The sequence below is a fragment of the Lissotriton vulgaris genome, chromosome 2_1 (genome assembly GCF_964263255.1).
Source record: "Lissotriton vulgaris chromosome 2_1, aLisVul1.2, whole genome shotgun sequence".
NCBI classification, from domain to species: Eukaryota; Metazoa; Chordata; class Amphibia; order Caudata; family Salamandridae; genus Lissotriton; species Lissotriton vulgaris.
In genome coordinates, this window is record NC_141687.1 from 944,479,112 (window position 1) to 944,551,200 (window position 72,089).

A 72,089-nucleotide genomic window follows, 5' to 3' on the forward strand; every position below is an offset into this window, starting at 1 on the left:
GTGATGGCATCTTTCAGTCCTGGAAAGACCCTTCACCATTGCATGCAACCAAGGGCATTTAAATAGGTACCTTTGAGGATGGTAACAATAGGCATTACGCTAGGAGACCGCTGGGGCACACCTGTCCTTTACAACATGCATTCCTTTGTGCTGGTCAGATGCACAGGGAATTGAGCAGAGAGGAAGGACTGAACTCCATTGAAGTGAAGGGCAGGGGGTGATACTGAATTGTGAACTAGGCCCTCTAGTGATGCTTCAGTGCACAGACCGGGGACATATTAAGAAGAAGCCAATGTTTTGAAACCTTTATTGTAAAAATACTAAAAAACAAAGAAGATAACATCTTTTTTTTCAAAGCACATTGGTTCGGCCGTCCCTGGAAGTGTGGGTGACAGCACTATGGATTTGCATTTGAAGATTGCTGCAACCCACGTAAAAGGGAACCAATAGCTGAAGGGGGCTGGCCCACTGCCCCGTGCAGGAGGTTGTGAAGGGCAGAAGCAACAACACTGAAGGCCAATGAATAAAGAGAGCTGGCTGAAAGCCCCCCTAAGTAAGAATATCACATGTCTATTGTCAGGGACATCTTAAGGATTTTGGGGGCACTCGGCTAAACATATTTTAGGGACCCCTGTTGGAAACAGTTTTAAATTTATGATCCAATTTCTGCTCTTTAAGGCCCTCTTTTCCCAGGTCACTGATAGTGCACAGGCACACTCGTCCAAATCCTAAATGTGTTTACATCTAATATTCAGGGATATCGACATGATTTAAATGTTTTAACACAGCAGCAGCCACTAATGCTACAGGAAAAAATCTCCGTAATACCCTCCCATTTCTCATATGTGAAGTGATGTTGCGACCTAAATGAAATTTGATTTTTTTTATGGCTGTTGCATGAAACTTAAACACAACACTTCTCTATAAAATGTCTTTGTCACTCTCACACATCACCCACATTTGAAAATAAATTGAATGTAAACAGTATTTAAAACAATCTGTTTAAGAATTATTATAGGTTATCGGGGCAAAACTCTCTGTAGAACACAGCTGGCGCTAGAGGGGCCCCCTGTCAGGCCGGGGCGCTGGGAAGGAGCCCACTTTGCCCTTGCCTTAAAACGTCTCTGTCTCAAAAGGCCTTGGCAGACGCCACACCTAATCAGTACTTATACTTACTTGTATTACTTCTCATGCACCCATCTCACTTTCTATGTTTGTATTGCACTATTTACTACCTCATATTTTTATATATTTATATATATATCTTTTTCTTTGTGTAAGTGGCACCCATTTCCCTGGACTGCACCAATTGCTACCTCCTATATTTTGATTATGTTGGTTGCTCACTAGTGTCACTTCTGTTTCCATGTAACCTACCGTTTGCCTCTATTTTTGTATTGCACCGATTACTACCTCATATTTTTATATATTGATATATGTATCTTTTTCCTTTTGTAAACTGCACCCATCTGCAGCTCACAGCGTACCGATTGCTACCTCATATATTTTGATTGCTCACTAATGTCACTAATGTCATTTAGGACTCTGACTGCTACCTCATATACTCAGTCTGCTCACCATTGTCACTATCGGTACATGTAATTTGTTGTTTGCACTTGTTTTTGCTCCTGGTATCATTATTGCACACCCTCCTATGCCTCCCAACATGGATCTCATCGGCAAACACACCTATAAAATCATCTACCCACCATTACCCACCAAAAAAGCCGCTAAGCGCTTTAAACATAACTTCCTTAGGTCCCACCCTGAAACACCCTTTGTCGACACCTATTTCTCATCGGTGAATGGATCCATGAATATTGACATCATCTTCCACACCACACGAAGAGTCCAATGGAGAAAAGTGTTCGGCACCTTACTCACCGTCTCCTCTACCAGGAAATCCGCTCATTGCTCAACACTCTCGATCACACCATCCCAACTCTTCCCAGGTAGAACCACCATCACTATCTACAATAACGGGATTGTCCTAATTCAATCCACAGACAGGAACCTGGAACTACTAGACAACATGTTCCCCACCTTCAAACAGCACCTCTCCAATCCACGGACCCCCACTCACAGCACCCCCAGTCCTCTCATCCCTAACCGCACAGCCTCCAATCACAACCCAGCTAACATAGCTCAGCCCCAAAACGACACGCACCTCTCCGCTACCCCCAGCACCTTAATCACCCACCCACCTTCTCTAGCTACCCCACACTCCTTAATCACAGACATAGATCTCTCCCCCTCTACCCCCTGCACCCTAATCACCCACCGACCTATTGTAGCTACCCCACACCTCTCAATCGCAGACATAGACCTCTCACCCATATACACCAGCCGCACCCCATCACAGCTGAGGAACATCCCACAGCTCTCCCCTCCCCAATCCGCGGTAATCAGTCACCCTCCTGATCAGACTGCCCATTGCATACCACCCGTTCATATCCCTCAAATTCCTCCATGCACTAGCGAAGATCACCCCCCTTTGCTCACTCCCGTTATCCCCACCCTCCTCACCCCCCACCACACAACCTCGGCGAACGTCGCAGATGCTGCTGTAATTGATCACCCATCCGATCTCACCTCCCCACACCCCTCATGCATTGACGATTATCATCCCCCCCTTCACACATCACCAATACCCCCACCCTCCTTACTCCCCACCCCGCTCCTCACACAAGTCGCGCAGAACCCACCTCCCCCACCTTGAGCATACCCCCGCGTCCCGCGACATGACCAACCCTCTCCCTCTCTCCCCCCCCACTCTCACTCCCCACTACCCCACCCCATCGGCCAGACTCACGGAACACACCACCTCCCTCAACATAATCCCTTATCCTTTATCCCCTCCCATTCTTAGCCCTCATCCCCGTATTGTCAATCCTGCCCTCTCCAGTCTACATTCATCCCTCAACTCACCCACACCCCCTACCACAAGCGCCATCACTCACGCTATCAACCGCCCCCTGTCCCCATCCCCGCCCCCTGTTCACAAACTCTCTCATCCTTCGAACGCTACCCCACCTACTCGGACCGCAGAGCCCTGCTCCATCGCGCGCACATCCTGTCACATTCGATCCATTTCCCACACCATTACCCGACCCAAACACTCACCCACTGCTCTCACTTCAAACTCCATCCCCAATCCAACACTGGACATGATCATCTCCACCCTCCTACAAGTCAAGGAAGAGCTCCATACCATCAAAGAACTTCTTCTCACACACCCCAGGCACCCACTTCCCTACACCCCCCCGCCCAACAAGGACTCCATTCGCCCCTCAAACCGTCCCACCCTGCTCTCCCCAGGCTGGCCCTCTATCCCTGATCGCAAGGCCACCAGCCGTCCCCGTCGCACCCTAAACACCCTTTCGGGCCGAGACTTACACAATCTCCTCTGCTCTTATGGCCCAGGTCCCACAAAACGCTCACCCACAACACACCCCATACCCACGATTCGCACAAATCCCCTCAGACCACCCACACTGAGCAACAGAATTTCTGTCCCCTGTAATCTTAAAAATGTCCCCCTCTCCTTAGAACATTCTTCCACCCTCCTCACCCCTAGACTAAAGTGTATCCTGCTCAACTGCAGATCGGCCCGGAGACACTCCTCTGGCATCGCGGAGCTCATCTTATCAAGGGGCGTTGATCTAGCCATTCTGACTGAAACATGGTTAACTGAAACATCCACACCTATAATGGACATTCTAGTCCCCCCCAACTATCGCATTATTAGACTCGACAGGAATGGCAAGACGGGCGGGGGAATCGCATGCATCTACAGGAGCAACCTAGCTGTCACTGAAGGACCCTCCCCCTCCCTCTCCTCCTGCGAACTCATCGGCCTTGAGATTACTAGTGAGGGCAAACCTGTGTGCTCCCTTCATGTTATTTACCACCCACCCGGTGACAACTTCATCTTCTCCCAACAATTAATGGACACGATATCCACCAACGCCGGTCGACAGCTCAATCAAATTTACTTGGGAGACTTCAACCTCCACTGGAATGACCAGAAAGACACTGTGGTGAAGAGCCTTAAGACGTTCCTCGACGCGCTTGACCTCACCCAAATCTGCAACGGTCCGACACATGAAAAAGGCTCTATCATTGACCTCATCATCGCCAAAGAAGACTCTACCCAACTAGTCGCAATCGAACCATGTGACTGGTCAGACCACCACATCATCACCTTCTTCATCAACGAAAAAGTCAAACTTAAACCGGCGCAACCTGCCAAAACCAAGATTTGGAAGAGGGACTTGAAGAACCTTAACCCAAAGTCCTTGCCTGCCCACACAGGCAATCTCCTTCTTCCCCCGACGGACGTCTCTGATGTGCATGCACTGACCAACCTCTACCTAGACTCCATGTCTTCAATAATCAATGAAGCCGCACCCTTGCAACTGAAGAGAGTGTCCAGCAAGAACTCGAACCCATGGTACAATGGCAGACTCAACGAAGACAGACGTGTGATGCGTCTAGCTGAGCGCGCGTGGAGATCGGACCCCTCAGCACTGAACCTTAGAATGCTCAAGAGTAAGAGAAACGCTTACTTCAGAAAAATCAAACGCGCAAAATCATTATTCTTTAGCCAACAGCTGGATCAAGCTAAAAACCGACCAAAAAAACTGTTCGAGTTAGTCAAAACCCAAACCAAAATGCAACCTCCACAACCCAACAACTTAACAAAGACTATCCCAAGTTGCGAAGACTTCTCTGCTTTCTTCAAGCAAAAGAACGACACTATAAGAAGCGATCTCAGCAAGGATGCACGTCGATTCGCCGGCTCCATTTGCATAACTAACACTCATGCTAAAAACAACGCTTCATGGACATCCTTCGACACCTATTCCGAAGAATCAATTCACAAGCTGCTGGTCACCTTGAAACCCACCAATCATCACACAGACCCCCTACCTGCAAACGCTGTTAAAGTCCTCACCCCCCTGTTCCTCCCACTCTGGACTAAAATCATCAACTGTTCCCTGCAACAAGGGCTCATCCCAGACTCCCTCAAGATTGGGCAAGTCACGCCTATACTCAAGAAACCCACAGCTGACCCGGCAGACCTAAATAATTATCGTCCTATCACCAATATCACCACTCTAGCAAAACTGTTAGAAAAATGCGTGCAACTCCAACTGACAAAACACATTGAGCAGTTTGACCTCCTCAACTCTCACCAATCTGGATTCAGAGCAAAGCATAGCACGGAAACGGCCATGACACACATAATAGATGATGCCCTCCAAATCCTTGATCACAATGAGTCTTGCCTCCTCATCCTTCTTGACCTTTCTTCAGCATTTGATACGGTCAAACACGAGAATCTACTGGAGCTCCTAAATACCAGAATGGGCATATCCGGGACGGTTCTCAAATGGTTCACGTCCTTTCTGCACAACCGTTCTCAGAGGTTCAAGATCAACAACTCACTGTCCTCGCCTGTGCCAGTAACACTGGGCGTCCCGCAAGGCTCCTCCCTATCCCCCACATTGTTCAACCTCGTCATGGAACCACTCACCACCTTGCTCCAATCCTCTAAGGTACATTTCCATATGTACGCCGATGACACTCAGCTCTACCTCAAGCTTCAATCCCCTGAAGACATCAAACTGCTGAATGCCACACTAAGAAACACCCAAGCTTGGCTGGCCGACAATCACCTCAAACTAAATGCTCTGAAAACTGAGTTCCTTCTGATCTCTCCTCCTGCGAAAAAGGCCATCACCCAAACCTGGCTCAATCATCTAACCGCACTCAATGTCCAACCCACCATCGTGGACTCAGCGAAATCCCTTGGCATCACACTAGACTCCAATCTCGACATGCAGCAGCATATTAGCATAGCAACTAAAGGAGCAACTAAAGGAGCCAACTTCCAAATCAACACGTTGAGAAAACTCAAACCCTTCCTACCACCCAAGGACTTCCAAACTGTGGTACAAGCCTTAGTCATTCCTTGCATAGACTACGGAATTGTGGCTCTCAGCGGGCTCCCCCTGACAACAACGGCCCCCCTAAGAGCCTCCCTGAACGCGGCCGCGAGACTCATCACTGGCTCAAGAAAACACTCGCATATATCCCCTGACTTAAAAGCCCTGAACTGGCTGCCTATTGAAGCCAGAATCCAGTTGAAAATTGCCTGTATGACACACTCGGCCGTACACCACAAGGCACCCAACTACCTCTCTCATAAGCTGACCATATCAGGAGGCTCAAGATCCAACAGAAGCACAAACACTCTCCTCCTGAAACCACGGAGATTCCGGAAGGAAAAAACATACAAACGCTCCTTCTCTGGAATGGCACCTAGGATCTGGAATGCACTCCCGCCAGAAACCAGGCTTATCCCGTCCACTATACTCTTCAAGAAAGAGGTGAAGGCCATCCTTATGGCTAAATACACCTAAACACTATTGATACTGGAACAATGACAGCATTTGGCTCCCACATTATCGGCCTCAATAACCTGCAACACACCCACTACTGACTAATGCTCTGCCTTCAACATTGTGTTTACTCACCCTCTGGGGTGCTATAATCTTATCCTTGTAGACACTGTACGGTTTCCATATTATTGTTTCTTGATTGCTATTACTCTGTATACGCTTGTATGATTGATACCCTATTTTTGCAACTCACTGTCTACGGATTCTCATATTGATTTAAGAGTCTTGTCTATCCTACCTACTGTTTCTGTAAAGCGCTCTGATATCTGCAAAGATCTTGTTTGCGCTATATAAAACTTTAAAAATAAATAAATAAATAAATTACTTGTATTTGGCGGGATAGCTGAGTGCGTTGAGCGCCTGCCACTGAGATCGCTATTAGAATGATAGGTTACAGGTTTGAATCGTGGCAGGGCTGCTAGGCTCAGTCCTCCTTCAGAGGTCGATACGGCGAATAGCAAGATGCCGGAGAGCAACATACAGTCTCTAAGAGAGCAATTCGGTTTGGGTGCATGAAATGTGGGCGGCAAATGAATGACGTTGTCTTTATCTGAGCATACAGTTCAGTTCAGTTCAGTTCAGTGCTTTATTGTACAGTTACTAAAACAACTAAATACATTTAATAGTAGCATGCTCTGGGCTGGTTCTTTCCCATCTCGAGCGCTTGCACCCAGGGGTGGCCTACTCATCTCCGTCCTATTAGTCAGGCCTGATTAATTCTACATTGAAACGAGACTCCGAGCGTGGTGTGAAATTCCGTTACAGAAATCCTCATTAAAACGTGGTTAACAGATTAACTTCGGGGCTCATTTTCTAAAATAAAAGAGTAAAAAAATAATCCAAGCTTTTCCCTGCGAGAGGATTTGTCTGAAGAAGCCGGAATCCTTTCAGCGGGCGCCTTGGGCTGGTTCCCCTCAGGCCTGGCAAGATTCACGGGAAGAGACGGATGGAGTTTGGGGAGCAGGGAGAGGGGGAGGGCCGAGCTACAAATTAGCCCCCTTTCACCTTCCTCACAATGCTGTCAAGGGGCTGTTTCAGAAAGTGCACTGGAGTCTTTCAAAGTTGGAGGAATCCTTTTCAACGCGTGGAGCATCCTTCTTGTTTTTAACTGTGCAGGAGTCTTTCAAAAGTGGCGTCGAAGTATTTTAAAAGTGCGCAGGGATCTATCCGAAAGTGTGCATGGGTGTCGTAAAAATGTGTGGGGTCTTTTAGAAAGCGTTTGATATTTTTTAAGTGTGCAAAAAGCTTTGAAAACTATAAAGGAGTCGTTAAAAAATAGTAGTAGTCTTTTGAAAGTATGCGAGCATGTTTTGAAACTGTGCAAGGGCATAAAAGAGTGCAGTCGTATTTTGATTAGTGCCTCAGAGCTTGGTAAATGTGGTGTTCGCATACGCATGAGTGTTTCTAAAAAGTGTGCCGTTTCTTTAAAGGTGGACATATTGCTTAAAAAGAAAGCGCAAGAAAGCCCATTATTCTAAAGTGTGCGGGGGTCCTTAAAATGAGCAGGGGTCACTACAAACGAACAGAGGTCCTTAAAAGTGCCCAGAAGACACGTTTAAGGTAATCAGGTTGTGGAGTGTGTTGTGCGGGGATGTGCGGGCCTGGTCAGGCCTGGACGGTCGCTTGCGCAGGGGTGGCAACGCGCAGCGACAACCAGTGGGACACACACAATCGCCTCAGTCGGAAGTGACGTGCCCGAGCGCACGCCTTCCTTTTATTGACCCCCGCAGGCCACGCCTGGCCTGCGGATGCATGGATGCGTGCGTGCGTCCACTAGAGTGCTAACCGCACTACATCTCTATCCAACTATGCATATGTTCGACAATGTTCAAAACAAAACTGTTCACAATGAATCATCTCAGACGCTCTGTACTTGCGTGTCCCTTGGATGACGACTTCAGGGTCTCAGCTGACAGGCGTAGTCGTTGAGTCTTTGACTTGGGCGGGGATTGGGCCTTAGATTGTATCGGGGGGTGCGACCTGATCCTCGATCTCCGCTGCGCGATGGGTTCCGGACGGGAGTGGACATAACCGACGTTCCCGCTCCCGGTTCCCAGATGTCGTGTGGTGAGCTGCCCCCTTCTTCTTGTGTCACTGCTCGGGGTGGCTCGATGGTTTCCTCGGTGGCTTCGGTGTTCGCGCTTGGGATAGGGGGGACACTCTTGAACCATGATGTATTTCTCGAAACTTCCTCTCCCTCCTTGCTGGCAGTCACCATGGTTCCCTTCGTGTTGGTCACCGTCCATGGTCCTGGTTCATAGAATGTTTGGAACTTTCCCCCTGGGCGTCTGTTCCTGATGACGACCCGATCTCCTCGGTGTAGTTGTCTTGGCGCCGCTCTACGTCGGTGGCTTGCTCGCATGTTGTTCCTGCGCCGGCGTTCCTGAACCTCCCTCATGTCGTCCCTCTCCGGTGTCGGTCTTGTGACCATGGGGAGGAGGTCTCTGCGTTGCCCCTGAAACATTAGGGACCACGGGCTTTTCTGAGTGGTGCAGTGGGGCGTTCCGCGATACTCTCTCAGAAAGTCATGCAGTCTCTGTTCCGGGTCGGCCTCCTCTACCACCGCAATTCTGAACATTTTATTGAGGGTCCGCATGAATCTTTCTGCCTCCCCGTTGGCTTGTGGCCATTGGGGGGTGATGCGTCGGTGGATGATGCCTCTGGTTTTCAGGAATGTGGCAAAGTCTGTTCCCTGGAAGGGTGGTCCATTGTCACTTCTGATTTCGCCGGGCAGTCCAAACAGGGAGAATATCTTTTCTAATGCTGGCCCCACGTGTGTGAACGCCGTGGAAGGCACTCTTTCCACGATGGGGTACTTAGAGTATGAGTCAATGACTACCAGGGTGTGACCATCTCCGGGGAAGCTTCCAAAGTCCACGCTGACTTTCGACCACGGGGTCGTGCATGGCTCCTCGGTGATTATGGGGACCGGCCTTTCCGGATCGCTGGTCAGCTGGCAGGACATGCAGTTCTTGACATACTCGTCCACGGTGTTCTCGAGTTCAGGGAACCATACCTTTTCGCGCATGCGCGCCTTCATTTTCGTGGCACCCTGGTGGCCCCCGTGTGCGAGCTGGGTGGCTCGGTGTCTGAGGCGTTTTGGTATCACTAGCCGATTCCCTCTCAGCGGTATGCCTTCCTCCGTGGCACTGAGCTCGTGACGAATGTGCCAGAACTTGGTGAGTGTCTCTTTATCCGATGCTGTCCAGGTGTTGGGGGGATGTAGGTAGTCGGTCCAGGATCCCTCTTGTACCGCTTGCAGTGACCGCATGTACGGGTTGTCGTCCACTGTCGCCTCCTTGATCTCCTCAACGGTCATGCACTGGGGACAGGATGTGAGCGCTACCCACTGTACATATTCCTCGCACCCTTCATCGGCTGAAGGTGGTTCTTGGGGTAGTGGGTGGCGCGACAGGTAGTCGGCGGGGTTTTTGGCTCCCGGTCTGTAGACCACTTCCATGTCGTATGTTTGTAGCTGGATCACCCACCTCTCAATGCGTGGCGGCGGATGGGGAGCCGTGCCCTTGAAGAGCGGCACTAGGGGTTGGTGATCAGTAACCATCACGAACGATTGTCCCTGTAGATAAAGATGGAAATGGCTGCAGGCCCACTTGATGGCTAAGGCCTCTCGTTCTATCTGCGCATATCTGGTCTCGGTTGGGGTTAGCGCCTTGCTAGCGAATGCCAGGGCCGTCCATTTGCCTGGCTCGTGTTCTTGCGTCAGCACTGCCCCTAGGCCCACTGGGCTTGCGTCCACGATGACCTCGGTCCGTTTGGTTGGGTCAAAGTACGAGAGCGTTGCATTTTCCAGGAGTGCGTCTTTGATACTCTGAAACGCGTCGTGCTCCTTCGGGCCCCATGTCAAATTAGCGTCTGTCTTCGTTAGTGCTCGGAGAGGCTCACTGCGGGTGGCCAGTCCCGGAATGAAGCGGCCACAGTACGTGGCCATTCCGAGGAAGCTCCTCACCTCCGTTGGCGATTTCGGTGCTGGGGCGTCTCTGATGGATTTTGACATCCGTGGGTCAATGTGGACCCCTTCCTGGTTGAACACATAACCAAAGAATTCGATCGATAATTGGAAAAACTGGCATTTTTCCTTGTGGAGGGTTGCTCCATAGGTGCTTAGTCTTTTTAACACATCCCGTAGCTGTTTGTAATGTTCAGATGCAGTGGCGGAATGAATGAGGATATCGTCGCTTACGTTGATGACCCCCGGCAGTCCGGATAGTAGCTCCCTGATGGTATTCTGGAATACCTCCGCTGCCGAGGATATTCCGAAGTTGAGGCGTTTGTACCGCCGGAGACCGAGATGTGTGCTGAACGTGGTAATGAAGCGGCTTTCTTCAGCAAGGGGCAGTTGGTGATAGCCCGCGTTGAGGTCGATTTTCGAGAACCATCTCGATCCATTCACGTCCGCTATTATGTCATCCATCGTGGGTGTTAAGTGTCTCTCCCTTCTGATTGCGGTATTTGGCAGCCTCATGTCGATGCATAGTCGGATCTCGCCCGGTTGCTTGGGCTTTTCGACTATGACCATAGGGGAAACCCACGGGGTGGGTCCCGTTACCTTTTCGATTACCCCCATGTTTTCTAGCTTTTCGAGTTCCTTTTCCACCAGCGGCCGCAGGTGGAATGGTATACGCTGATGGCGTAGGGCTGTGGGGGTGACGGACTTGTCGATATGGAGTTTTATCGGATCACATTTGATGCATCCCAGACCCTTGAACAGTTCGGGGAAGCGCTCCAGTAGCTCCTCTACCTGGTGGTCCCGGATGCGGTTGGCAAAAGCGATCAGCTTCAAATCCTCCGCCGTGTGGCTGCTCAACAGCGTGTCGGCTTCTCGGTCGATGATGTGTATCGTTGCTGTCACTTCGGCCTCGTCGGCTCGTATGGGTATTACGATTTTTCCCTTCAGAGGGAGGGGAGTGTCCGCTCCATATGCGAATATTCTGGTCTTGGAGTGCAGGACTTCCGGACGAGGGCGTAGCTTGTTGAACTCTTGCAACCCCATGACGTTGACGGTGGCCCCGGTGTCGATGACGGCCTTCACCTCGTTCTCCCCCACCTGAACTACACACGTTGGCTGGGGTCGGCGTCTGAGCTTTAGCTCCCTGGCGAAAGAGATCACGTATGCCTCCTCGTCCTCCGAATCCGACTCGTCATAAGTCGTTGGCAGGAATCTGTCTGTTCTCTCCGGGGGTGGGTCTGTGAGAGATAATTGGCGGACAGCTTTGGTGGGTGCCCACGGCTTCTTGGCGTTCCGGGGTTGGCTCTTTCTGCGGCAGACTGACGCAAAATGGTTGGGAATTCCGCAGTTCCCGCAGGTTTGCCCTTGGGCTGGGCAGTCCTTAGCTGCGTGTGGTTCGTGTCCGCAGTATCCGCAGCGGCTTTGCGCTGTGTCTCTCCGTGATCCCTTTTTCCCCTGGCCACGTGGTCGTGGGCGTACTGCGTCAGCACGCTCAACCTTAATGGTTTCCGTTTTGGCGGGAGCTTTATGTAGAGCCTGCTCCATGGCTGTTGCTCTGGCATCCGAAAGTTCGTGTGATCTGGCCAGAATGAGGATGTTTTCCAGTGTTATTCCTGGTTTTCTCAAGATGTGACCCCTCAAAGTCTTGTCTCGGCATCCTTGTATTAGTTGGCGTCGTATGGCCTTTGGCTGGTCTTCGTCCGTGGAGCTAGCCAGCTCCCGGACTCGGGTGTAGAATTGGTCCATGGACTCACCCTCGCGCTGGCGGGCCTGCCCTAGCTTGAAGACCTCGAAGTCCACATTGAGTTGAGGGTCAAAGTGGTTGTTCAGGGCAGTGACTGCGGCGGCATACGTGGTCACTCTTGTCGGGTTTGGAAGGTGTTTGAAGAGCCTGAAAACCTCGTCCCCGGCGTAGTGTAGAAGCAGTGAGCGTTTCACCGCGTCGTCCGTCTCCCTTGTGACTACAAAGTAGTTCTCGAGCCTTTCTAGCCAGACCTTCCAGCGGGGTGAGGCAGTGGGCGGATCACTCGCCTCACTAAATGGCGGCAGTACCCCGGCAGCAGCATGCTGGAATGGGATGTTTATGATGGGGGCCACAGCGTCTCCATCCCCCATGGTGGTGGTGTGCAGGGATTATTACAGTCCAGTTCCAAATCGCCCCAGCTCTCCCACAGTCAGCAGCAAGGACTGTACCTCGGCACGGTGTCTTTCTCCCAGTTGTCCAGGGTCGTGTGTCACGTGGTCCGTGGGCTATGGTGGTCACTGTGGCACTAAGGACTTCCCTTCAGGCAAACACCGACAGCAGGGGCGTCACCAGGCAGCAGTAGGCCTACTAGTGCAGTAGGAGTGAGGCAGGGTAGTGGATAGCCCGTTTTCTGGCGACTTCCGCCGTTTTCTCACCCCAAATGCGTGGGGAACACCAGGGGCGGCCTCTTCGCGTACCACGCGAGATGCGTGGTAGTTGGCACCACGTGCGCTTCGTCGGACCGCTCCGCTCGGCTTCAGCGGCGGTCTCTGGTGCAGGCAGCAGGCACACTCGCAGGGCACTTCCCCAGAGCAGGGCAGCGAGGACGGATGATCGCCGTCCCGCAGCAGGCAGAGGGCATGCAGGAAGGAGCACGCCGGCTCCCGGGACACAGGACAGTGCGGCAGGAGACACGCGGTATGCACCGCGAGGGTGGGCAGAATGCTCCGCCCAGGGTATGGTGTACGGGCGAGGGTTGGGCCCCCTCCGCTCGTCGCCAATGTTGTGCGGGGATGTGCGGGCCTGGTCAGGCCTGGACGGTCGCTTGCGCAGGGGTGGCAACGCGCAGCGACAACCAGTGGGACACACACAATCGCCTCAGTCGGAAGTGACGTGCCCGAGCGCACGCCTTCCTTTTATTGACCCCCGCAGGCCACGCCTGGCCTGCGGATGCATGGATGCGTGCGTGCGTCCACTAGAGTGCTAACCGCACTACAGAGTGCCCGCCACTCTTTTCAAACGTATGCATGATTTTTGTTTTTTAATGTATGTCAAAGTATTTCGACACAGCACTCCTGTTTAGATGTATGCAGCCCTGAAGATGCAAAACTTGCAAATCCGCCTCGGGCCAGCACTGTGTAGCACAGTAACAGAGATTGTGGCCAGTGTCATTTTAAGGATTTTTGGGGCCAGGTTCAAAGAATATTTTGGGGCCCCCTGTTCGAAACAAATTTGAATTTTCCTACCAATGTTTTGCAAATTTAAGGCTACATGATGGCAAAGAATATTAAATTGTAATTTAACTTTCACACAAAACAGCTGAAAATAATGCCTTTCACCCCCAAATTCATAAATATGACAGTGGGTAGAGAAAGCCGGACGTAGAGATAGGCAGAGAGAGGTTCCTTTGAAGATATCGACGACGTTGTGAAACTGTGGGAAAAAGGTCACTTTACGTGAAAATGGATCGGGGTGGGGGGGGGGGAGTCCTTTAGAAAGTGGGGGCCCTGGGCAAATGCCCACTTTGCCCATGCTTTAAACCGTCTCTGAATGTAGCCTGCCATTTCCAGAATTTCCACCAGGAGTATAGCCCGCTTGCTACAAAGCTGAGAAGTAAAGGGGAACATGTACCTGAAATACATCAGTGGGTAGAAATGCCAAGCACTCTGCGACCTATAGCGCCGCCCTCGGGCCTTGAAACGCCACTGCAACCCGGACAATCAACGTTGGCAATTTTTTGGAGAAGATGGAAGTTATGCTAGTAATACATTGATTGACACACAAGACAGCGATCGCTCTGGTCGCTTTCTCTTCTTTTTCGCCTATATAGCGTTAAACACCTGGCGAGGCAATTTATGTCTACTTCCGCACTTCAAGAAAATGAGTGTTCCCGAGAAAGTCTCGTCTGCCAAAGCTGTGACTGCTTTGATACCGCCTAGTTACACCAAGCGCTGTAAACATATACAGTTCTATTCACAAATCCACCTTTCAGAGGCACCGGCTCCCACAGGCCACGTTTACAAGTTGTTTAGTTGCAGACTGTTCTTTTTTAGGTGTCCAATGGGGTAATAAACCGATTGCGCGCCGCGCTGATAACCAGCCTCGTTATGCCGTTTGTTGTGCTGGCTCTTAAATGTAGGCTACAGTTCGCCCAACTCAGCAAGACAATGCCTCTCTGTGGCAATTAACGAACGTAAGCTGCCCGGTCTGCCATTGACTGCATCTGTCTAGTCGCGTCTGTGGTGTGTGTTCCCTGCCCGTCCCGTGAAACCTCGCTGCGCCATGTTACTCCCGAGCCTCTCGCCTCTCGCCCCTCCCCCACACCACCTTCACGCGGCCTAGTCCTAGCAGTGTGCCATGCAGCTTACTGTGCTGAGTTTACTTTCTTTACGCATTAGAATGATACATTAAGTCAGTGAGGCAGGTTAGGTGAAACATATGCGTAAATACTCAGCAGCACAAAGGGTTTTTGCGCACAGCATCGAGACTGTTTTTACACGGGATAACTCTCGCTGTGAGAAGTAACATACCAAAATGGTTTGTGCTCCCGATTTTTGGCCACATTTTTTCCATGTCCTGCAGTTTCCAAGTACAGTTTCTAACGCCCGAGGAAAAACCGGGGGCCTCGTTTATGAAAAGTGACGTCACTTTTCACTGCACCCTCCTTGCGACACCAATGATGCATCATATTTACAGTATGACGCATCATGGCGCAAGGAGTTACCGATTCGTCAATATTTCTGACGTATCTGTATGGCGCAAAAGTGACGCATTGCTGGAGTGTGTCACAAAAGTGACGCAACTCCAGCAATGTGTCCTTTCACATGGGGCAAGCCTATGTGAAAGGGCTTGTGTCAGTCTTACGCCTGCTGTGAGGCTGGCGTAAGAAATTGACGCATTTGTGTCCTAGAAGTGGCGCAGTGAAATCTTATAGATTTCACTGCGTCACTTGTATGACCCTGTCTTGCGTCAGAACGCCCCCCTGCATACATTACACCTGGCGCAGGTATAATGTAGCGCAGGGGTTTACAAAGTGACGCATCTACCTAGATGCGTCACTTTGTAAATTTGGTGCAACAAGGCACATTTTTTACCCTGCTGGTGCGTCACAAAAAGTGACGCACCGGCGGCGTAAAAGTGACGCACGGCTTCATAAATGAGGCCCCGGAAGTGTGAGGTATTTCCTTTCAACTTCTAACAGGTGTGGAGTGGAAACCTGGCGCAAAAGCCTTTGGCGCTTGATTTTTCACTTTGCGCATAACTTGGAATCAACCCCTATGTGCTTATATAGCTCACCTCTGACAGTGGCATGGCCTTGCAGCGCTGAGTAGTTCTCCAGCCTCAATTGTTTACGGCGGTTTTGGTAGCCAGCCTCTGGGCTTTGTCTGGCGATGATCATTTAAGGCTGAACACAGATGCAGAGTCCAGAGCTAGGGGCAAAAACCAAGGCTTGGTATCTGTACACAGTGACCCTGATGTGGCCTCTATGGACACAGGGCACCAGATGGGGCCTTTAGGTTAGTACACAGGACTCCACTTCTAGACTACAGAACTGGAAACTATGCTTTGGATTAGGCATCCGGGCCTGAGCACCATTTACACGTGCCCTTTATAACTAGACACCATACTCCTAGTTGGCATCTGGACAAAGTATTCCAATTATACCCACCACAACTGGACAACATCCCCTCCAGGACTAGACGGAATACTCCAGGTGTGGCCTCTGACCTGGACACCATGCATTAGAATATACATTCGGGTCTGCGCACAGTATTTCACGTGCAGCCCTTAGAACTGGTCTCAATGTACTAAGTGTGGTCTCTGAAATCAACACGGAACTTTAGATATGGCCTCCATGACACGAGACAATACCGCACGTGTGGCCATCAGATCCAAACATAATACTCCAGATGTATTGGCTAGAGCGGGATTCAATACGGCATTGGGTATTGAGAGCTTGATGCTGTAGTCTACATTACTAACAAAGTACATGGGTTCAACCTTTCAACAATTGTTCAGCCATTGGCTTGAGCTTTTGTCAATCACGCTTGGGCTCAGCCCAGTAGAGTATCTCTTTCTCAGCTAATGCTATTGGCTGTTTGGGTGTATCCTTCCACCTTCACTCCAGAAGTTGCATTGAATTGTAGGAGGAACTCCTTTACAACCAACACTCCTATCTGTCTCCTGCTGGCTTTCTATTTTTTTCTCTAAAACAAACCAATAGTTCAACGGTTAACATGTTAACGCATGCAGAATTCTTCCTGCGTTATTATGGTGTTAAGATGCACTGCACGGGCACTCAGGGGTGGCTGCTGCTAATTAGAGGTGGTGGGGTATGAAGAAAAAATAATAAAAATATAAACTTACCGTTCCTGCCAGCTGCCGCGATCTTCTGCTGCCACGCTGCTCCTCTGCTCCCGTCCCAGCAATGCAATTCCCATGGGCACAGGCTCCCAGTCCCCACACATTACAGGACACATGCAGATACCCTACAGACGCTGTGGCTGGAATTGATGACAGTCACCATCACAACTCACTTATGATCTATTTCTGGTATTTAGGAGTTCTTGGAAAAAATGTCAATACAATTCTAAGAAAATAAAAAATAAAGCAAAGAGGAAGCTGAATTTTCTTCAGCAAAGCAAGCAGTGCGCTCTCATTCTAAGGCGTCATTGAAATACCAATTGGGAACTCAGTATTACAAGAAATGATAGTTTTGCTTTTGGTATTATTACTGCATGGGGTTTTCAGGGCAGGGGTTTCTTCGGGTCAAACCTAGCAGGACACGTCCCTGAACAACAGCACGCGTTTCTGGAAATGTTTGCAGAAATCTATCTGGCAACATGTATTTCACCAGTAATTCCCCACGCCAGGGTACAAAAATTGTAATACTGCAGTTATTTTGCATCTTAAAATTACCGATCCTGGTGGTATCAGTTATTTCGGGCGCAAAATTATAGGGAAGTAACGTAATGGGAGTCTTGTGACTCCCAAAACGATGGCCAATCCTGTGAGCCTGCCAACTTTCCCAAAACAAAAACATTCTTTGAAGCATCATTGAACAGCATATGTGCACTTTCACTAGACCATTTTTTTATTACATAAATGCTCATTTGCTGTAACAAGATGTCCTCTAGTGAGGTAATCTCAGCAAAAAGCACTGACACACTGAGCTATATTTCCACCAAGGCAAGTGATGGAGGTGCATAGGATTCATGTGTCATGAGAAGATAGCACTGAGGGTTGAGTAGCTGCCGCTGCGATGTGAGTGTAAGTCATGGATGGAACTCAAAAAAGCCCGAATAGCCTTCCACACATACTAGTGACAGGAAATTCTGTAAAGTATTACAATTGTAAGTTTATACATTTTATTTTGCCACCATGTAATTATCCATTATTAAACAAGATCTTTGATATCACCATTTTAAACATCACATTGCATGTATTTTTCCATTGACATGTTTTGTGGTGTTAAATCTTAGGCGTGGTATGGTGGCTCAGTGGACCAATGCATTCACTGCAGGCATCTTTGATTGGCCTCATTGTTCTATTAGAGTTTTTGTGTATTTTATAATTTTGTGCATTGCTAACAACAGTTAGAAGGTGGATTCACTTTCAAATGTACATGTACACAATGACATTGTGCTATTGCATTTGAAGCTAATGTATGATGTCTTGCTGAAGTGACTTTTTCTGGCTTGCATTAACGAGGCCTCAATTAGATCTCAACGCCATCTTGTTAAAAATGGATGTCTCTTCCTGCTTGTTCACTGTTCATTATTTCTGCAGCAAGCAGTCAAGCAGACTCATATCTCTTTATTTCCATTGATGTTGTTCTTGCTGTTCTCGAAGAAACTTTCCAACACAATTATAGTAATGTCAAATTGTCAAGGACGTCTTGCTAGCTCACTGTAGTTCATTCATTCACAATAGTTTTCTGTTGTTCTTATACCTAGTTTGTATTGCCAGAGTGGAGTGGCGTAGAGTGGAGTGGAGTAGAGTGGAGTAGTTTGCCGTAGAATAAGGGGAAGTGGCATGGAGCGGCATAGAGGGAGTTGTGTGGAGTGTGGTAGAGTGGAGTAGTTACGTAGAATGGCATAAAGTGGAGTAAATTGTCAGTGAAGCAGAGTTTAATGGAGTTGAGCATCGTGGAGTGGAGTGTAGTAGAGTTGAGGAGAGTGGCCTAGAGTGAAGCGACATAAAGTACAGGCATACAGAGTAGATTGGCGCAGAGTGCAGTGGCGTAGAGTGTATTGGTTTTGATTAAAGTGGTGTAGAGTGCATTTGCATAGAGTGCAGTGACGTATGGTAGTGTAGAGTGCAGTGACACAGAGAAGAGTGGTGCAGAGTAGATTGCAGTGGGGTAGGGTGCAATGGCGTAGAGTAGAGTAGAGTGGCACAGAATGGAGGAGAGTGGCATAGAGTGAAATGGCAAAGAGTGGAGTAGGGTAGAGGTGCAGGGTAGAGTGGAGTGGAGTAGTGCAGGGTAGAGTGCAGAGGTGTAGAGTAGAGTGGCGTGGAGTGCAGTGGCAAAGAGTGTAGTGGTGTAGAATGCAGTGGTGTAAAGTGCAGTAGAGTGGCGTAGAGTTGAGTGGTGCAGAGTAGAATGCAGTGGCATAGAGTGCAGTCGTTCAGAGTAGTGTGTCAGAGTGCATGGTGGTAGAGTGGTGAAGAGTGGAGTGGTGCACAGTAGAGTGGTGCAGGAGTAGAGTGGTGCAAAGAGCAGTAACATAGAGTACAGGAGTGCAGAGTAGAACAGAATGGCAGAGTGTATTGACGTAGGGTGCAATGATGTAGAGTGACGTAGGGTGGTGTTGCATAGAGTAGAATATTGTATAGTGGTGTAAAATGCAGTGAAGCAAAGTAGTTGGCGTAGGTGCAGTGGCGTAGGTTGCATTGGTTTTGTGTATAGGGGTGTAGAGTGAATGGCATTGCTTTAGAGTACAGTGGCATAGAATGGACTGTAGAGTGGTGCAGCATAGAGTGCTGTGACGTAGGGTGCAGTGACATACAGTGCAGTGGCGTAGAGTAGATTGTTTCAGAGTAGAGTGGAGTGGTGCAGGGTAGAGTACAGTGGTGCAGGGTAGAGAGCAGTGGCATGGAGTAGAGTGATGCAGCATTGTTGCAGTGGTGGAGAGTGGTGTGGTGCAGAGTGGAGTAGAGTGGCATAGAGTTCAGTGGTATAGAGTGCAGTGCAAAATAGTAGATTGTTTCAGTGTAGAGTGAAGTGGTGTAGAGTGGAGTGGTGCAGGCCAGAGTGAAGTGTTGCACGGCTGAGTGCGGTGGTATAGAGTAGTGGCGTAGAGTACATTGGCATAGAGTGCAGTGTTGCAGAGTGGAGTGGCGAAGAGTGGAGTGGTGTGGAGTGGAGTAGACTGGAGTGGCGAAGAGTGCAGTGGTACATAGTAGTGTGGGGTAGAGTGCACAGGCATGGAGTAGAGTGTTGCAGAGTAGAGTAGAGAAGCCTAGAGTGAGGTGGTGTAGAGTGCAGTGTCATAGAGTGCAGTGGTGCACAGTAGATTAGAGTGGTGTAGAGTGCATTGGTGTAGTAGAGTGCAGTAGAGAGGTGAAGAGTAGAGTGCAGTGGCATAGAGTAAAGTGGCACTGAGTAGAGTGGCATAGAGTAGATTGGAATAGAGTTCAGTGGCAGAGAGTGCAGTGTTGCAGAGTAGAGTGTTGTAGAGTGCAGTGGTATATCTAGAGTGGCACAGAATGCATTGGTGTACAATGGTGCAGAGTAAAGTGACAGAGTGCAATGGTATTGAGTGGCGTAGAGTAGACAATAGTGGCATACAGTGCAGTGGTGCAGAGTAGATTGGCATAGAGTGCAGTGGCGTAGAGTGTTTTGGTTTTGAGTAAAGTGGTGTACAGGGCATTAGTGTAGAGTGCAGTGGCACAGAGTGCAACAGTGTAGAACAGAGTGGCGTAGTGTGGAGTGGCACAGAGTGGAATAGAGTGGTGTAGAGTGCAGTGGCATAGGGTAGATTGTTTCAGAGTAGACTGAAGTGGCATAGAGTGCAGTGGTATAGAGTGTCGTAGTGTGCAGTGGTGCAGAGTATATTAGAGTGGATTGGTGTAGAATATAGTGGTGTAGAGTCAATCAATGCAGAGTAGAATGGCACAGAGTTCAGTGGTGCAGGGAGTAGTGCTGTAGAGTAGAGTGACGTAGAGTGAAATGGCATAGAGTGGAGGGGTGCAGAGTCGAGTGGAGTGGTGCAGGGTAGAGAGCAGTGGGACAGAGTGGAGTGATGTAGAGTAGAGTGCTAAAGAGTGCATTGACATAGAGTAGAGTGGTGCAGTGGAATAGAGTGCAGTGGCTTAGAGTACTGTGGCATCGAGTGCAGTAGAGAGGCGTTATAGTGCAGCAGCATAGAGTGCAGGATAGTGACATAGAGTGCAGTAGAGTGGCACAGAGTCAGAGGCATAGAGTGCAGTTGCATAGAATGCAGTCAATGCAGAGCAGAGCAGGGGCGGCTCAATCATTAGAGCTTGGGGGCGTTGACCCCCTACTGCAAGCTACTACACCCCAAACTCTGTACACTCATTTGTTCGTTCCTTTAGGGTGGGGGCGGAGGAGCTCTCTCTCTCTCCTGGTGACTGTTGAGTGAACTGCGCATGTGAGATTGGCTGTCGTTTTTCATGTGACCAATCTCAAATGCGCAGTTCAGGCTTCCTTAATGAACACTATTGGAAGCTGGAACAGCAGAGACACAGCCATTTCGGTTTCCAATGGAGCGTTGTGCCTTCCTTACCCAGCCAATTCGGGCACTGCTTTTATGCTGTTTGGTATTAAAAGCAGCATGACAGCAGTGCTTGAATTGGCTGGTTTGCCATTTCCCAGCATGCACATCTTTTTGAGGCTGTGCGAAGCGGGAGGATCACGTTTACTGACAGTAAGAATATGTTTATTTACTTTACAGCAGTGTGCAATATTACATTTGTATTGCAGAGGTGATAAGGGCACATTCTTTTTGAATAGAATGTGCCTTTAAATAGAATATGCACCGATCACCTCTGCAAAATTTAAGGATACTGTAATTCGTAAAATAGTATTACGTAGCCTCAACACTTTGGAAAGTCGCCAGCTGCCGCTGGAGTAGAGTGTCAGAGGGCAGTGGTGTAGAGCGCAGTAGAGTGACGTAGAGTGCAGTGGCATAGAGTGCAGTACAGTGATATAGAGTGGTGCAGAGTAGAGTGATGCAGAGAGCAGTGACATAGAGTACAGTGATGCAGAGTAGAACAGAGTGGCATCGAGTGAAGTGACGTAGAGCACAATGATATAGAGTGATGGGTGCAGTGGCATAGAGTAGAATGTTGTAGAGTAAAGTGGCGTAAAATGCAGTGGTCCAAAGTAAGTAGTGGGTGTAGGTACAGTGGCGTAGGTTGCGTTGGTTATTAGTAAAGTGGTGTAGAGTGAATTGGCGTAGAATACTCTGGTGGTGTAGAGTGGCACAACGTAGACTGCAGTGGCGTAGAGTGGAGTGGCGCAGAGTGGAGTAGAGTGGCATATAATAGATTGTTTCAGGGTAGAGTGGAGTGGTGAAGGATAGGGTATAGGGGTGCAGGGTAGAGTACAATGGCTAGGAGTAATGGCGTAGAGCACAGTGATGTAGAGTAGAGTGGCATAGAGTAAAGCAATGCAGCGTTGACTGCAGAGGTGTGGAGTGGGGTGGTTCAGAGTGGAGTACAGTGGTGTAAAGTGCAGTGGCATAGAGCACAGAGGTGTAGAATAGATTGTTTCAGAGTAGAATGAAGTGGCATAGAGTGGAGTTGTGCAGGATAGAGTGGAGTTGTATAGAGTAGTGGTGGTGTTGAGTGGACTGACGTAGAGTGCAATGTTGCAGAGTGTAGTGACATAGAGTGGAGTGGTGCAGAGTAGAGTGGCCTAGACTGGAGTGAGTGCAGTGGCGAAGAGTGCAGTGGTGCATAATACATTATGGTAGAGTGCACTGACATAGAGTAGAGTGGTGCAGAGTAGAGTAGAAAGTCGTAGAGTGAAGTGGCATAGAATGCTGTGGTGCACAGTAGATTAGAGTGGCATAGAGTGCATTGGCATAGAGTGCAGTAGATTGGCATAGAGTGGTGCAGAGTAGAGTATAGTGGCATAGAGTAGAGTGGCACACAGTCCAGTGGCATACAGTAGAACAGCATAGAGTTTAGTGGCAGAGAGTGCAGTGCTGCAGAGTAGAGTGTTGTAGAATGCAGGGTGTAAAGTAGTGCAGAGTAAAGTGAAGTACAGTGCTATAGTGTAGAGTAGAGTGGCATAGAGTGCAGTGGTGTAGAGTAGAGTATAGAGGCGTACAGTGCAGTGATGCATTGTAGATTGGCATAGAGTGCAGTAGCGTAGAGTGTGTTGGTTTTGAGTAAAGTGGCGTAGAGTGTAGTGGTGTAGAATGCAGTGGCAAAGAGTGGAGTGGAAAGGCATGGTGTGGAGCGATGTAGAGCGGAGTTGTGCAGATTGGAATAGAGTGGTGTAGACTGTAGTGGCATAGAGTAGATTGTTTCAGAGTAGGGTGAAGTGATGTAGAGTGCTTAGATTGTTTCAGAGTAGAGTGAAGTAGCGTAGAATGCAGTGGTATGGAGTAGAGTGTTGTAGAGTGCAGTGGTGCAGAGTAGAGTACATTGGATTGCGTAGAGTGCAATGGCGTAGAGTGGAATGATGTAGAGTTCAGTGGTGTAAAGTTCAGTGGCGTAGTGTGGTATAAAGTGGAGTGGCAGAGAGTGCAGTGTTGCAGAGCATACTGTCATAGAGTGCAGTTGAGTATAGTAGAGTGGTATGGAGTGCATTGACAAAAAGTGCAGTAGTTCAGAGCATAGTAGTGCAGAGTGCAGTGGCACTGAGTAAAGTGCTGTAGAGTACAGTGACACATAGTAGAGCGGCGTAGAGAGCAGTTGCGTAAATTATAGTGGTGCAGAGTAGAAGAGAGTGGCATTGAGGTCAGTGACACAGAGTAGAATAGAATGGCTTAGAGTGCAGTGACAGAGTACAATGGCATAAAAAGTGCAGTTGCATGGAGCAGAGAGGCGCCTAGTTCAGTGGTGCAGAGTAGATTGGAGAAGAGTGCATTGGTTTTGAGTCAAGTGCATTGGCATATAGTACAGTGGCGTAGAATGGTGCAAAATAGAGTGGAGTGGCGCTGAATGCAGTCGCACCGTGTGCAGTGGCGTAGAGTAAATTGCTTCAGAGTAGAGTGCAGTGGAGCAGAGTAGATTAGAGTGGCTTAAATGGGTTTGGCAACCAGTGCACTGGTTTACAGTGGAGTGGTACAGAATAGAGTGCATTTGCATAGAGTTCATTGTTGCAGAGTAGAGTGGCATAGAGTGGAGTAGCGCAGAGTGGTGTATAGTGCAGTGGTGAAGAGTGCAGTGGTACACAGTTAGAATAGTGTGGAGTAGAGAGCATTGGCATAGAGCAAAGGGAAGTGGTGTAGAGAGGCATAGAGTAGAGTTGGCAAAAGAGTATAGTGACACAGTGTGGAGTGGAGTAGTGTAGTGTGGAGTGTTACAGAATAGAGTGCAGTGGCATGGAGTAGTGCAGAATAGAATGCTGTAGCGTGGAGTATGCATGGTATAGTAGAGTATTGCCATTACAGAGAACACATCTTCAATTAAAATGACCATTACATTTGCACTCACATACAATTTTACTGATAAAAGTATACAGTGCACAAACAATAACATGTGGAAATGTCATCAGCCAATGTATTGATTTGATTGTTAGCTCAGTTTATTTACAGACATTTAAATGTTATTGAGTGCTAGAAAAAAAATAACATCTGTACAGCCTTACTCAAGCAGCCCCAGTAACCAGCATGATTGTCACATAAATCCCCTCACTTTGAAGTCATAGAAATAAAGATAAACATCAAGCTCCCTGGAAGACAGAGCCTGATGTATGACCTCTGTCTATGAATGCAGAGCAAATGTGACAAGATAAGAACAAGCTTTAAATGCCTGTTTACAGAAAGCGAGTTTGTGGAAGAATACAATAAATGGAATTTGGGACGAACACGAGCTGGACAGCCTAAGGCAAATAAAGCCGGCAAATAGAAAGCCAGAAAATGTGAGCAGTGACGGTTCGTCTGTTAAGGCGGAGAAGCATCGCCCCACTGCTTTGCAGCAGTAAAGTAAAGAAAACAGTAAAGAACACATAAAATGATAATAATGCGTTTCCTTCTGCTGCAGCTTTGCGTTTGGGGCGCGGCTGCTCCGATGACAGAGGAGCATGGGAGGAGTGGTTTGCCCACTCCTAAATGTACATGACTGTTTGGCTGGCCCTCTCGGGACGGCCAAACATTCACGCACACTTTGCATCTTTTCCATGCAGGCTGCATTACAGCCTACGTGGAGAACATGCCCAGGCTCCCATTCCCTGGCTGAGTGCCAAACCACAGCGCTCAGACCAATCACCACGCTGCCTTGCAGTGTTGTGATTGGCTCAGGGAAGCCTGGGAGCTCGGGTGCATTCTGTTGCTTCCTGCATCCTGCTGTGGGGCCAGAGATAGGAAGAAGAGGACGGAGGACGGAGGAGAGGTGTCGGCCAGCCGGCCTTCACAGGTAAGTGTTTTAAAAAAACTTTTTTCATTGTCCCCCAGACCCGCCCACCCGGGTCCAGTGACAGCTGCTACTGAATGTGAGTAACAAACCACCAAGCCAATGGTAAGCAACTGGTGGAATGCATTCCTAGGTCAATTTTTTGAATGTCCACAAGATGTCTTTGGCAAACCAGAGAGCTGCACTGTGTGGTTTGCTGCGACCTAAAAATGTGTTCCCTGAGTATGAACAGTTAATGGATACTGGTCATGTAGACATAAAGATGGTAAAGAAGCAATGCTCCAGGTGAGGAAGGAAAGACATCTAGTAAGAAGCAAGCAATGAGATTAACAAGAAAGCCACCTAGTGGTAAGCAGCGGCCTGTCCCAGAGCTCACTGTAAGTATTGCTGTTGTCCACAAGACAATAGGTATGGATGTGAGACCTAAAAGTGAAATAAATGAGTGAATGGAATAGTAAATGGCACATTACAGAAAAGCACCCAGAAATGTTTGAGATTCATAGCGGGATCTTAGCAAGCGCTTTCTCTTCATCTAGAACAAGGCGAGTGCTACTGATTGGCCATTAAATCAGGGCCCTTTTGACGTGTCTACAGGATCCCAAGAAGGTCATATGGAGCTGAGCCTTTGAGGTCTGTTTGATTGCAAACACGATTTAAGGTCCAGAGAATGGGTAATATACCAAACCTCTTGCCTCACCCCTTTCTGCCTATCCCCATGAATGGGGTCTTAGTCCCGCTGGCACTGACATAGCTGCCCGCGGTGGGGCCCGACAAAGTGTCCCCAGGGCGCATTGTTGGCAGAGAGATCTATAGATCAGCGTGACGCTGTGGAGCTGCCAGATGCCAGGCGGGCTCAACTGGAGGTCCCACTGAGCCGGGCAGTTCTACCGCTGAGCCCTGAAAGGCGCGCAAGCCCCTTCCATTCGCCCCATTCCTGAAGTATGCCCTCCTCTCCCCCGTAGAAATGGAGGCAGTGTGACCAAAAGCTTCACCATGAGCCTCCTGCAGCTGGCGGCTTCGGCTGTCTTCGGAGCAGCAGCGCTGGAAAGATAGCCTAGGAGGTTGAGAGGCTACTACACAGATCTGTAATTAGTCTGGAAGATGAAATCCCCACAGCTAGGTCAGACTCGGCCTTTTGTCGCATCAGTCAATGCAATAATGATAATAATTCACAATCCAATTGATGTAATACTTATATGCATTTCATTTTATGTGGTAAGGTGCAGAAATGTTCGATGGTTGATATATTCATTTTATTTAGACATTTACAAAGGAGTTCAGAGCTCATCGAACAGCAGAATAGGCTGTTTTACAGATTTACAGCAGAATATACAATTAATAGCTCATGTCACCTCAGTCACATCGTGTGTATATCGTGGATCTAAAAGAAAGTCAACATGCTGGCGCCACAGACAATACTGCAAAAAAATATATGACAGAAGGCCTTTGCAATTGAGTGTACCTGCCATAGACACACTGACCAACAGAGAAATCAGGAGGTTTGTCCATCTGTCAGTTGGCAGATCGCCTGCAGGTGCAGTAATACTTTGCTGGGGAAGCCTCAGTCATATAGCATGCCTGACCCTTCCTGACAGTGGTCGAAGTGGGGGAAAAAATGTAGGGGAACAGTGGGCGGAGAATCAGAGGTCGGGAATAACCCAAGGAGTGAATCAGTGGGCGGAGCCAGAGGTGTGGCCAGAATGCGCAAACATCCCAATTTTTAGTATTTGATTGCCATTTCACTGCCCAGTTTAATCAACTAATGGAAACACAAGAATATTTACGGTTATAATGAGTTATTGACATTAAAGTACATTCACAAAGTGGGATATGCTTCTAATCACAGAAGTCCCACATACAATAAAATGTGGAAGCACAAGCCATTTGTCTCCGAGCCATGGAGTTTCTGTCATCAGCACTTCTCCCTTTTTCCACAACAGCAGTTCCAACATGAATGGCAAAATATCCTAGTTTGCAAATGTTTTTTACATAATTATGGCTCTGCCATATTTGCCTCATATGCAAGATCTGCTGCATAATGTGACCATTTAAAGTAATAAATAGATTCTAGCTCCAACATATCAAAACTTAATAACAAATGTGACTTGTTTTGCTGCAGAGTGGATGGCTTATTGCAAAGGTTGACTGATCACCTTTCTCACTGTTGTATTTGTATGTTCCACTGGTACTAATAAGGCAAAATCTTTCCAGAGACTGTAACCATGTGTACACATGTCAAAATAATAAAATATCAGAAAACATACTTCATTACGCTGCAGACTTTTTTTTTTTTTGTTAAATTTTTGAAAACCTTTATTGTGCATGAAAAGGAGAACAAATACGGGCCTACAACCCTCAGGCCGGCCACGATACTGTAAGCACAGGTGCAAGCAATGCGGTTCCTCAGCGGCATCAGGCAAAATAGCATCAAGTAGGAGCAGTTACACTGAATGGAATCATGTCGCCAAGGAAAAGGAGCATTGAAGGTTACATTTTTTAAAGTTTTTTGATCGAAATATAAATCAGTGAAGAATAGAGTCAAGGAGAACTGAGTCCGTGCAGTAGTTTCACAGCATGAGCAGGCAGCATCAATAAGAGCAACATTATTAAGATCACCCCGTCAATATGGCAGTACAATACAAAACATCAGGAGTTTCAGTACGCATTCACATACCACCCTCAGCGCCACCCACTCCCAACTAACCCCTATTTCAGACCCAGAACAGAAACAGGACAAGAAAGCGCAGAAAATAGAAAAATAAGGCCCATAGAAACTAAATAAGGAAAACTAAATCTACCCCCCCACCCTACATCAATCCGGAGGCTACGGCCTACCCCCCCCCGGCAAAGTGCCTGTCGCCCATTAAAGAACCCGAAATACAGACCAAGAGTAGAAGAGAAAGAAGAAATGATAAGAAATAAAGATGTTCACGCTTGAAATATCGGGAGGAAGAAAAGGACAAGCTATTCTATCACTCCCAAAAGAGAAAGGAAACGGGGAGGAGCCCTAACAATAACAAGACTCACGGTCCCTCAGCCACGTATAGCCCCCTTTACCAAGTGAAACAATAATATAGAGAAATACACTACCAGAAGGGGAATTGAATCAAATAAGCCCGGGTCCCCGAGCCAATACTTGACTGATCACCCCGTCCATAGGGGACAATAGCATGATACACACAGTTCAACCCCACGTGCGAGGGTACCAGGATAGACTTCAGCAACAGGACAAGTGTGGGGAGCTACGACCACTACCTTCGCCAGAGAGGTGGCGCAGTCCGAAATCGTACCAGCCAGTCAGACAACAGTTAAACCCCGGAAACCTCCAACCCTAATCAGTTCGCACGCGACCACTACACCATGACGCCCAGCAGAAGCCCTCCCCAGTCGGAACGAAGGGACAAAATTGTCGCCTTAATGAGAACGCAAACAAAGGAGAGCGAAATGGACGCTGCTCTAAACAAATAGTTCCTCTGTCACAATAAACGTCCATGACCAACAGGCAGGCACTAAAGAGAGTGTATCAGGATAGCCAGTATATGGTGCCGACTGTGCCATTGACTAAAATCGCAATATCCCGAAGAGTGTAAAGCAGAGCAACCACTAGGAACAATAGAGACAGACGGGGGGAACTATCTACCCCAAACATATAATCCACGCAGCCATCACATATACCATTCTAACCCCGGTCCCCACCTAGCAAGAGAGTAATATAACCTGGAACCCGCCTAACCCTGTCCCGATCTCAGGAGTCCCCCAGATCCCAGCCCTCGATGAATCCCACCCCTCCCAACCGTAGAGAAACAAAATGGGTGCAATGGAGGAAGAGAGGATTCGTACAAAGAAAATAGTTGGTGCCAAATACTCAACAGTGCAGCAAACACAGTCAAAAACACCACCAAGGTGGTACGGTGACTCCAGGACATTAGAAGAAAAAACGGAGACTTGCACAGGAAAGTCCCGAAGGGAGCCTGAATCCGCCGGGCCGGCAAGATCATCTTCAATGGTGGAGGCGGATACAATGTCTCAGTCCCCGAGTGGAGCGACAATGTAACATCGGCAGAGTCTGTAAGCGGTCTTTCAGAGGCACCATTCCAGGCATCACAGGTCTCTCCACCGCTGGAATCAATCGGCAACACAGTCTCAGCCTCAGGCACCAGAAGGGGACAGGTCAGCTGTTGCTGGGAGCAGTCTCTCCGCACACGATCCAGTTCCAAGGCTACATCATCAAGTTTCTCGCTCAGCTTATGGGAGTTGAAAAGCAGTACTGATCTCAGTTCGACAAGGGCAGACATGAGATCTCCGTAGGACAGGGCAGGCTGCGGTCCGTCTGCGGCTGGGACAGGCGTGGGTGTAGTCAGTGCAGACCCCGGCCCGGCCACGGCACCGCAAGCACGGGGCAAGGGTGGGCAGTCTTCTCCATCTCGTGGGTCCACGGGAACGTCCAACGCTCTCCCAAGCCGATCGCCATACCGTGGGGGGGTGCAACAGGAGTCAGCAATTATTCCCTCTCTCATTGTGACCAGTGGCAGCTCAGCATCGCCAGTAAAGAGCCCCCGCCGATCTGAGCAGGCAGTCAGGGCAAACGGGCGGTCCGCCAAGTCAGGGGACATCCCGTAATGGAGTCAGGCAGCTCTCACCTCGCACACAACAAAGGAGCCGATCGGGCAGTCTCGTCCGCCTTCCAGCCAGCGCGATCTCAGCGTCCAGCAGTCATCAAAAGGCAATAAGACTCGGGCCACGAGAGAGAAAGCAGCTCCGCACAGGCTGTGGGTGTCCCTCAGGCAGGCCGGCCGTCCCCTCTCCGCCTAAGTCCGGCAGCCAGCATCGATGTAAGCCTGAGTCATGGCGCGGGCCGGGCAACGTTCTATCTCCTCAATCCGACCGGGCCGAGGCGTCGGAGGAACACGGGTGAAGTCAGCGCGCCTTCCCCATTCCAGCGGCTGGCAAAATGAGCAGGATGGCAGGCAGGATAGGAACAAAGGGCCAAGGGCTGGCGGAGCCGGGAGCTCACACGTCTGCTCCGGTCGCCATCTTGGCTCCTCCCCCTGCAGCCTTTTTTTATGCATAATTTAGTCAACACTGTGGCATACTTTTGTCCTCCTTTGCAACATAATTAATTCTAGTGGCCCCACAGCAGGCAGCACATGTTAAAAGTGCTTGTGAATGAAGCAGAGATACTGTGAAGTTTGGGAACTCAGTTTGGTGTGCGTGCAAATCCCGAATTGCCAATCCCTGGTGAGTTGCAGTAACTACTTCTGAAACAAGGCCAATGGAGGTACCTAAGGGTGAGGCAGACTGGCCTCAAGGGCAGGGCCGGCCTTAGCACTGGTGGTGCCCTGTGCATTAATGTTTGTTATTGCCCCCAATGGCCACTTCTACCATGGATTTCCTCTCTACCACCATTTAACAGTCTCCATAACCACACTCTCTCTCAGATGCATTTAATTTGATTTACAGCGCCACTCATACCAGTGTAGGGTGTCACAGCACTTTACATCACACACATTACTCAGAGACAATCAATATGTGTGTAAATCACTGCATAGAAAATGTTACATAAGACTAAGGACTACAAGGTTTAGGAGTCACATGCCAACCATACTAGTAGACCGCATAGTTTAATAGTGACTGGTCTGGAGAAACACAAACTCAGAATTTAAAACATAATACCATGGTTGGGGGCTCTCTTTAATAATCAGAATTGATTTCTGTCCAAAAGAACACTTTTTGCAACATTAGGATAATCAAAGACTGGGGGGGGGAAACATAGGCTCTAATGTATACCTTGCAGTTTGTATGCAGCTCTTAGATGAAAGTTAATAGCTCACTGTTCTGTTAGGATTTTTAACTTATAAACTGCAAGTAACAAAAGAATCTCACTGACAAAAGCAGCAACCCACTGACCTATTTACATTATGTGCACTTTGTGATCTGCAAGGTACATGTTCTTTGCAGCAGGCACGTTAACCCCCTGAGCTACCTTTCCATGAATCAAAACTTTCACTAGACAAAATGATCTCTCTCTAGGAGGAACATTAAACACCAGAGTCATCATGACATTTTTATTGTTGCCGAAAATTGCTGGAGGCCAGGAAGGAGGCAGCAAGTGCTTTTAAAACCATATTATACTTGCAAACATAATGCCTCCACCCAAAGTCAGCACTCGGTGCTGTCACACCGGTTGCACTGCCCTGGAACTGGCCCTTCTCAAGGGTCCTGTGACCACAGTGACAGAGTCATTGTTGTTCTAGGCTGTGCTGCTTTATAGGCCTGCCTGCAAGACTGGAGGTGAAGTTCAGTATGGATTGTGGTGGACAATCTTTTTTTTTTGTTGAAAACCTTTATTTAACATTTGCAATCAAATACAGACACGGGCCTACAACCCCCCAGGGCTGGCCGCTAAGCATTTCAGTACATTATTACAATCCAACTTCAGACCCAGCCTCCCTGGGGAGCATAGGAACTCCATCCACAAAGCACATCGGTTGCAAAGGCAGTTCAATTCGGAAACAGGATAAGAGGTTTTCATTTTACATATAATAAGTTGAAAGGATCAGGTATCGTACAGTGTCTCGGATCACAAAAGGGGGCGAGCAAAAGAACAACGTGTCCAAAATAAGTTCGCTATCATGTAGGTCAGCGGCGTTAAGACATACGACATCAGGATAAGTAGCACATCATTATTCATCTACGCCATCATTATTGTCCGCCCCACAGCACCAAAACCTCAGAAAAGTCAAGGTACAGATGTAGAAACAAGGATGTAAGGAAAGCCGAACCCACTACACTAACCCGGAAACGGATAAGGAAGAAAAGGCGAGAAAGGAGAAGGAAGAAAGAGGCCATAGAACAAAAATAAAAACAAAACACCCACCCCCACACCCCCCCACCCTGCACCCCTGCTGATGACTATGGCCACCCCCCTCGCAGCGTGCCTGTCGCCCAGTAACCAGAACCCGAAATATAGTAGAAAGGGAAAGAAAGGAAAAGGCAAAGAATCCCACATAATGAGGGAAATCGGAGGAGGGCATAGTTCTACGGGCTCCCGGTCTCCTTCCCCCGTCGTAGCCAGCCCCGCCCCGGACTCCGTTAGGTCAAAAAAACAATCCCGTTAACATAATGCCACAATGAGAGACTCGGAGAAGAATCTCAACCCTGGCCCCGTCGATCAAATGCACTGAAGTCATCAATTAAGGAAAGCACTTCCCACAAAGTACTGCCAAAGTCTAACGAACAGGAGTACACAGATGAGAAAGGAACGGCAGGTCCCGATGTAGATGGCTGGTACCAATGTTGACCCTCCCTGCCTCCGAAGCCAAGCTTTACCCCATCCGCCATCTTGAAAGACCGGCAGGGGAGGGGAGTCGACACGGTCCGAAACAACAAAGGATAGAAAGTAGAAGGCTCCAAAATGGGGATGACATGGAAATGTTCCGGGGGAAACACAATCGGGGGTTCCAACGGTTCCGTGAAGTGACCAGGCACAGTACAGTCAGGTAGAGCCACTTCAATAGGGGCAAACACTGCTTCCAGCGCCGGGTTAAAACACACCTCCGAGACATCTATTGAAAGGCGGGCCGGCTGCCGGGTCGCGGGCGTCGAGTCAGGATCCAGTCTCATGCCTGTGAGTCCATCCATCGCAGACAACAAACTGCAAGTCTGGACTGCAATAGTTCCCTTAAGTGCCATGAGTGCCTCCAGCACCGTACGCAGTGACGGGCCATTTCGAGCCTGTTCCGCTAGATTCGTTTCGTCCTCCAACATGGTGGACCCCACGGAGAGGCGCCTTCCCCGGGGCAAAGTTAAGCGGAGCAGGAGTAAGCCATGAGGGACTGACGGACAGCGAATAGTAGTACACAGCGAGGCACCGACCCGGAGGAACGATGGTGTGAATACCGGACTCCCGCGACACAGCACCGTGCGTCACTCGTCACCTCACCTTCTGTAGGGCACCAGGCAGTTGATGGCAACACAACAATCAAAAAGTCTGAGTGTTCCAGAGACCGGACCCAACCACCTTCAGCAGACCGTTGCTATTCAACTCGGACCCGGCAGAGCCAGCACTCGAGTCCCCGGCTTCTCTGCTGGGTTGGGCCTCAATGCGACTATCGACGTAGCTCCGCTTCACAACGGCGGAGAAACTCCGGGATTGCACCACTGGAGTGCGGGTCGGATCACACACACAGATCCGGTGCAGGTAATCAGGATGAGCAACAGGATGATAGAGCGAAGGACGGAGGTCAGTGGAGCCGGGAGACTATGCGGCCATCTTGGTTGGTGTCATAGCTCCTCCCCCCGTGGTGGACAATCTTTGAAGGTTAAATCACACTTGCCGCTGCTAGGGTCCACCTGCTGATGCTAAGACACCAGGGCTTCTAAGGTCCTGCAAAGCCTTCTAAGGTCTAGCATGGGATTGTGCTCACTCAGGAGAGCGGTCTGGTAGACTGGTTATTAAGGCTGAACCTCGTTTCCCAGTTCCAAATTCAGCAGCACTGGCCATAGTGCCACATCCTCTCCCCTACTGAACACCATACTGCCCCACTGAGAAGAACTCGCACTGCCTTCAACTACAACCCAATTGCTGCCGGCTATAAACACCTGGATGCGGCTCAATTTAAATGACACACTAGACGAGCAATATGCACCCTACAAAAAAAGTAACAACATCCTGGAAAAAGCAAAAACTCATAGGGAATGCAAAATTTAGCAAACTATGTGAAATGTAAGCAGGAACAACATGGTTACCTTAACGCTTTTACACTCACTAATCAGAAATCAGTGAGCGCTTTTGCATGAAAAGTTAAGGACATGACTACAGAGCCCTGAATAGACCCATTTCGATGTCCATTACTTATATCCTTACAAAACGTAAGCAGTATGGTAAAAAGACCACATCTCTGGACGCAGAGCCGCAGAACATATTTTGTTTTCCAATCCACACATTGCAGTACCTCCAGGATTGGTGCACTAGTTGCAAGCCCAGGGAATACGAAGACAAGAAAACAAAAATAGCGCTTCACTGGCAAACTCTGTAAAAGTGGCGCTGATGTGTTTGGGTGTGAATAAAATCCATCTGGCCAGTTTGCTACCACTCTGTTTTACTTTATTTAGTTATTTTTCATATTTTTACCTTTTATTCCAGATGCTGCACTTTGGAATTAAAGTGTCAGAAAAATACGACATTTCCAGCAAATAACATTTCTTTTTTGGATCCATTTCACAGGGGAGCAAATAAAAGAAAGGGAAGGAAAGAGAGAGAGAACCCCGTCTTAAAGTCACGGTTTTCAGTGAGAGGAGAACTACTAGACAGAAAGAGAGGAAAGAAGGAAAGAGTGGGGGGAGGCAGCAGAAGTGGCAGAGCAGAAGTGGACATTGTATTTTTCTTCTTTGGGCAAGAAGGAAAAGACAGAGTCCTGTTACTTCTCTTTTGCCCGTCCTCTAACGCCAGGAACGCTGAACTTTATTTATAGGCGAAGGTGATTTTTTACTTCCTGGGACGCATTTTCAAAATAAACAAGCATTTACAATGCAATGGTTTTGCCTTTGTTAAAGTTAGAGCTATTGGCATTGCTCTTGACATTATTTTTATTTATGTTTTTTTAACATAAATAAATGGCATTGTCATTTACAATGCCACTAGCTTTATCTATCGCAAATGACACACACAAACACACACAGAGCCGCCCCACACACCCCCCCACACAGAGCCCCGCACACACAGCCCCCCACACACACAGCCACACAGAGCCCCCCACACACACAGCCACACAGAGCCCTCCACACACACAGCCACACAAAGCTTCCTACACACACAGCCACACAGAGCCCTCCACACACACCAACACAGCACAAGCAGGCAACAGGGGCAGACGGAGGCACAAGCAGGCAACAGGGGCAGACGGAGGCACAAGCAGGCAACAGGGGCACACAGAGGCACAAGCAGGCAACAGGGGCACACAGAGGCACAAGCAGGCAACAGGGGCACACAGAGGCACAAGCAGGCAACAGGGGCACACAGAGGCACAAGCAGAGCACAAGCAGGCAATAGGGGCACACAGAGGCACAAGCAGGCAACAGGGGCACACAGAGGCACAAGCAGGCAACAGGGGCACAAGCAGGCAACAGGGGCACACAGAGGCACAAGCAGGCAACAGGGGCACACAGAGGCACAAGCAGGGGCACACAGAGGCACAAGCAGGCAACAGGGGCACACAGAGGCACAAGCAGGCAACAGGGGCACACAGAGGCACAAGCAGGCAACAGGGGCACACAGAGGCACAAGCAGGCAACAGGGGCACACAGAGGCACAAGCAGGCAACAGGGGCACACAGAGGCACAAGCAGACAACAGGGGCACACAGAGGCACAAGCAGACAACAGGGGCACAAGGAGGCACAAGCGGGCAACAGGGACACAAGCAGGCAACAGGGGCACGAAAACGGAGGCACGAAAACGGAGGCACAAGCAGGCAACAGGGGCAGGTGGAGAAAACACAATTTTCAACAGCCCACTTGGCTCTGCAACAGTTGCCTTTGAAAAGCAATACGGCGTAATGGGCATGATCAAATCCCGTCCCCTGCATAAAAAACAACAGCCTGAGGCGACTGCTAACACAGATGTAGTACAAGGCATTACACGGCAAGGGTGCTGAGCACCCAGCCTCTCATACAGGCAGAACTACAACAGACCTCCCCCATCCGCTGTGCACCCATCTTGCCCTACACTAGACACCTGTCAAACAAGACTGCTCTACACCAGTCACCCAACCACGAACCACCGTATCTTTGCACCCAACCTCTCTTCCAAACGGTTCTACGCCAGACATCCTCCCCAACTGTGCACCCAGCCTTTCTTACAACCCGCTCTACCCCAGACACCCACCCACCCTAGGTGTGCACCCAACCTCTCCTTCAAACTGTTCCACACCAGACATCCACCCCAACTGTGCACCCAGCCTTTCTTACAACCCGCTCTACACCAGACTCCCACCCACCCTAGGTATGCACCCAACCTCTCCTTCAAACTGTTCCACACCAGACATCCACCCCAACTGTGCACCCAGCCTTTCTTACAACCCGCTCTACACCAGACACCCACCCACCCTAGGTGTGCACCCAACCTCTCCTTCAAACTGTTCCACACGAGACATCCACCCCAACTGTGCACCCAGCCTTTCTTACAACCCGCTCTACACCAGACACCCACCCACCCTAGGAGTGCACCCAACCTCTCCTTCAAACTGTTCTACACTAGAGACCCACCCTTCCCAGCTGTTCGTCCGGCTTCTCTTTCAAACTGCTCTAAGCTAGACACACACGACCCCAGCTGTGGACCCGGCTTCTCGCTGGCTCTACACCGGGGACACACCCACCCCAGGGTTAGCTGTGAGTCAAACAGCCTGATGTACACCACACCAGACACCCACTCACTCACTCCAGCTGTTCACCCCGCGTGCCAGACTGTTCTATGTCAGACACCCACCCTTCCATCCAAGATGGTCGCTTGCTGTCGAAGCTCCGTCGTCGGCTAGTACAACATCTCCAGCATTCCCCCCCCCCCCCCAATGCCTCAACACCATTGCCAAGAAAATTGTGGCGCTGTGCGCCTGAATCAATCCCGAGTCCAACAGACATTCTCAATCTGTGTTTCCGACACCGGCACTCTGGGACTGCAGAGAGATGGACACAGCGACTTGGGCCCTGCTGCTGGAGGATCGGCGGTGAACTGCCTGGATGGTAGGCTGTCGCAATCTGGCCAGTTGCGGCCAGTTGCGGACCAGCTGAGGTGACTCACACCTCCCCATGCGCCATGAACGGGCTCTGCAGTCGGCCTGGTCGGCCGCGCCCGTTCCGCACTAAACACACTCGGCATTTCTGGGAGGCGACGTTGGGGACAGGGCCAACTGCATGCCTCGCTGCATTGAATAACGAGTGCTGGGGCGTAGGAGACGGTTGGGGGAAACCCTTCTGGTGCCTACCCCAAACACGCAGCGACTGGCCGCGCGGCTCTGTGGCCCCTTCGACTCTCTTCTTGTCGGGTGCCCGCCTGAGCCTGCTCCCGGGCCTGTGAGCGAGCCGCTACCACACTGCGTCCTTGAACTGAGAACCCCATATGATGGACATATCTCTATCCCTGATGTGATGTCTGGCTGCACCCCCTTTCATCTTTCAACACTTACCGCGGTCAGTGGCCTTGCGATCTACGCACTTTCACTGCAGAATTCTGGTGTGTCCAAGACTGCGCGCTCCTGATGCTCAACTGTCCCCTACAACTGGGTCCTCCTGGCGGCCAGGTGAAGAGCACAGCAAAGGCAGAGGATACGCACTAACAAGTAGTCCTGGACATGGGTATCTAGCTGCGCAGACTGTACTAGGCACTACCCATCGTCCTCTCTCCTGTCGGGGCGGCTGTGAACTGCGCCAAGGTCTCAACTATCCCCTTCTCCCACTGCTGTGCACAACGTGCTTGACTCCTTGTGGTGTCTGGACCCGCCGACTGCGACCAGGGCCTGTCCCTCACTCTGCATCCACATTGCACCACTACACCGCGGCATGGGCCCTTTGGGAAACTTACAGACAGAACGACCGAAGAGACCCCCACCATGGCGGACAATGCTCAGATTGCGGACAGAGTAGACGACCTCCCTTCATTGTCTGCATCGATGCTCCAGGAAATGAGGGCTGGTTTTAAGGCCCTCGATGGGCGATTTGACGCATTGGACAAAAGCCTGGCTGACATGGAGGCCAAAGTCCAACATGATAGACGCCTGGATGTTGCAGAGGGGGCAGGGTGGATGCCGTGTGTTTTATCCCACGAAGCAGAGCGTCTTCCGACGACTCGGGGCTTAAAGCAACTAGCCTCTAGCAGAGCACCGTGACGATCGGTCTGGGAGGCGAGCAGCGACAGGCTGGGCAGCCCAGACAGAGCGGCAGGTTGGAGAGGCACTTCTCCGGTCTCCCCGCGGGCGCCGCCATAGTGCTTGCCGTCTTCCTCTCCTTCTTCCCCGGGCTGCGGGGGGCGGGCACTTCCGGCCGGCCGCGCTAGGATTGGCCGGCCGGCCAGTCACGGGGCAGGAGAGACGCAGAAGTGCCGGCAATGCCGGACCAGACACGGGGGCGTTCCCGGCGTCGCGTGACGTCGGCAAAAGCCAAAGAATCTCGGGAACGCCCCCGTGTCTGGTCCGGCATTGACGGACAGGCCCCTCGTCCAATGGCAAGGCTCCGTTTACGGAGCCAGCCAATCAATGACGAGGGCCGAACCAAGCTACACTACAGTTCTCATCAGGTTTTCACCTGCGCGAAAAAGCTGCGCAGAAAGCGCAGCTTTCGCCAGGCAAAACCTAAAAAGTAGGGGAATGGAATCCTTGGAATTGAAGAAGTAGGGGCACGCCGTGCCCTGCCGATCCCGCCAACTTCGACCACTGCTGCCTGACGTCACTGACTTTTTCCCAGCTTCACAGACCATTTGAAGGTGCACATGTCAGGATGTGACAGGCCAGGCTCCAGCGCCACGTGCCTTGAGGAGTCAGTGCCCTGGCTGGAAATCCTCTGGGTTTTCTGATGGTCCAGCAGCGACGGCTGGCTCAGGTAAACACAGTGGGGTGGGTCTGGGCGGGGTGGAAAGGGGGGAAGTCGACAGATGACAGACTAGGAATAATTAAATAAATAAATAATGCCTATTCCGCGGTCTGTCTGCTTCCCTGCCTGCCGTGCCCTGCCCCACCGCACTTACCTGTGCCGGCCACCACTATGGTCTGGTGGCCCTGTGCAGGCACCCTTAGTTGCCAGCTAATGTGTAATGCACAGGACTTATTGATGCCAAACAGTGGACAAAGGCAGCGACAAGACCCAGGTAAAAGTTGAGGGTGCATTTGAACTTGTGTAACTCACCAGGGCCTGTATTACAGATGTACCCTCAGGAGCATAACAGGCTTTTACGCTCGTTTTGTGCACCCTGGGTCACGTTGGTTTTACAGAAGGGGCCGCAGATGCTCGTGCGGCCCCTTCTGTAATACAGCGCTATCTCTGTTGTTGATCAGAACCCTCTTCAAAGGTAATTCCGTAAGCAGTTCGGTGCTGCCTTCTTGGCCCCTAAGGTTTTTGCTACTTGTTAACATTTCTACTAACTGTTGCTCTCTCACAAACTATTACAGTAACTTTTCAAGCTGCAATGCCAAGAATTGTGTGAGCTCGAATTCAAAATGAATCCAATTGTAATTTCTATGTGCATTTCTCTGCACAATTCAATGACACGTGATTCAAAATTGTGAAATCTACTGGGTATTTTGGGGCATATTTACAAGAGGATTGCGCCACTGGAACGTCACTTGTTACGACGTTCACGTAGCACAATGCCCTGCACCATATTTACAAAGTGACGTTAAGCCACTTTGCCTGGCTTTATGCTGCATGGTAAATATGGTACCCTGTCACAAAGGTGTCTGCGTGAAAGGGACGTGCAATGGGTGTTGCTGTGCATATTCCACCGCAATACCCATTGCTTTTTGACGCTGCCCCAGATTTACAAGGATGTGTAAATCTGAGGTAGCGCCTAAAACTACTGCCATGAAAAAGCAGGTGCTAGATTGGTGAACGAGCAGAAATGCTTTTATTTCTCCTCGTTTTTGATTTTTATACGTGTGCTACATCCTGCAGCACACATTGAAAGAGCAAAACACCTTTAATGATTGTTTATGTGCAGGAACGCGTCCCTTCCTGCACCTAAACAATCATTCCATAATGATGATTTGATACCTCTATGTGTGCTGCAGGCTGTAATTGCGTGCCAATATGTGTAAAAGAGGTACAGAGTTGTCAAAATATTGACAAACTTAAAATAAAAAAAGTAGTGGTTGCAAGTGAGTGGGTGCATTGTTTGTTTGGGGTGAAAGAGATGAGAAGAAGTGCATTCAGGAGAGAGTTAAAAGAGGGTACTGAGGAGGAAATAGATGAGGTGTACGAAATGCAGATAGACAAGATGTGGAGAGTAAAAGGGCATACATATCTAATATACAGTGACCATGAAACACTGAAGATCACTGCCCATTCCACAAGCCCAAGCATGGGACCGAGACTGCATTACTGGCTGTCACAGAGGAGTCCAGGAGAATCTTAGATCGGGGAGGATCGGTGGCAGTCATCCTCCTCGATCTGAGCGCTGCATTTGATACCGTTAACCACGGCATCCTTTTGCAGCGTCTCCTGGACACGGGAATATCTGACAGAGCCCTGGAGTGGCTCAGGTCTTACCTGGACGACAGATCCTTCCAGCTTAATGAGGGCAATGCCACCTCTACCAGTAAGCCTCTGGGCTGTGGAGTCCCGCAGGGATCCTCGTTGAGCCCGACGTTATTCAACGTCTATATGAGGCCGCTGGCTGAGATCGTCCGTCCGTATGGTATTAAGATCATTACCTACGCGACGATACTCAGCTGGTGGTCTCGTTGGCTCAGGAAGAGGGTTCCTCAGCAGGTGTGGATCTTGCAGGCTGACTGGAGATAGTCAAGAGCTGGATGACCAAGTCTTGTCTCAAACTCAACGGAGACAAGACTGAGCTCATGCTTCTGGGTCGGCTTGCACCAGCCTCCATCGATGCTTTTTGGCCACCCTGTTTAGACCCTGTCCCGGCACCCAAGGATACCATCAAGAGCCTTGGTATCTGGCAGGACAGGTCCTTGTCATTCGACCAGCAGGCAATAAAACGATCTGCCATTTGTTTCGGCATCCTCAGAGTGATCAGAAAGATCCTCCCTCTACTCCCCTTTGAAGCAAGAAAGACCGTGGGTCAGGGCCTGATACAATCCCGTCTGGACTTCGGGAATGCCCTATACCTGGGAGCCCCCGACTTCACTCTGCGCAAACTGCAAGTGATACAAAACTGCGCCGCCCGGACTCTTTTACAAATCCCTCGCAGATCATCGGTAATGTCTGGGCTAAGGAAACTACATTGGCTCCCCGTTAGGGAAAGAGTCAGCTTTAAATCCCTCTGTATTGCACATCAAGCATTCTGGTCTTTAGGCCCAGTAATCAATCAATCCCTCATTACTCCCTACCACCCTGCCAGACAGCTGCGTTCAACCCATGCCACCCTGGCCACTGTTCCCAAAATAAAGAAAACAAGATCGGGAGGCCGCTCTTTCTCCTACAATGTGGCCAAGATGTGGAACGCGCTCCCCCAACATCTACGGTCCAACCCCGATCCCACTTCATTTTGCAAGCAGCTGAAAACGTTCCTGTTTAACAATTAGTAGCAGGGTGGATATCTTTCTCTTAAGCAACCATAGTCTCAACTGTAATCTCAGCGCTTGGACGCTTCAGGGCAGCTATGTGCGCTTTACAAAAATAATTTTCATTTCATTTCACAAGCCTCAGTAATGTTTCATTCACTCTCACAATTAAAACATTTTCAATATTATTTACAACAAAATAAATTGTGTTACTCATTTATCTTAAACAGCTAAAAACCATTGGAAAAGCCTATAGTCCTGGCTGATTTTAGGTATGTGTCAGTTGTTGTGTTATACATCTGGATGTCATAACAGAAAGCTCACACAACAATATGATGGACGGCGTGATGAAACTTTTCCACCACTCATCCCCAGTCAAGAGATTTGGGTTTAATCCATTGTTCTTTTGCTCACTATGCCTCCCTAGTTTGGACCCAGCCATATGGAAATCAGTCTTGAGCCTGATCCTCATGGGCACAATCCATCCCGAGCTACCAGGCCAGGTACTCCCCGGCCCAGAAATAAGCCTTCTGGGACAGGTTTCGGGGCATCACCCCTCATCAGCCAGGCTAGCATGAATCCAGTGGCACAGCGAGCAAGAGACCCACAACTGGGCATTCCCTTGGCCACTTAGGGCGAACATAGCAAACACAAGATGATGGATGGGGTGATGAAACTTTCAACCACTCATCCCCAGTCAAGAGATCGGGGTTTAATCTATCGTTCTTTTGCCTTCTATGCCACTCCAGTTTCGACCCAGTCATATACAAATCAGTTTTGACCCTGCTCCTCATGGGAACAGTCCAGGTTGAACTTCCAGGTCAGGTCCTCCCTGGACCAGAAACAAGCATCCTATAACAGGTTTCGGGGCATCATCCCTCATCAGCCAGGCTAGAGCAAGGGACCCCCATCTGGGCATACCCATGGCCACTTAGGGCACAGCAAGATAATGGACGGGGTGATGAAACTTTTCAACCACTCCTCCCCAGTAAAGAGATCTGGGTTTATTCCATTGTTCTTTTGCTCACAATGCCACCCCAGTTTAGACCCAGCCATATGCAAATCAGTATTGACCCTGCTCCTCATGGGAACAATCCACCTCGAACTGCCAGGCCAGGTTCTCCCTGAACCGGAAACAAGCATCTTCTTATTTTTGCAAAAAAACAAAGTTCACTGAGGAACAAAAAATACTGGTTGGATGAAACACTATGGTAATCACAAATATTAAGGAGCAAATTAATGAAATTGTAACACAGTGCATCAAGTAACCTTGCTGCTCTACACTTCATGACAGGGAAAAGGCGAGAAATGTACTGTATTTAAGTCAATATGGCTTATTCCTGCCTTTTCTCCTGCGCTGGCGCCCTTGTGGCAGCCTAGCGCCAACGCAGCACCCTTGCACCATGGTGCAGGGGTGCCTACGTTGCATGCAGAATTGCTTTTGTTCAGGAAGGGGCACCTTCCTGAACAAACACAATCCCCTGAGGCACATTCCTCTTTCTAGGTGTGCTGCAAAATGCAGCACGCATAAAAAGAGGAAGTAACAAGGAGAAATAAAGATATTTCTCCTCATTATGCCTCCCCTGGGGTGCCGTATCTTTTTGGCGCATTTCCAGGTTTACCAATTCTGGTAAATCTAGGAATGCATCAAAACCCATGGGAGTTGCCTGGGGACATCCAAACAATGCCCGTTGAACGCCTTCCCAGGGCAGAGTAAGGTCATGCAGCAATTTGCGCTGCGTTGCTTTACTCTGCAAATTTATGGAGCCCCTGAGGGCCCCACAAAGTGGCCTTGCGTGGCTTCATAAATCTCACTTAAGGTGTGCATCACCACACAAACCGGGTCATCAATATGCCTCTGACTTTAGCGCTTAAGCCACGCCCTTCATTACATAACACATAGGCCACGCCCCATTAAAGGCCCCCCACTTTTTTCATCCCACTCATTGCCCTGTTATAACTGGTTCTAAGCCCATTTCCCACAATAATGCGTTCAAAGCAGGGCCACTCACTGTGTTACACTGGCAGGGGAGAGTGACGCGCTAGCAGGGCCTGGGCCTCTTCTCCTCCGTCCCCATTGGGAGAGCCTGCAGGCTGCGGTGCTTGGCACAGCCTGTCTGATTCTCTATCACACGCTTCACAGCACCAGGCCTCTCGCTCGTGAATTATGCAAGCACTGGCAGCGGGCCACGCTCTGCTGTCACGTCCCTGTCTGCCGCCTGCAGCGGGCAGGGAGGGCGGCTCTGGCTACATCTGAAGGTTGTCCTCAGAACTTTACAGCCTTCTCTCTCTACGCGCGCGCTCTCACGCACAGACACGCACACGCCTCTCCCCTCTGCTGCCTATTACCGGGCAGCCATTGCAGAGCTCAGATACTGAACTCCAGGGGCGAACGAGGCTCCTGGGTGTGACGCACTTCCCGTGGCAGCACTTTGGGTTCCTTGCGTGATAGCGGTTGCTGCACTCCCATGAGTTCTTATGCACGTCTGCAAAAAATCCGCACTAACCCGTTTATTTATTTAATGCGAAACCTATGAACATGCGTTTTATTGCATTATTTATCTAGAGTCTTCATACCACAGATGTAGCCCCGAAGCGCTGAAAAGACAGCCCCCAAAACGTTTAATCACCGTCCGTTGTATGTACAGACAGGCATGCTAGCAGCAATATAGCGACTCATCCATGTGTGCATGACCAGGGCCGGCTGAAGGGAAAGAGGGGCTCCTTTCAGGTTGTGTGCACCCCTTTCCTGCGCCAGGACCACCTTCCAGTGGGAGGCCCGTGCTCTGAGCTAATGCAAATGTCAGCATGTAACAAAACGATATGTAACATTACATTAAAACAAATAAAGACAGTAAGACACATAATAAACAACTTTTTTCTGCAAGCACAAGGAGACCGCTTGCTGGGGAACAGAGCATACACTACACTGCGTCCTGGTGCCTGTCACTTTTCTCAGCAGGCACAGGAAGGTTTCAAGAGAGAGAAAGCAATGAGAGAGAGAGAGAGAGAATCACTAAAGATCAAAAAATGGCACCTTGACTAAATAGGGAATGCTCCGAAATCAGGGGCTTTATAGATTTGTAGGTAATTTATCCAATCAGTACTTTGATGCCTGTGGATACCAGTTTGAAATGCTCTCAACCAGTGGAAACCAGTGTCAGAAGAATTAGATTGGTTTTCCTCTTAGAATATTCTTTTTGAGGGGGGGAGGGGAGTAGTGGGCTTGATTTGTGCATACCTGCAAGTACTGATGCCTCTGCCAGCAGGTTTCAAGAGAGAGAAAGCAGAATGAGAAAGGAGAGAGAGATTAATGAGAGAGAGAAAGGAGAGAGAGCGCGAGAGAGAAAGGAGAGAGAGAGACACACACGAGGGAGGGGGGACGTTTGAATTTTTTGCCAGGGCTGCTTTTGGTCCCCAAGTCTAGGCCAGCTACCCTGAATGTGGCAAGCCTACCAGTAACTGGAATTGTTGGCTCTAAGCTCTCCCCAGCATGGGGACCCATCAGCATAGGTGGATGCGGTTTTAACTAAAAGGGATTAAATGCACTGACACCAACCCTGTGCATGCTTCCACCCATACAGCAATCCATGAAGTATATAACATATTGGTTTAAATCAGGGGTCTCCAACCCTTTCTGTTGTGAGAGCTACTTCTGATCAGTGAAAATCATTGTGAGTTACTGGAGTCTAAGCAACACACGCCTTGTTACCAGATGCCCCCACGTCCAGATTACTTGGGTTGAAGCCTAATGTCCATACAACTAGATGCTATGGTTTGAGCAAAATATTTTGCCTTGGGGCACTATGACGGAGGTGCCATGTGCGCAGAGAGAGTGTGGTCTTTGGGGATGCATGAACATGTTATGTTATGTTATATAGTCTTATTGAGTGCTCAAATGCCCTCAGGCATCTTGGCACTAGCTGATCCGGAAAAAGGAGGCCCTAAAAAGACTAGTTAGCAGAAAAAAAACCTGTTTTCAAAGATTTACTGAAAGCCAAAAGATTTGGCATAGTTTTAATGTATAGGGGAAGATTGTTCCAGGCTTTAGCAGCTCCCAGTACAAAGCCTATACCGCCCCAAGTTGATCACTTAAAAATGGGCACTGACACCAGTTTAGCAGAGGCAGAATGAAGGCATCTTGCTGGAATATTTCAGGAAAAACTTTTCTTAAGAAAATCCGGTTCTTGGCCATGCAGTACTTTGTATACAATGCAAAGCACCTTAAAAAGAACCCTGTGCCTCACAGGGAGCCAGTGGAACTTTCTAATGAGTTTGGAGATGGATTGGTAGTTGGGGATTTTCAAGAGCACATGGGCTGCCACATTTTGTAAAGTTTGTCATTTATTGAGAACATGCTAATGGCCAATCAGACCCTTTCGCATAATCAATCTTAGACAGCACCAGTTAAGTGGCTAGTGTTTTCTGCAACTTAGCTGGAATGAACTGAAGAATCTACTAGATTAGTCTAAGGGTATAGTAAGCAAAAGAGGTGACTGCATTCACCTGGTCATGGTAGGACAAGGTGTCATTAATAAGGACTCCTAGGTTTTTCGTTTTACTCACAGGTGCGGGAAGTGGGCCTAAGTCAGAAGGCCACTTGGCAGTGGACCAGTAAGATGGCTGGAGCCAAAGATAAGAACCTCAGTTTTTCCTGAATTTAATTTTAGACAGTCCACGGCCATCCATGAGCTAACTCCTTGCATACACTCATAGAACCCTGCCCCCACCATGGTAGCATCACTATTTAAAGCAACGACTACCCTGTGTTGTTGGCATAAGATGTAAGGGTGAAGCCAAAAGGTCTTATCAGCTCCGCCAGTGGAGTAATATAAATATTAAAAAGTGTAGGACTGATTGGAGATCAATGGAGGACCCCACAAGGCAAGGAGTACTTGTGAGAAACGAACGCACCCAAACGGAGAGATTGCTCATGGCCAATGAGGAAGGAGTTTAAAACTTCCATGCAGTGCCTGTCACTCCAATCCTACCTAGCCGCTCAACCAGCAGCCAGTGATTTACCATTTCAAAGGCTGCTGAGAGGTCGAGCAGGATGAGAGCAGCCCTATCGCCTCTATCCAGGGATAACCTAATTTCCTCTGTGACTTTAATAAGAGCAGTCTCAGTGCTGCGTCTAGCAAGAAAGCCGAATTGAGTGGCATCCAGTAGATCGTTAGCCGAACCATGACTGATCAGTTGATTATTCATGATTTGTTCAATCAGATTTGCTGGCAGAGGCAGGCAAGAGATTGGTCGGTAATAATTAGGGTCCACTGGGTCCAGAGAAGGTTGTTTAATGAAAGGCAGGACTGATGCCTTCTTCCAGACTGAAGGAAACGAGCCAGAGCGGCATATAAGATGAAAACTATCAGTTAGTTTAAAAACAATGGTCTGTGCAACTAAGGAAGTGATCTCTGGTGGACAAGAGTCACAAGGAAAACCCAATTTCACTGATTTGAGCAGTTTAATGACCTCCTCTATGGAAGGTGGAGTGAATGGCTGAGTGTGCTATTTACAGCCAAGCTTGGAGGGGCACAGGTGTCTGTAAGAGGGATTGGTGCTAAGGTGGAAAAACTATTATAAACCTTCACAACTTTATTACTGAAAGCATCAGCCACCATTTCGCAGAAGGATTGGCTAAAGTCGGTACAGACGTTAGCTGTATCCGTGGTCAGTTTGCTAACTATAGAAAAAAGCTCTTTTGATGACTTAGTCGCTCTTTTCCATGCTGGCCCAGCACTTCGTAATTGCCGTCTCATCCTCCGGACACGCTGCGCAGGACTGTTTTAGTGGCTCAGTCCTACTTGACGGTGAAAACCCTACCTGAACGCTGATACTCGCCGACGCTTTGAACCTGGGAACCGCCACTCGCGCCTGCAGCCTCCCTGTGTCCCAGGAGGGATTGACCGCCTTAGCTCCGCGTTCACAGCTTGCAGCACCCGCTTCGCGGGTGCCGCTGCGCGGCGCTTTGGTGTGGGGTCGAGGCAGCAGGTTTACACCCAGCATCCAGTACCCGGGAGGAAGAAAGACTTGTGCAAGGTAACTGGGGGCGCGTGAGGCAGGGACTCCATAGACCAGGAGTCCCTGCGCTGCACAGGTGTGCACGGCTGCCCCCCCAGCAAGACACGCCCCCGGCTGTCCAAGCTCTGTTTAAGAGCGAAGCTCCCCAGAGCGCAGTGGGACCTACTTGACGGTGAAAACCCTACCTGAACGCTGATACTCGCCGACGCTTTGAACATGGGAACCGCCACTCGCGCCTGCAGCCTCCCTGTGTCCCAGGAGGGATTGACCGCCTTAGCTCCGCGTTCACAGCTTGCAGCACCCGCTTCGCGGGTGCCGCTGCGCGGCGCTTTGGTGTGGGGTCGAGGCAGCAGGTTTACACTCAGCATCCAGTACCCGGGAGGAAGAAAGACTTGTGCAAGGTAACTGGGGGCGCGTGAGGCAGGGACTCCATAGACCAGGAGTCCCTGCGCTGCACAGGTGTGCACGGCCGCGCCCCCAGCAAGACACGCCCCCGGCTGTCCAAGCTCTGTTTAAGAGCGAAGCTCCCCAGAGCGCAGTGGGACCTACTTGACGGTGAAAACCCTACCTGAATGCTGATACTCGCCGACGCTTTGAATCTGGGAACCGCCACTCGTGCCTGCAGCCTCCCTGTGTCCCAGGAGGGATTGACCGCCTTAGCTCCGCGTTCACAGCTTGCAGCACCCGCTTCGCGGGTGCCGCTGCGCGGCGCTTTGGTGTGGGGTCGAGGCAGCAGGTTTACACCCAGCATCCAGAACCCGGGAGGAAGAAAGACTTGTGCAAGGTAACTGGGGGCGCGTGAGGCAGGGACTCCATAGACCAGGAGTCCCTGCGCTGCACAGGTGTGCACGGCCGCGCCCCCAGCAAGACACGCCCCCGGCTGCAACACCCCCTTTAAACATAGCGCAATAACGCTTAGCGGGACGCGAGCGGGACGCCGAGCGAAGCCCGGGCAAAGGGCGGGCCCTCTGTGGCCCTCAGGGGCCAGAAGAGGCCGGGCTGGGCCAACCCCCTAAAATCGCCCCTCAAATCCATTGTTTCCAGTTGCAAGGCAACCAGCCTGACATCCTGTCCCTTTGATACAAGTCACAACTATCCGTTACCCCCTAACTACGTAGCTCCGGCAATGAGGAAAACTGCCAAGAAGACCAGGATGCCTATCTTAAGATTAAGCACAAAACCCAAAACGGATCATCCACCCCCTTTACCAACCCTCACTGCCATTGATAAAATGCTTAAACAGACTATAGGGGCGGTATCCAACGCCATAGCTAACACCGAGAGAAGAATGTCCTTACCACCTGTGACTATCATTCAAGAAACTCAGGAATCCCTGATTAATCTATCAGAAGCCTCCCGAGACTTGGCGGAGGAGATCGACACTAGCCGGCCCCTAACCTCCTCCTCTTTTGCCGACCTCCCTTGTGCCCAGGCACCCGCTGAAACTAGCAGGGAGAGATCCGGCGCACAAACAAACACCCATGACAAAAATATACTCCACGCGGAGAAAATGCCGCACAGGGAAGGCCATAAACAAGGGAGGAAAAAAGGACACTCCAAAACCAGTAACCACAACTTGATTACGCCTATAAATCCACCCACACCAGGAATACCCTGTTGGATAACCAACATGGTGGCTGATCTTAAACTGGACCTTGAGCATTCTATCACGGTGCTGTTAAAACCCCTCACAGCAAAAATAGATAGACTGACATCACTTGTTAACAACAAGGGGATCAGCCCGAAAATCCATCCAGTGCAGGAATGTGACTCAACAAAATTAAAGGACCCTACACCAACAAGCTTACCCAAAGATAAGGACCCTTCTACAACTGACAGGGTGGCAAAGTCCAACAATAATGGTGTCACACAGAAAGGAGTTAAGGATAAACAACAGGCTGCCTCCACCTCGCCCATAGGCAAAAATAAAAACCTAACATCTACTGGCAACAAAAAACTTCCACCCGGACCATCTCAAACGCTGGAAGGAAATAATGCCCTAACCCCTAAAGCGGATCCCAAGCTTTCCCGAACCCCCACCGCGACATCGACAACCACTATAGAAAAGAAACCGGCAACGCGCTTCAGGACAATTAACCTCCCGCCTGAAGCTTTGCCATTCGTGGTTGTCTTAACAGGAGTTCCACCTCTAAGGGAGGGCCAACGGGAATCACAAATTGAACTAAAAAACAAATGTGCACAGTGGCTGCAAATACACAGACCTCTGCCCCCCAACATTCACGGGGAAATTCTTTCAGTAAGAAGGGGTGAGTGGATTGGCAAAGGTACTAAGACCATAGCTGGGGACATCATCACAGTGAACTTTAGAGATATGGCGGCAGTTAATTTTATCTGCAATACCCCCCCGAGCTATACGCGATCACAAATTCACCCGGTACACCTATCCTACTTTTACCCCTTCGCACCTCAAAGGCCCAGGCAGAACATTGGACCGAATAGAACACCGCATTTGGGCTTCCAATATGGCCCACCCCAATGGCAAAGGCCAAACACTGTATTTCCAACCTATGACTCTTCCTTAATGCAGTATGCACATTGGAACAGGTTCAGCACACTTGAAGGGGTTGACTGACAGAGATTGGACTATCAACCCTCCAAGGCCAAAAGTAGGAAGGAGCCAAGTCTCTTACCAACAGGTTTAAGTAAGGGGACAGACCAGGGTCAAGATGGTGTTCTGGGACTCGAGCATACCATAGGAGATAGCATTACACCAATGAACACCACCCGGGGAAAAGGAGAGGGGACAAACCCCGTAATAGATAACCCCCACTCCTATCAGAGAAGAATCGCTAACCCCTACAGGACGCAACGAAGCCTTGTTACCTCACCCGAAACAGGAAAACAAGCAAAGCCTTTACCAGGCGAGGCAAAAAGGACATCAAAGGATATGACCCATGAAAATCTATTAATAGCATCATGGAACATTGCAGGGCTAGCGGCCAAATTTGAATCTCAGGAATGGCTCAGCTACACAAATAAATTCCATATTTTATGCCTGCAAGAAACCTGGGCCACTGAACCAAATGTCTATAGTCTGGAAGGCTATAAAAGCTTTTTTGTCCCTGCAAAAAAAGCAACCTCGGGGAGAGCAAGCGGTGGGCTCGTGATCTACGTCAATTTAGACATCAAGGGCACTTGGTCCAACACTAAATGGGCCACACACAACCTTCAAGTATTAAGGTTCACTTCACCAAGTCTAACCTTTCTTCTAATGAACTGGTATAATGCACCGGCTACGACGGAGAAGGGAATAGCCATAAATGAATTAGAAAATTGTTTGAACTTTTTATCCAAGACACCAAATCCCATGAGCCTAATACTAATGGGAGATTTTAACTGCCACCTTTGTGAGAAACTAATACCTTTTAATAATGACTGGTCAAGATGCACGATTATGAAAGGCCCACACTTCACTCACTCAAAAGAGGGCTGGGACTTAGAAAGACTAATGAAAAGGCACAACTTAACCCAAACTCTAGACCTTGTTACATTAAGTGAGAATGGAGAACTAACTCCAACATATAAAGGGAGAGGTTGCCATTCCTACATTGACTTTGTACTAGTCTCTTCTAATTTAAAAAGAAGCATCAGCAAAACCAGTATAGAGGCCAGCAGCTTTAGTGATCACAACCCGGTGATCATTATAATGGAAGGTTTTGTTTTCTCACGCCCAAAGAGACCTGATATTCTGGAAAGAGCAGTGGACCAGGGAAGAAGAATTAAATGGGCCAAAATTGATGGGGATAGTTTTTATAAAAAACTATTACTTGAAGCCTCAGCAGCAATTGAGAAATGTCTTGACCCCGGTGTGACTGGAGCTGAGGTGGTGAAGGCATTCGGAGAAATTGCGCAGTTCGTAAATAACTCCTTACAGACCACAGGGCCTAATAAAATGCCCTCAAACCCTCGTTGGTTTGATTCGAACTGTACAAAGGCGCTGAAAAATCTGAAGGATAGCCTCCATGCCCAACCAAGGGACAAAACAAAGGTTGCACAGAACAGAGCCGAATACAAAAAAGCTCTGAAGGCGCGTAGGCAAAGTATACAAAATCAAGCCTGGGAAGACTTAAGGGACGCCGCAGAAAGAAAAGACTCTATCACCTTCTGGAAAGTGATTAACTCCCCATGCTTCCAGGATCAAGGGGCACCGAAAATCATGAACACTATCCTACCAGAGCAATGGCAGAAACACTTCCAGAGCTTATACAATCACTCAAGCCAGGCAACTATGGAGGAGGCACCTGAGATCCATCGGCCTGCTAAGCTAAACTTCACTCTGAAAGAGGTCGAATTGGGAATAGCCGGGCTCAGCAAAAACAAAGCGCCGGGTCCGGACGGAATTCCACCAGACCTATTCCTAAGTAGACCCGAACTATGGGCTCCGTTACTAACCAGGGTACTAAACGAGGCAGTGGAGGCAGGACTCCCCCAGTCCTGGTCAACGGCGACCATAGTTCCCATCTACAAGAAAGGCAACCGTGATGACCCCCAATGTTACCGACCCATCTCCCTCATCGATGTGACAGCCAAGGTTCTGGGGCGAGTCGTTTTACTGAGATTGCAAGACTGGGCCGAGGAGCAACAAGTCCTCTCCGAAATCCAATACGGCTTCAGGAAAGGTAGATCTACCACCGATCAATGCCTAAATTTATACCTCCTGATAGCAAAATATACCATCGCCGGGAAGGGGTCCATCCATATGGGGTTTATGGACCTCTCAGCGGCCTTTGACCGCGTAAACAGGAGAAAGCTCTGGGCCATGCTAAATGAATTAGGAGTGGACCAATCACTAGTTGACACCCTACAAAATCTCCACAGGAACACCTCCGCAAGTGTAAGGTATACCCAGGAGGGCAAAAAGACCGATCCCTTCACTTGCAACAGTGGAGTAAGGCAGGGATGCATCCTTGCGCCCTTCCTTTTTTCTATCTATATTAACTCATTGGAAAAGGACCTTCTCAAACTCAAGGTAGACTCACCCCAAATCGGTCATCGAGCAGTGCCCGTACTACTCTACGCCGATGACGCGGTTTTGCTCGCTAGAACACCTTTGGGACTGCAAAAACTAATTGACGGGTTTGTCAAGTTCATGGACAAATTGGACCTGGCAACAAACCTGGAAAAGTCCTATATTATGTCTTCCAGTCAACCTACAAAAGGAACTTTTTCCTACCATATTGGGTCACACAAAATAGACCAGGTCAAGACTTTCACGTATTTGGGGGTATTGTTCGATCACAATCTAACGTTCAAACCCTTGATTGAAAAGCACTCTACAAAACTTGCAGCCTCAGTAGGAGCCATCATGGGGTATGGGCAAAGACTAGGGAAATGGTCCCCGGAACAAATATTGAACTTATACAGATCAATCTGCTGTGCGAAAGTAAGCTACGGGGCAGAAGTGTGGGGCTTCTTGGACAAAAAAGCACAGCCGCTCCAGACTGAAGAGAATAAATTCCTGAGAAGAATATTAAAAGTTCCGCAGAGCGTATCGGCCCACATCATACATGAAGAGGTAGGAGAAACCTTTATAGAGGATAAAATCAAATCCAAACCTCTCCTGGCATGGGTGAAAGTATGGACCAACCCAGAGGCGGCCCTTACAAGACAAATCATTGAGGACTGTCTCAAAAGAGACAAAGGCCACGCGATCCCTTGGCTGAAATATGTTAAGAAGTCGCTAACAGAGATTGGCTGTACTAACTTCTTCTCATCCCCCGACTCTCTAACTCCGGAGAGCAAGACCCTGGTTAAAAAACTTTTCCTCACACAGTTGAAGACATCAAGGGCAGAAACAGAGAAGCACAAATCCACCAATCTCTCCTACAATGAACTCACTGTGAAGCAAGGCATGGAACCTTACTTGAGGGTTATGTACAACGCGCAGGATCGCTACCTCATGACCCGCTTCAGACTTAACATGCTACACCATACCCTTGCGGTGCCATCTGGGTTTACCCACACAGTTGACGAGAAGGGTTCCTGTGGCTGCGATCTTAGATCTCCACAGGACACCCTTCATTTTGTTTTATTGTGCCCATTTTACACAATGCCAAGACGCAAGTTCCTAGTGGGGATCCTGAAAGAGTTAAAATGTAAACATGCAAAACGGGCGCTGAGATTCCTACAGGAAGCGGAGGACGCTTATACCCTGTTCTGTACGATTAATTTCATCCGAATAGCAACAAGAATGAGGAACACTAGAGAAATTGGCCCCTAACTTGATTTGAACATTTAAATTTTTTAAAACAAAAATCCCCTGGCCCATTCCCTGAGGTCAGACAATCTTAACATTTACACGTTTTATATTGAACATCATTTGCTGTTTTTAAAAAATAATCTGTGTGTGTATTTTGCATTTGTGCTTTTATGGTGTCTTTTTAAGAACCGAATAAAGATTATAAATTGAATTGATAATGACCTCCTCTATGGAAGGTGGAGTGAATGGCTGAGTGTGCTATTTACAGCCAAGCTTGGAGGGGCACAGGTGTCTGTAAGAGGGATTGGTGCTAAGGTGGGAAAACTATTATAAACCTTCACAACTTTATTACTGAAAGCATCAGCCACCATTTCGCAGAAGGATTGGCTAAAGTCGGTACAGATGTTAGCTGTATCCGTGGTCAGTTTTCTAACTATAGAAAAAAGCTCTTTTGATGACTTAGTCGCTCTTTCCATCTTTCTAGTAAAATAAGCAGACTTTTCTTGAGTGATCAAGTTTTTATAATCAGCTAGACTTTTGGTATACTTAGTTTTGTCTGCCTCTAAATAATCGGCTCTCCATTTTTTCTCCTGTCTGCGACAGCACTGCTTCAATGCTCTCAATTTGTCAGAGAAGCAGGGAGAAGATATAAGGCTCCCTCCTCGTCTCCTGAACAGTTGGAAACCTAATCTCTCCCCTCCCCTCACAGAGGATGGACTAACTCGACCTGCCCCGGAAAGGGAAACTAGCTCCCTAAGGCACATCAACAACAGAGATAGGACTGCTCCTGACTCCCTATATGCCACCCTGGTGGCCATCTTTGAATAGTTCACCACCGGAGGGGCCATCTTAGACTAGTCATTTATACCTACTGCCTCTACCCATATCCATAACCACTACACACTCTACCTTTTAGGCTTAACGCCCCGCAACCACACAAGCTCCCCACCTCTTCTACCCACGCCTCTTCCGCCATGGAACGCTTGGGCAAGCACACCTACAAAATCATATACCCACCAGAGCTCACCAAAAAAAATGCCAAACGCTACAAACACAATTTCCTGAAGGCACACCCCGAATTACCGTGTGTGGACACCTACTTTTCATTGACCAACAGAGACACAAACAACGATATCATCTTTTACACCAAACGGAGAGCACAATGGAGGAAAGCGTTCCTCTCCACTCTCTCTATTCACACCACCAATAAAACCGCTCATGGCCGAACCCTTTCTATCACACCATCCCTAGTCTTCCCAGGCAGAGCCACAATCACCATCTACAACAATGGGACCATTCTACTCCAAGCCACTGATAGGAACCTTGACCGACTAGACAACTTATTCCCTACCTTCTTAGAACACATCGCCAAACGGCGGACCCCCATTCCGCACACATCAAGCTACACAACTCCCCCAACACCAATACTCAAAATAACCCGCCTTGCCCACTGCAACATCGGAAGGACATACACCCCGCCCAACCCCCCAGTGTTATAGTTAGGATCACACCTGACGTTACACCCCCGCTCCCCTCATCCACAGACGTAGATCATTCCCCCTCATACATCCAACTTACCCCCACCCACCCTTCCCCCCATCTCACACCTCATTCGAATCTTGCTGAATCCAACACCACCAGAAGTATATCACCCCCCCCCCGCGGCAGATCTTCTTCCCTCTCAACCCCCCCCACCATTCTCACCCACCACTCCCACACACCCCCAGCTAGCACCCCAGAATTGGCGTCCTCCCACACAATAACATCCCCCCTCTTCTCCCCCCTATTACTCAGTCCCCGCTTCCCTCTTACCACCCCCACTTTCCTCGACCTTCACTCATCCCTCAACTCACCGGCACCACCCCCCCCCATTCTCACCCCCCACTCACCCACACTCCCAACTACCACCCCAGAACTTGCGTCCTCCCTTACAAGAACATCCCCCCTCCTCTCCCTCCCATTACTCAGTCCCCAGTTCCTTCTTACCACCCCCATTATCTTCGACCCTCACTCATCCCTCAACTCACCAGCACCACCCCACACCGACGCCCCCACCACTACTTCCCACCCTCCCCCTACCTCACCCACACCCCTCACCTACAAATCATCGCACCCACCGAATACCACCCCACCCACTGTAACAGCAGAGCCCTCCACTACTGCCCCAAATTCGCCCTCTAACTCCCCTCTCAATGCCTCGCCCATGGCCCACATCACGAACACTAACACCAAGACACCTCTCGACCTGATTCTATCCACCCTCCTACAACTCAAAGAAGAGCTCCGCACCATCAAAGAGTTTCTTCACACGCCTCCCAGACAACATCGACCCACAACGACCACCACCCTACCCAACAAACGACGCACTCTCCCCACAGTCCCTCGCACTCAACTCTCTCCACACTGGCCCTCTATCCCCGCCCGCAACAATACCCACCGTCCCCGGCGTGCCCTTAACTCCCTGTCGGACCACGACTTATGCACCCTCCTCCGCTCCTTTGGCCCAGGACCGGTAAAACACATAACCCCCACTCACCTCCCCATACCCACTATTCTCTCAAATCCCCTTAGGCTCCCAACACTAAGCAGCAGAAGTTCTGTCCCAAACAATCTCAGAAGAGTCCCCCTATCACTAGAACACTCGACCTCCCTTCTCACCCCCAGACTCAAATGCATCCTTCTCAACTGTAGATCGGCCCAGAGACACTCCTCCGACATTGCAGAACTCGTCACATCAATGGATCTTGACCTAGCCATATTGACGGAAACATGGCTAACTGAAGCCTCCACGCCCATTATGGACATACTAGTTCCCCCCAATTACCACATCATCAGACTAGACAGGACCGGCAAGACGGGTGGGGGAATCGCATGCATTTTCAGGAACAATCTATCTGTCACCAGAGTCACCTCCCCCTCCCTCACTTCCTGTGAACTCTGTTGCCTCGATATCTCCAGTGAGGGCAAACCAGTATGTGCTCTGCACCTCATCTATCACCCGCCGAGGGAGAACCTCATCTTCTCTCAACAACTCATGGACACTATTACTTCCAACGCCGGTCGGCAAATCACTCAAATCTACCTGGGTGACTTTAATCTCCACTGGAATGATCAGAAAGACACAGTGGTGAATAGTCTCAAATCTTTCCTTAATGCGCTTGACCTCACCCAAATATGCAACAGCCCAACACATGATAAAGGTTCGATACTCGATCTCATCATCGCCAAAGAGGACGCTACCCAACTGGGGTCAATCCAACCCTGTGATTGGTCAGATCACCACATCATCACCTTCTTTATCAATGAAAAAGTCAAACCCTCCCCGGCTCAACCCACCAAATGCAAGATCTGGAAAAGGGACATGAAGAATCTCAACCCTAATGCCCTACCTCCCCACACCTACAGGCTCCTCCTTCCCCCTGCTGACGTCTCTGATGTTCAATCACTGACCAACCTCTACCTCGACTCTATGACCTCTATAATCAACGAAGCGGCCCCACTGCAACTAAAGAGAGTCTCCACCAAGAGTTCGAACCCTTGGTATGACGGCAGACTCAACGAAGACAGGCGTGCTATGCGATCGGCAGAGCGCACTTGGAGAGCTGACCCCTCATCACTACACCGCAAAAAGCTTAAGAACAAGAGAAATGCCTATTTTAGGAAAATCAAGCGTGCGAAATCTGACTTCTTTCGCCTCCAGCTTGACCAAGCGAAAAACCGACCAAGAAAATTGTTCGAACTAGTCAAAAGTCAAACAAAGCCGCAACCCTTGCAATCAAACAACCCAACAAGCGATATCCCACACAGTGAAGACTTTTCCGCCTTCTTCAAGCTAAAGACCGACAAGATAAGAAAGGATCTCCTCAACGACGTAAGCCAACACCCTGTTCACATCAGAATGTCTAACATTCAGCCAAAAAACAGCGCATCGTGGACTTCATTCGACTTCTACTCTGAAGATGCAATACGCAGACTGCTCGGTACCTTAAAGCCCTCTAATCACCTCACAGACCCCCTGCCTGCTAACGCGGTAAAAGACTTCACCACCATGCTCCTCCCACTCTGGACTAAAATCATTAACAGCTCCCTTCAACAGGGTCTCATCCCTGACTCACTCAAAGTGGGGCAAGTCACGCCCATACTCAAGAAACCTACAGCCGACCCGTCTGACTTAAACAATTACCGTCCCATCACAAACATCCCCACCTTGGCCAAACTGTTGGAAAAATGTGTGCAACTTCAACTAACAAAACACATTGACAAATTTGATCTCCTCAACCCTCATCAATCAGGCTTCCGAGCGAAGCACAGCACGGAAACGGCCATGACTCACATAATCGATGACGCCCTCCAAATGCTTGATCGCAATGATTCATGCCTCCTCATCCTTCTCGACCTTTCTTCAGCTTTCGACACGGTCAAACACGAGAACCTCCTTGAGCTGCTAAACACTAGAATGGGTTTATCCGGGACTGTTCTCAAGTGGTTCACTTCCTTCCTACATAACCGGTCTCAGAAGTTCAAGATCAACAATGTGTTGTCCTCGCCTGTGCCAGTAGACTTAGGCGTTCCACAAGGATCCTCCCTTTCACCCACACTGTTCAACCTCATCATGGAGCCACTTGCCACCCTGCTCCAAGCATCCAATGTATGCTTCCATATGTATGCCGATGACACTCAACTATACCTAAAGGTACAATCCCCGGAAGATATCAAACTCCTGAACCACACTCTTATAAAGACCCAACCGTGGTTGGCCGACAATCACCTCAAACTAAATGCTCTGAAAACTGAGTTCCTTTTGATAGCACCCCCTGCGAAATCTACCACCACCCAACTTTGGCTCAACCAACTAACAGCATTCAATGTCCGGCCCACCATCGTGGAGTCCGCGAAATCCTTAGGTGTCACTCTTGACGCAAAGCTCAACATGCAACAGCACATTAGCAAAGCAACGAAAGGAGCCAATTTCCATATCAACTCATTGAGGAAGCTGAAACCCTTCCTCCCAGCCAAAGACTTCCAAAATGTAGTACAAGCCCTCGTCATCCCCCGCATAGACTATGGAATTGTGACCCTCAGTGGTCTCCCTCTAGCAACAACTGCACCCCTAAGAGCCTCCTTGAACGCTGCCGCGAGACTCATTACGGGCTCAAGAAAACACTCTCATATTACCCCTGACCTGAAATCTCTGAAATGGCTGCCCTTTGAAGCCAGAATACAACTGAAAATTGCTGTGATGACACACGCGGCCGTTCACCACAAGGCACCTAACTACCTCACTCAAAAGCTGACTATATCAGGAGGTTCGAGATCCAATAGAAGTACAAAAAATCTACTCTTGAAACCTTGCAGATTCCGGAAGGAAAAAACATACAAACGCTCCTTCTCAGGAATGGCACCGAGGATCTGGAACGCACTCCCTCCTGAAACCAGGCTTATCTCCTCCACGGCCGTCTTTAAGAAAGAGGTGAAAGCCATCCTTATGGCTAAGTTCACCTGAACTTTAATGTTTGTTGCTCAGAGACTTCGCACCGCTTGGGTATTACTGATTACATGTTTGTCTAATGTCAAATAATGTCATATTAATCAGGATCTAGACTTGTTTATTCGTTTTGTTTGCCATTATCCCATGTTGGATAGTCGATCCTTTTATACTACTCACTAAATATCTATTAGACTATACACGTTAGCCTACTGAATCTCGATGCCCGTCCCCTTTGCTCCCCGTAACTTTTAGTTACTGGCATAAGCAATCCCTTTAGCATTAGTTCGCCTGACTTTTATCGTAGTTGTATGAAAGACTCAGTATCGTCTTATATTATCGCTTATTTGATTGTTTATTGATCTTTTATTAGAACATGACTGCCATCCGATCATGCTACTGAATTTTATATTGCACCCAATGTTATGTTGCGTCACCTTCATGCTATCCCCACCCTTATTCCTGTGAAGCGCTCTGATATCTGTAAAGATCTTGTTCGCGCTATATAAAACTCTGAATAAATAAATAAATAAATAAACTCATGTCTCTTTATTTTGGTCCTTTTCACAGGTGCTAAAGAGTGAGCAGTATTGTCCAGCCAGTGCGCGTACGGTACAACCGGTAGTTCAACATCATCTGATTGTTTATGAAGAGAATTCTTTAGCAATTGGGCCAGCTCACTTGCTTGAGTTTTGTGCCAAGCACGAGAAGAAGTACAAGAAGGATGGGCTGCCAATACATGGCCAACCTGGCAATAGTTAGTATCAAAGAAAAGTAAAGGCAACGTGGTCATATTCCCAAATCAAGGATTATTAGTGAAAGTGCCATCAAGGGTGTGGCCCGCCTGAAGCGTAGGACCTACAACCTGTTGAGAGAGGCCGAATGCATCCATTGTTTGAAGCAAGGCAGCTGTGTCCTCATCAGAAAGGACATCCAGACGAAAATTAAAGTCACCTAGGACAGTAAAGTCAGTAAGAAGATTATTAGCCTCCAAAAGGCTGCTAAAGTCCTGTGCAGAGCTAGATCGTGGTCCAGGTGGACGATAGACTAATGTCCCATTAACGGACTGATTATCAGACATTTCCATGCAGAAAGAAACTGCTTCACAGAAGGAGGAAGCGAGAGGTTCGCAACGGACCTTCAAGTGAGATCTTATATATATGAGCGCAACACCGCCTCCTCACTGACCCACACGGTCATGTCTGAAAAAAACATATCCCTCATTGATAGCTGATAAACAATTGGGTCCTGAGGACAGATCAACCCACGTGTCTGTGATAAAAAAACATGGACGGAAGATGGCTAGCGAGACCTAAGTTAAATTTAACATTGTGTTTTATCAACAGTCTGACATTTATAAGTATACAGGACATATGGGACTTGGCTTTAACTTGTGAGGTAATATGTGTGTATATGAATGGCATATATGTGTATGTGTGCCTGAGAGACTGTGTCATATGAACTTGGGGCACAGGACAAATCTTTCGCCACATGTGGCACCTTTACATGTATCAAATTCTTTAAGGTCCGTTGGTGCACTCAGTGTCAGCTGTTTTATCTCATTCAATCCGTTGTGATTTTTGTGCAACTCCTTCCAAGTGTTTTGTCTGGAAACACTATACGTAATCGCTTTCTAGAAAAGGTGGTGGTGGTGGTGTGCACAGTTATACTTCGACCAAATGGTCGGAGTATAACTGTGCATACCACCACCAAAGGTGGAACCCTCCACCTTTTCTAGAAAGTGAAACCGTTACATGTATAATACAAATGGGAGAAATTTAAACTGTAGAATAATGCTCTGCAAAAATATACAGTGTATGGAACATTTTTCTGCACTTTAAATTTCTCTAACTTAAAATAATGGCTGTATTTTCCACTTATAAATATGTCACTGTATTGAGAAAATGAAAAGGAAGAGCTTACTTTGTTTTTGTGAATTCCATAAAAATCATAATTTAAATGTTCTCCCATTTCCCATTTCCAAGTGTCACATTTACAAACACAAAGCATCTTGCTCCCAGTGGCCTGTAGACATTGTGCCATATTTATAACATAAAAATACATTTGTTTAAATGGGAGAGCTTACTTTGTTTTTGTGAATTCCATAAAAATCATAATTTAAATGTTCTCCCATTTCCCATTTCCAAGTGTCACATTTACAAACACAAAGCATCTTGCTCCCAGTGGCCTGTAGACATTGTGCCATATTTATAACATAAAAATACATTTGTTTAAATGGGAGAGCTTACTTTGTTTTTGTGAATTCCATAAAAATCATAATTTAAATGTTCTCCCATTTCCCATTTCCAAGTGTCACATTTACAAACACAAAGCATCTTGCTCCCAGTGGCCTGTAGACATTGTGCCATATTTATAACATAAAAATACATTTGTTTAAATGGGAGAAATTTTAAGTGAATAAACATATTTCAGAAAACTCTAAGAGGTATTTGGTTTAATTGAAAGTGGAGAAAGATATTAACACTTAATGTTTCATATATACAGTATTCTTCACTTCAAATGTCTCCCATTTGAAAGAAATTACTGCTTTTTAGTCATAAATATGGCACAGTGTCTACTGGCCAATGGGAGCAAGAGGACTGCTGGTTGTAAATGCAACTCCTTGAAATGGGAGGAAATTAAAATAAAGAGTTAATCATTAAGGTAACTTTTCATTTTACTATTCTCCAAATTAGAAGCATTCAGAAACATAATTGTGTTCTAGTGCTCCAATATTGAGTAGACAAGGACGTTTATAAAGAGTTAAATACCTCAGTTCTTCACCTCATTGACTCAGTCTGGTAGGTAAATCTGACTGAGCACTGCTCACTATCAGGCTCTGCTATCGCTAGCCTGATAATAATGTGAAGTTAATACAGCCTTCCCTTAATGTGAAAAGAAAAATGTGACTGTGTGCTTATTTAAAAATGAATGCAAGGCTGTGAGCTACTTTGTAGGTGTCTGGGAGCTACTGGTACCTTGTGATTGACTGGTTGGAGACACCTGGTTTAAATAAACCATTAATGATGGGCACATTTTTGTTTATCATTCACTAGTAAGCAGTGCAGGAATAGAGGGGGAACCAGCAGGGTTCTGATAGATAATATTGGACTGAAACCAGGTCCCAGGTGAGCCCCTTGAAACCTTGCACTTGTGACCCAATGTAGCGTGCCGCCACCAGGACACATGCATTGGCGCGTGCACATCCTGCACTCTTCAGCGTGAGGAGCGGTAGAGTGCTCATTTGCAGTCATTGGCACTAATTAAAATGCATACATTACTATGCAATGGAGCAATTATAGCAATCCTAGCATAACCATAGATTGAATTAAAACCTGCAAAGTTTCAATCTTATGCCATGCAGGTTACAACTAGGAGCTGTTTGAAATGGGAGCATCACAATACTATCATACCGGCTGTAGTTTGCTATACAAGAATATCTACAATAAAAGCATTAAATCAGGAGTTTATTTGGTAAAATACAAATGAATGACCCACTCTTACACACTATGCACTGCAGCAGGACCATTAACCCTCTGAGCTATTTTATGATGGTTCAAACCTGTGACCGGAGAATGCAGAGAGATCACCCTAGCAAATACATTATCATCCAGTTGTCAAACCACTATTTATACCCAGAAACATGCAATTTCTGCCAAACTCCGTATAGTAAGGAACCGAGAACGTTTCTATTACATTTCACCCTTTTCATTTTCTTTTGTAAAACATCGCCCAAAGACAGACTGTCAGTAACTCCACTCCTCAAATTGATGCCCCACATATCTTTGCCTATCATGGCTAGGCCCAGGCGTAATTTCAATTATCAATACACAAAACTTGCAGATGCACACCAATGTTGTCAATTTATCATTTTGCTTGAATGTTTAATCAATTTGTTCCTGCTTGCGTGCAGACCGAATCCGTGCCTCGCCTCGAAACACGTATGTAAAACTCCGAAACCTTGACAGCAACTAGGTACTGCATTCCGATCGCACAGCCATAAAGAAATGCTTACAAACTTGTTTTCTTCCAAACTTAATTTATTCCTTGTATTCCAATATCCTCTATGCTTTTTCTTTCTTTCGGTAATCTAATTCACGATAAGGCTGGTTAAAGTCCCAATTTTTTTCAAATGAGGCAGTTGTGCCCATTACCTCATCGTCCCTCCCTCGCTTCCCTTCCTTACAAAATGAGGCATCCCTGCCTTACCAGACACCCATACCCACGTGATTTGTCACGTGAGGACTATAAATAGTCCCCAGCCCCCACACAACTCTTGTTTTTTCCTTGTCTCACCGTTGTGAGACGCGCGTCTCACGCGCTGGCCGTTCTGCGGAGCTGCGGTCGTTCTACATTCTGAGGGCTTCACCCTCGCTTTTTGATGCCTGCTGGGTCTGGTGGCGCCGGCCTGGTGTGCACTAGCCTTCCCCACCGCGTTGCTGGAGTAGCGGTGCACTTCTCGGCAGCTGGGCGGTCGGGTTCCGGGTGACGGAGTCACCGGCCCTGAGTGGCTGGGGCTGTAGTTCCGATTCTGGAGACCGGAATAGGAGACGGTGGCTGTCAGATGTGCTGGTTATCCTCAGCTGGCTGTTTCTGATGCTCCTTTACAGTGGGGGCCTCGTTTGAGGTCGTTTTTATTACCTTTTTGCTTTTACTGATTGGTTTTTCGTTTTCTTGCTGCTTTATTGGTTACCTCCTGGTATTTTAAAGCTATTGGTTGGTTTCTGGGATACTCCTTATTTAAGACTTGCCTCTGCTGTGCTTCCCTGACCGTTTCATTATGGCTAAGCGGACCTCCAAGCGCTTACAGGTTTTGTCCCCCTCTTCTGATGATGAGGTGCCTATCGCGTCTCGTCGGACAAGGTCCCAGGGTCCGGTGGATTCTTCTGCCCTCCTGTCTGCTTCTGAGGTGCAGGCCATGATTGAGGCTGCTGTGTCTCGTGCTCTGGATACAAAGGTTCCTGCAGAGCGCAGGTCTTCTCGTGCTGCGGTGGGTCCGGTGGACTCTCCCTCTGAGGACTCTTCTTCTTCTTCGGACACTGCCAAGCCTTCTACCTCTTCGGGAAAGTTTGTACGTAGGAATGAGGTGCCTGCTATTCTCCAACACATCAGGCAGAACTTGGGGTTTTCTCCTTTTTCTGCTCCCGTGGGGTCAGATGACATCTTTCCGCAATATGTTAAGCCTCCGGCGCTTGCTATGCCCTTTCATGGCCGCATCAAGGACTTGATTTCGGGGGAGTGGCAGGACCAGGAGCGCTCCTCAGTTCCTCGCTTTTTGCAGAAACTTTATTCCCTGGAGGAGGGGGAGGTCTCTCTTTCTCACTCTGTAAAGGTGGATGCCATTTTGGCCACTCTTATTGGTTGTACGTCTATCAATCCAGAAGATTGTTCTCCGTCTGATGCCACGGATAAGAAGGTGGATGGTGCGCTGAAGAAGGCCTTTTCCGCTGGTAATTTGTCTTTGCGAGCTGGCATTTACTCTGCGTATGCGGCGCAGTCCTTGGTGTCTGACTTTGGGAAACTGGCCACGGCTATTCGGGAGGAGAAGGACTGCTCTGGCTTGCTTGTCCACATGGAACAGCAGGCTAAGCTCTTGGCTGACGTCTCTTCAGATGTGCTTAGGTCTGCGGCCATGGCCTCTGGCTCCTTAGTTTTGGCTCGCCGGAATTTGTGGATGCGTGACTGGAAAGCTGATTCTTCGGAGAAGTCCTCGCTCCTTAAGATCCCCTTTGATGGCAAGATGCTCTTTGGTGACCAGCTGGATAGTATGATCGCTAAGGCTTTCAAGGATCGTAAGCATGCTCTGCCTTACAAGAGCAAGGCGTCTGCCTCTGGTTCTCACCATTTCTGGAATCCGGCTCCATCCTCCTCTGCGTCATTTCATTCTTCCTGGCAGTCCTCTAAAAACTTTTCTGCTTGTCAACGCCAGTTCCGGCCCAGGAAATCTTCTGCCTTGGCTGGTCCCAAGCCTCCGGCGGATGCCTTCAAGAGAAAGTCCTGACGTCGACTGTGTTTCAGCCGCAAGTCCTGTAGGCGGGAGGCTGTTGTCTTTCCTGGATGTTTGGCGGCTGGATGTAAGGGATCTCTGGGCATTGACTATTATCAGGAGAGGCTTTCTTATAGACTTTGTCGCCATTCCTATCGGCTGGGGCACCATCCTTACTCCTATCCCCAAGTCTCCGACCAAGAGGGAGGCTCTTCTGGAGGGGGTTCGGGATCTTCTGTCGAAGAAGGCGATCGTTCCGGTCCCTCTGGCACAGCGGGGACAGGGATGTTATTCCATTTTGTTTCTGGTCCAGAAGGTGTCAGGGGGATTCCGGCCGGTTCTGGACCTGAAGAGGGTGAATGGTTGGGTTAGGACCGTCCACTTCAAAATGGTGACTTTGCAGTCCATCATCCCGTTGGTGGGGGTCCTGGACTTCATGACGTCTATCGATTTGCAGGACGCCTACCTTCACGTTCCTGTGGCTCGGACTCATCAGCAGTTTCTTTGTTTTGCGATTGGCAGCTTTCACTTCCAGTTTGCGGTTTTGCCATTCGGGCTGAAGTCCGCTCCTTGGGTCTTCACCAAGCTTTTGGCCCCTTTGGTGGCCCTGGTCCACTGTCGGGGGATATTTTTACATCCATATCTGGACGACTGGTTAATTCATGCTCCCTCTTTCCAGTTGACTCTCGATCACACAGAAGTGGTTCTGGCCGTTTTGAGGGAGCACGGCTTTCTTCTCAATCTGGGAAAGTCGTTCCTTGTTCCGTCCCAAGATCGTCTCTTCATTGGGGCCTGGTTTCGGACAGATTTGGGGGTGGTCACTCTGCCCGAGGATCGGATGGTCAAGATTCAGTCTCACATACTGTCTCTTCTGTCCGGACCAGTGCAGGTGGCAGCTCGTTGGCTCCAGGTTCAGGGGGATATGGCGGCCACGGTTTTTCTGGTTCCATGGGCAAGGTTTCATTTACACACGCTGATGGCTCATGTTCTGGCGCATTGGTCTCCCCATTGCCTTCCCCTCTCTTCTCCGATCCCGGTTTCCCCTCAGATCAAGACGGCTCTGGGTTGGTGGCTGGTTCGGGATCATCTGCTGAAGGGTGTCTCTCTCTCTCCTCCGGCTCCGGTTCTGGTGGCCACGGATGCCAGCCTTTCGGGGTGGGGGGTCTGGCTGGGGGTTCATCAGTCCAGAGGCTTCTGGTCTCCCACTCAGAGCAGGATGTCATCGAACTGGAGGGAGTTGGAGGCGGTCCGTTTGGCTCTGTTGGCCTTCTCCCGGTTTCTGCAGGGTTCCGTGGTCCTGATTAGGACGGACAACATCACTGCCATGGCTTACGTAAACAGGCAAGGGGAGACCAGGTCCTCTTCTCTGGTCCTAGTGGCGAGGCGGTTGTTTGTTTGGGCGGAGTCTCATCTGTTGGCGCTCTCGGCGATCCATATTCGAGGGTATCCAATTCCCTGGCGGATGCCCTCAGCAGGGCCATTCTGTCCTCTGTGGATTTCTGCCTTTGTCCGGAGTTGTTTGTGGCTCTGACGATGCGTTGGGGTGTTCCGGTGGTGGACCTCTTTGCAAATGTGGACAATGCCTTGGTGTCCTGGGAGGGGTCGGCCTGAGCAGTGGATGCTCTCTCCTGCCCTTGGCCCCGCGGGCTTCTGTATGCCTTTCCTCCTTTCCCCCTTCTTCTCCGCTTCCTGCTGCGGGTCCGCTCCTCGGGGGCTTCTGTGATTCTGGTTGCTCGGCTTGGCCTCGTGCCTCCTGGTTTCCTCTCCTGGTGGTGATGAGGTCGGCAGTGGAGTGGTTGCTGCCTCTGTCTCCGTCCCCTTTGATCTTCCCGGCGTTACAACAGGATGTTCTGGCCCGGATGCGCTTGGCGGCTTGGAGGTTGAACGCTTAGGTCTTCTGCGTCTAGGAGTTCCGGCTGGTTTGACCTCTACTCTGCAGGCGGCTAGGCACGCGTCGACCAACAAGTCTTACCTGCGGCACTGGCGTTCTTTCAGTCGGTTGTGTCTTGTCAAGGGTTAGGGTTTGGACCCTACTTCCTCTTCTTTGTTTGAGGTGATGCTGTTTCTTCAGGAGGGTGCTGCCTTGGGCTTGGAGGTTTCTTCCCTTCGTTTGCAGAAGGCTGCGATTAAGGCGTTTAGGAGCTCTTGGGACAATCTCTCGGATTCTGAGGGGTTGGTCAGTCACCTTTTTAAGGGTTTAGGTAATGTTCTTCCTACCCCTCTGAGGCATTTTCCGACCTGGGATCTGTCTCTGGTCATGGACGCCTTGATGTCCTCTCCCTTTGAGCCCTTACTTTCTGTGGATCTACGCCTGTTGTCCTTCAAGACTTTCTTTTTTGTGGCCATTTCCTCTGCTTGCTGCCTGGGTGAACTGGGTGCTCTTTCTTCCAAACACCCTTTTTATCGGGTTTTTGAGGACAGGATCGTGTTGCGGCCGATTCTTTCCTTTCGTCCTAAAGTTGACTCTCAGTTCCACAGGGATCAGGAGTTGGTTCTTCCTTCCATTTTGATTCCCCGTCCTCGGAGTCTGAGGTGCGGCTTCACCCTTTGGTTGTTAGGAGGGCTCTCCTGGTCTATTTGGAGCGGGTCGCTCCTTTCCGTCTCTCGGATTCCCTTTTTGTTAAATTTGGGACTGTGAATCGGGGTTTACGTCCTTCTACTCCTTCGCTTTCCTTCCTTACAAATTGAGATGTACAAAGCCAAACAGGACAACCAAAGAAGGTATGCAAAACACAGAAAACAAGGGAAAAACCACTATTCAGGAACCTTAGTGGAAAGAACCCTGTGTCCAAAGACATCAGCATAGTCAACCTCCTGTCCTATCCTGTAATGAGAGGCAAAGGTCAACGGGGAAGCCCAGGTATCAGCCTGTCAAATCTCAGAAATGGAAGCCCCTTGGACCTCCGCACAGGAAGCAGCCATGGAGCGAGTGTAAAAACCCTGAACCCCCAAAGGAGAAAGGTGCCCCCCCCTCCTTGTACGCCAAAGAATTGCCAATAATTACGCAATTACTCCTGCTTGCATAATGATGAGTAATTTAGAGGGGGAAACTCCTACAGCAAAAGCACATTTAGTGAGTGGACCAGCCGTTCATGCTCACTATTCGCGTTCTACTGCATTTGGTGCTATGTTTTTGTGCAAAATGGATCCTCACGTTCATTTTCAACTCGTGGGTGCATTTTGTGCTAATCAAATAGAGCTAAATGTGGGGAGTAAGTTGAGGGGAAATACAACCTCAGCTATGCCAAGTGTCACACATCCGGTGTGACACTAACGCATTTTAAGGTACATTACCGCATTACCGCATGTGAAAGGGTTGTCACGCAAATCAGTGTATTTAAAAGCTGAGTGTAGTATTTGAGGTTGTCACCGTCAAGCCTGAGTGAATGTCAAGCCTGAGTAAAACTGAGTCTCTGTGGCAGCGCGCAGCCAGTTGCTTATGCGAGCTGTTCCAGCAGGCTTGGGGTTCAGCTAAACTAAGGCTGCAGGCAGCTTTAGTTTAGCTGCTACAATCTATATTGATTTAATCTTAACTGCCGCGGCTCTTCTCTTACTGGCAGGCTGATGTCATCACAGTGGGACGTCACTGTGGAAGCGTGCACAGTTATTTTGGGCGCTCGATGCGGCTGGATAGTTTGTGGGCGTCGCAGCATGTCACCATCTTTAGAGGTAGCGCTGCTTATTAACTACAGCACCGGTCCGCTGGCTTGCATCGGCTCGGGCACTACGTGCTAGAAGCTATTGTTATTACCGCCCCTGTTGAATCATAATGTCTTACTGTAGCCGACCGAGAGAAGTCAGTGACACCGGGGCCACCAGGACAGACTGGAGGTGGAGGGCCCTTCTTCTGTGAGGTTAGTGAAACTCTGCAATTATCTCATGTTCGACCGGTCGTGGTCAGTGGGAGAGAGAGCCTGTGCCATGCGCTACATTGAGATGCTGGCTGAGCCTCCAACCCCACGTGCAGCTCTTCCGCCGTATCTCGGTTATCTCTCATCGGTGGAGCCTTGGGAGAGGCCGCGGTTCTCTGAAGTGACTGGAAAGGTTTTTGTATTGCTTGGTAAAGGAGCCCCCCTCCCACCACCTCATTGGGCCTCCTTGTTTGTTCAGAGCGTCACTCTCTTCCAGCCGCGGTGCGTCCATTGGGGCGTAGGGGCGTAGCCCCACTAAGCTTGGTGGACGCACCTGCGGCTGCAACAGAGAGAGCACCTAAATAAAATGCAGCGCTTCCGGGGTTCCGACCGGGACAGCCCCGATGGAATAGGGAGTGCGCAGGGGGTGAGGCTGGGTTAGGTTACAAGTCGACTGACTCTGCTGCGCAATTTAATTACGGGCGGAAACTTGCCCGCGCATGCGCCTTAGCGTCAACTTAGTCAAGTTGACTGAGAGGGACCAGGGGGTGTGTCTGCTGGGCCCCGTCCTTTGAAATGGCGCCAGGGCGAGTAGTCTTTGTGCCCCCCTCCGTCGGGGACGTGCGCGGTGACGTTTCCAGTAGTTGCGCACTAGAATCTGACACTGAGTTCGGCGTTGTCAGACAGACCGTCACTCGAGCTGGTAAGTTAATAATAATTAATAAGCAGTGGCTGGCGCGCGGTGCTTGTATTTAAATGTCATATATAAAGGCTGAGGCAACAAGCTTGACTGTTTTTTTTCCTATTACGCTTCCCGTTCCTGCCTTTATTACAGGTACTCTTGAAGTATCCCCAGGGTGACACCGTTTGGAAGAATGCGGAATAAAGCGATATTTACACTCACAGCTTCCTTTGGAATTAGCCCTTTGCGTTCTGTGTGTAGCAGAGAATAATAATACATACCATGGTAGACGGAGTCAGTGCAATGATTTTTAGATATGATTCGCGCATTAATATCTTGGTTTTTATGTAGCACTTTATATCGCATTCCTGCCATTTCTAAGCATTGTAAAAGACAGGCGCTACTATTAGTCAATGTAAAGGTACACGATTTAGCCACCTCTGAGTGTAGAAAGACTGGGCCGTCTATGACGGTACTGGAACTTGTGACATGCAGACCACGGTGTAGAGAGCCACCCGGGCTCTCTCACACAATGTATCTTTTCCCCCACGCACGCACGCACAACCCCGGGGCGGGCTCGCGCCGGGGTATAAATAAACATGCGGAAGACCGCTCAGGGTCTTTCCGGCTAACTGCAGTAATTAGTCTGTGTCCATTATTGTGTGAGCGTATTGCCCACGTGCGAGGCCTTACCCTGCAACACCACACACGGCACGTCTCGGCGGCGATCGTGCAAATCATGGCGCTGTCCTGCTACCGGCATAAATTAGCTTGAATGAGTGCAGCAGCTTAAACAAGGCAGCGACAGGGTGGCGTGACAGCACACCACAGAGATGGACATTAGGCGGCCTCTGCTATAAATAAAAGGGAATATGACTCTGTGCTACCATTACCCAGTTTAACAGTATGTAGTTTGTTTATCTCAGAATGATGGAAGATTTAAAACCAGTTACATGCGGACCGCAGCATATCTCAGTGACAAGCATTTAACTCACAGAGCCATTCTGCCAGCGATGGGTTTGCTGCCGAAGCAAAAATGAGAACACAGAGAGCTTCAGCTATGTGTTCAAACCAGGATGTGGAAACTGAGAAACTCCATTTATCTTGTTTCGTGACATGTTGTGTGCACCCATCAGTCATACCTTTCAGTGCTATAACAACCAGCCAAAGCCAAAGTTTTAGTAGGCCCAGTTTACTATTTCTAGGTAAACTTATCAATGTATTTTAAGTAAACGTTAATTCACGACTTGCACACAACTCAGGTGCCACAGCAGTTTTCATTATTGAACAAAATACTTATCTTGTGATCTTCATCCTTCTACTCTTCCTGTATATCGAGTAGAAGTCAAGGCTGATGTAGAATTGAGCAATTAAAAACAAGAGAAAAACCCTGGCATCAAAGAATAATAAAAAAAATGGAAAATCCATGTGGATGACATGCTGAACTCAAACACAGGAAGCGGAATCTGAGAGGGTTGGGCGAGAAGCTTGCAGCAGCTGCCGCAGAGCAGGAGCCAGGGCCAAGGAGGGCCATGGAGAGCATTAGTGTGTTAAACGCTGCAAATAGGCGCCTTTAAGTGGTGGCTGCTGTTTAGGGTTGGTGGGTTTCAGCGCAGCCTCAACGCTGGCGCTTCACAGCCCGGAGGTGTGATTAATGTCTGGAGCCGATGGGTTTTTGAAACGCTGTTAAAAAGTCTGAGCTGTCTTCACAGCCTGTACTAGCCTCACAGGTTCGCTCAGGCAGTCGGATGTCCTCATCTGCCGTGTTTGATATGGCCATCTGTTGGTCCAGGGCATGCCTCGACATCAGGGGGCACACTGAAGCTGTGGCTGCATCCTCGAGGAACTGTGGTTTAACCCGGTCTTAAAGACACTTTTGTGTAAGGCGCAGGCATGCTCTAATATTCTACACAATTCTGGCTTTCACTCCTTAGAAGTCAAACTCCTAAATCATTTTAAGATCAAATGAAAGCGGTATTTTCAGCCCACTGACACTGCCCTTGGGGTGCAAGTTAGTAAGGGTTAGTTCAGAATAGTTTTGGACAAGTCAGCTTTGAAATCTCCAGCTGACACCAAGGGCTGCTTCTCTTAGTCGCTGCTGATTTACAGATATGTGTCAACTATAACTGGAAAGTGTGTGAAGGAGGTACTCCAGTGTCGAAATATATTGACTCTGCCATGCCTAAGGAAAATAAAATGCAATGTGGGGGGTGGGGGTGGATGTGTGTTTGGGAGGGGGGGTGGATGTATGTGGGGGGGTGGATGTGTGTTTGGGGGGGGTGGATGTATGTTTGGATGGGGGTGGAGGGATGGATGTGTGTTTCGGTGGGGGGGTGGATGTGTGTTCCACATCCAGCAGCATGGCCACCGAGTTTGCCCCCAAGATCAGCCCCACACTGATGACCCCAGACCCGCACTACATCCCAGGGTAAGTGCAGACACTCCGGGAAGTACTCACTTTCTGCCTACTTCATCGTGATTTTCTGTGTAATCTGTAATCACTTCTATTCAAAATCGAGACAGCTGTGAGGGCTGTGTGGGCTGAGAGAGCTGTGTGGGCTGAGAGAGCTGTGTGGGCTGAGAGAGCAGTGTGGGCTGTGAGAGCTGTGAGAGCTGTGAGGGCTGTGTGGGCTGTGAGGGCTGTGTGGGCTGTGAGAGCTGTGTG